The sequence below is a fragment of the Lygodium microphyllum genome, chromosome 20 (genome assembly GCF_053477565.2).
Source record: "Lygodium microphyllum isolate KBCC chromosome 20, Lygodium_microphyllum_v1.1.10, whole genome shotgun sequence".
Taxonomy (NCBI): Eukaryota; Viridiplantae; Streptophyta; class Polypodiopsida; order Schizaeales; family Lygodiaceae; genus Lygodium; species Lygodium microphyllum.
The window spans coordinates 6,134,905-6,206,993 of NC_141154.1; the positions used below are offsets into that span (position 1 = coordinate 6,134,905).

General features: G+C 39.9%; 2 pseudogenes; both read left to right on the plus strand.

Annotated features, from left to right (window-relative positions):
- The first annotated feature begins 13,758 nt into the window (after positions 1-13,758).
- LOC148018664 (uncharacterized) lies at positions 13,759-16,708 on the plus strand (annotated as a pseudogene).
- Positions 16,709-25,277: 8,569 nt separating this feature from the next.
- LOC148018665 (uncharacterized) lies at positions 25,278-27,799 on the plus strand (annotated as a pseudogene).
- The last annotated feature ends 44,290 nt before the right edge of the window (positions 27,800-72,089 follow it).

Here is a 72,089-nt window from a genome sequence, read left to right on the forward strand (position 1 = left end):
CATAGAATATTGTATAATGGCATACATGGCAATGTTTGGATTAAAAACCTTATAGGTCTTTATGCACGCCTTACATAAATTGTTCTACAAATCATGGTTATAAGAACAATAGTAAAATACTCATCCTTGCAAGCTTGGACATGTCAATGTAAACATAATATTGGTCTAGCACTCTGTGACCCTTGGATGAGAAACCATCAAGATTTTGAATGGTTATAGTGTTTGGACTAATGACCTAGATGGCTTAAATGGTCCAATTTTTTTGAGATATCCTATTACTCTTATTAGAAGAAAATGTTGATATTTGTATAACTTCTTTAAATGAGAAAAATGGTGCTTGCTTGGTGCATAGATCGGACACCGTATGCGCACGTAGTGAGCATTAGAAGGTCCCCAAGAACAAAAGAACTCTACTTTTTGCACAAAAAACAATGAAGAAAGCTTGCACGACATGAACAAGAGACCAATTGGGTGCAATCTCCCCCCATGTCTTGTGTGAGCATTCCACAAAGCATGTATTTTATATATTAATCATCTTCAAGCTCAAAAAATAGCCCAATTTACAATTAGCACGCTTTAGCTTTTGTGTTTGCTTTTGTGCCACTATAAAGAATTAAAGCTATTGGGTACTCAAGAAGTCAAATGGTACCCAAATACAATGTTCAACACAAATATTTAAATTGTGCGCCCATGCACATACAAAAATAATAAATAAATATCGAGCGCTTTAATAAATAAGTGTGTCAAAATATGAACGCCATGCCTAGGATACGGGCCCATCAAAAATTGATGATAATTTGAATACACGCTATCCTCTAATGCTTCCCACTGCCACTACTGCTTGCTCTATACATCAACTGAAGCATTCACAATTGTTACAAAAATAATACAATTAAACTGACAAAAGTGAATACCTAGCAGTCTTCAGCTACAAACATAACTTGGTTAGAAATCAATCCTAACCTTAATTTATTAGGAGTGCGCACTCTAAACTCATAAACATTTATTAATTTAAATATGTATTTTGTGGAATCACCTGCTATAGAATCACCCACTTACACATTAAATTAACAAAACGCTCGAATATGTATCCCATGTGTGTGGTTTTGAAATGGTGTAAGCACGCAGTACTGTTAGTAGCTTCTGTTTGACCATTTATTTCAGGAGGAAATGTAGATGAAAAATCAATCTTTGTTCCTAAGTTAGCAAACAAAGTAATCCAAAAATTATTGCAGAATCTAGAATCACGATCTAAAATAATGACTTTTAGTAAACCATGGTTACTGAAAATAGTTTTCAAAAACAATTGAGCAGCTTGAGATGCAGTTAAGGTTTTCTTGCATTGAATAAAATATGCTTGTTTGCTAAACCTGTCTACAACAGTCCAAATCAGTGATAAAATCCATTGAAATTTGTTCCCATGGTCGTGATAGAATGGATAATAGCATTAGTAAACCATATTGTTTACCATGGTGTCTTTTAACTCATTGACAAATTAGACATTCAGATACAAAGTTAGATACATCAATGTCCATGTATGGTCAATAAAAATCTTCAATTAATGTACGCAAAGTAGATATAATTCCTCTATGACCTTGATATGGGGGGCAATGAATTTCATGCAAAACAAATGATCGAAATGGAACAGTCACACATAATCTTTTTTCATAAAATATAAATCCATTAGTGTAAGACAATGAATCAATAGGAATCCAATTATTTGCAACTAATTTATTCCAATCAGCTTGAAAAGTAGAATCCTGATGATAAGTATCTTTCATAGGAATAAGGGAATCAAATGATATAACAGAAATATTGTGAATTGTCGGTCTTCTACTCAAAGCATCAGCAACAACATTTTCTTTTCCAAGTTGATATTGTATAATGGGATGAAAACTTTGAATAAAAGTGGCCCATTTAATGTGTCGGTCAGATATTTGTGGTTGACTAAGGAGATGTCTAATGCTTTGTTGGTTAGTTTTGATCATGAATTCAGATCCCATTAAATAATGTTTCCATTGACGTAAGGCTTGTACTACGGCTAGCAATTCCTTGTCAATATAGGTAGAATATATAAGTTCAGATGGTTTGAGTTTGGAGCTAGAGTAAGCTATGGGATGAGAATCTTACATAAGGACTGCTCCTATGCCAGATCCACTAGCATCAGTAACTACTAAAAAAAATGGTCTATTGAAGTCAGGTAATTGTAATACAGGAGCATGAGTTAAAGCATGTTTCAGCAAATCAAAGGACTTTTGTTGATTGTCAGACCAATTATACACGATACCCTTCTTTAAGAGTTTTGTCAAAGGTAATGCAAGTAATGAGAAATTCCTCACAAATTTTCTGTAAAAGATAGAAAGACCTAGAAAAGAACGTAATTCATGCACATTTTTGGGTATCAGCCAATTTAAAATTGCTTCTATCTATTTAGGGTCGACTTTAATACCTTCTGATGAAATAATATGTCCTAGATATTCAATTTCTATTTAGAAGAATTCACTCTTTTCGGGGTTAGCATATAATTGCTTGTCTTTTAATAACTTAAAAACTAAAGACAAATGTTCATAATGCTCATTCTCATTTTTACTGAAAACTAATATGTCATCAAAGAAAACAATGACACAATGCTGATGTTTCAAAAATATCCTATTCATCATACGACTAAATGTGGCTGGTACATTAGTTAAACTGAAAGGCATAACTAGAAATTCATAGTGTCCAAATTGTGTTCTAAATGCAGTTTTGAATATATCAGATTTGTCCAATCTTACTTGATGATATCCAAATTTAAGATCTATCTTACTGAATATGGCAGATCCTTGTAGCTTGTCCATAAGAACATCTATCCTAGGAATCGTGTATCTATTCTTAACAGTAATTTTATTTAGGGCACGATAATCAATGCACATGCGATAGGTATTATTTTTCTTTTTCACTAATAAAATATGTGCACCAAATGGAGAACTACTAGGTCTAATTAATCTTCTGTTAAGTAATTCTTCTATTTGGTTTTGAATTTCTTTCTGTTCAATTTGGTTATGTCTATATGGTGCTTTACATGGTGGTGGTGTTCCAATAATTAAATGTATCTTATGATCTTCAGGACGTGAAGGTGGTAATCCAGGTGGTAAATCAGCAGCAAAACAATCTTGGAATTGGGAAAGAAATTGTGTATGCCTAGGAAGCATCTGTTTTTCTTTAGCTTGAATTTCATTCACCCATATTAAATAGGATTTGCTACTTTTACGTAATGTATGTTTAGCTTGAGTATGAGTAAGCAATGGAAAATTATTGGAAGCGTGTATACCATGCAGTGTGATTTGTTTTCCTTGAAAATAAATTTTAATTGAATGCGTAGAATAATCTATATCAGGATTATATTGATGACGCCAGGGCATTCCTAAGATAATGTCACTAGACTACAAAGGTACAACTAAGAAATTTCTTTGTTCAGTATAATCACCAATTTTAATTTCTAAATTATGCACCTCTTATGTTTCATTATATCTCGTATCTAGGAATGCAGCCTTGATGCGATAATGTGTAGAAATAGTATGTAAATTCAATTCTTTAACTAATTTTGCAGAAATAAAGTCATGTGTGCTCCCATCATCATGTAAAATAGTCTTTTCTTTACCACGCATAAAACATTTCATTGTTAATAAGGAATGAGGAGTTGGCATACCTGGCAAAATATCAGAAGTAGTACCAATGTCATCATCGTCTTCCGTAAAGTCCAGCATCTCTTCACATTCTTCATCTTCTATTGCTCCCAGATAATTGATATGGACGGATGGCTTTTTGGATTGACAATTGGCTGCTAGATGTCTAAGTTGATGACATTTGTAACAAACTATGGGTTTTTTCTTTGGATACATTATTGGTAATGGCACAAAGTTTGGAAATGTTGGCATTTGGCTGTAGAGATGGCTTAGGGTTTTGGACTTGTGTTTGATGGTGGTAAGGCAGGTGGTCGTGTCCAAGATTTACGAAATGAAGATGGAAGAAAACAACTTTGATTAAATCTTCGAAAATTTGAATTGAATTGTTTGGAGCCAAAATTACCATTAGTTGGGAATTGTTGTGGTCGCTTGTCTCATCCACAAATTTGGTCTTTAGTGTCATGGGCCAAGGAAATTTCATCTTCAAGGGTTGTTGGCTTGAACATATTGACTTCTGCATAAAAATGTCCAAGTAGGCAAGACATAAACTTGCGTTTATGAGTTGCTTCAGGTACATCTTCGAGCATTCGTAGTTGCAATAGAGCATTCCAGAAACGTTCAGTATATTGGGAAATAGATTTGCGATCCCTTTGTTGTAGAAGATCCCATTACGGCTTGATTGCTTTTTCGTGGAATTGGGGAGGAAGAAAATTCTGTAAAAATTTCTTTTGGAAAGTCTCCCAAGTAGTGGGACAATCAACACTCTTGCAGACCACAGTCCACCATAAGGATGCTCGGTCAACTAAATGGTTAGTGACACATTTAATTTTGTCTTTCTCAGTATATGTTTCTTCATGGAAATAATCATCAAATTGATTGATAAAAGCAAGTATAGTCTTTCCATTGCGTGATCCATTGAAAGTACGAAATTTGAAGTTTCTTTTACTTATCTTTGTTTCTTTCTGAATGGATTGGGCTTCAAGTGTTGCATCGATGGTACTTCGTATAAGATCTTCAGGTTGCGATCCATCTTGGTTGGTGGTAGATCGTTGTAGATTGGCCAATTGAGCTTGCAAAGCTTGTTGTGCTCTTCGTTCTTCTTGAAGCTGCATCATAATCAAATCCAACTTTTGTTGCATTGTTGGTTCGGGTAGATCACCTTCAGCCATAAGATCATCCATGTTTTGATCAGTCATCCTACAAAATTCAAAAAGACCTCACACACTCGAAACCTTGTTAGCGAGATGAGCGTAGCTCAAAGGTGAGTTTACAAGGCTTGTATTTTTTTTTATAGTTTGGCTTTTGTAGTATTTCTCCTTTACGATTGCGAAATTCGATGTCACAACCGTCTTCCAAGAAAGTAATTTTTCGTATAGACTGCGTATAGTCTATGTGTTGATAATTGATTGCTGTAATCTGCTTCTGTCAGTTCACAGGTGTGAACAGGGGCTTCTAGAGGGTAGTAAACTAAGTCATGTATTGCTAAGTATGAATTGCCTTTATGATAGTTGTTGAAGATGTCTTGTAGGACCTTAGTAACTTGAGTAACTTAGAGAACTTGGACCTTTAAACTTTTATGACTTAGCTTGGATTTTGAGGACCTGAGTATGTCCTCATCCGGCGTCGACCAGTTCATGCTGCCGCCGTTGTTTGATGAATTTGAGTAATAAAGCTTCTTATTAAGCTTCTTTTGAAGCTTAAAAAGCTTATTATCAAAGCTTGAAAAGCTATGGCTGAAATTTTCTTATCTGTAATCAACAACTTGATGAAGGAGCTATCCGCGTGGTCCTCCGCCTGCAAAGGCCAGTCCCTCGCGATCTGAGTGTATAGCAGGGGGTTCTTGACTACTAGGAACACGCTGGTATCAACCGTTTTCCATGAGACTGACTGTAGAGCTCAGTCGTTCCAGGAGCTCCGCCTTCACGCTAGATGGTAAGCGATTGAAAGCTCTCGATCTCAGCTTTGCTCTGACACCACTGATGCACAGATCGAACGTTGTATGCGCGTGTAGTGAGCATCAGAAGGTCCCTAAGAACAAAACAACTCTACTTTTTGCACAAAAAAAAATGAAGAAAGCTTGCACGACATGAACAATAGATCAATTGGGTACAATCTCCCCCCATGCCTTGTGTGAGCATTCCACAAAGCATGTATTTTATATATTATTCATCTTCAAGCTCAAAAAATAGCCCAATTTACAATTAGCACGCTTTAGCTTTTGTGTTTGCTTTTGTGCCACTAAAGAATTAAAGCTATTGGGCATCCAAGAAGTTAGGTACGGTATCCAAATACAATGTCTAATACAAATATTTAAATCATGCGCCCATGCGCATACAAAAATAATAAATAAATATCGAGCACTTTAATAAATAAGTGCGTCAAAATATGGACACCATGTCTAAGATACGTGCCCATCAAAAATTGATGATAATTTGAATACACGTTATCCTCCAATGCTTCCCACTGCCACCACTGCTTGCTCTACACATCAACTGAAGCATTCACAATTGTTAGAAAAATAATAAAATTAAACCGACAAAAGTGAATACCTAGTAGTCGTTAGCTACAAACATAAATTGGTTAGAAATCAATCCTAACCTTAATTTATTACGAGTGCGTACTCTAAACTCATAAACGTTTATTAATTTAAATATGTATTTTGCTGAATCACTCGCTATGGAATCACCCACTTACACATTAAATTAACAAAATGCCCGAAAAGGATAGGCATCCCTATCGACTTTTCGTACAAAGAATCCACCTTGTCTATGAGCCCCAGTAATAAAATTTTACGATATCCACCGCAAAACCTCACGCAATTCACCGTGGAATATGCGTCGTGGCATCATTGCCTTTGACTGCCATAGTGAAAACAAGTGTCCAATGAGCCATAATCTTCCTTTAGTAGTGAAAACAAGTGTCCAATGAGCCATAATCTTCCTTTGACTGCCATAGTGAAAACAAGTGTCCAATGAGCCATAATCTTCTTAAAATAGCAAGACACATATGTTGTATACTCTAGATAACTCAAAAACCATGGGATCTCCTAGTAATGCCCCTTATGAACTAACTTGTAGAGGTCCCTAGAAAGGAGGAGTTACACTGTATGACTATTGCAACCATAAAAAAGAAAAATGCAAAATACAAAGCAACATAGTTCAACAATCCATTGTGATGGCTTGGTTTATAGTCATTGTGATAGAGCAATTCTCTAAATTAATGTAAGGATGGCACTATAAGCTTGGGTGGGGCTATAGCCATAAATAATAACTCCACATTTTCTTGTTTATCACAACTCATTCTAGAGTGACGATGCTAGCAAAAATCCATTTTTGAGCTATATCCATGTAATTCATAAGGAACCTAAGCATGTAAATTAGGACAAAAGTGTTTGCCATTTGGATCAATGCTCCAGAATGACTAAGGGCCATTTCCTATTCATTCGGGGATAAATGTGTGCAACAAAGCCATTAATTGAGGTTCCAATTATCCAATGGGGAATAGAACTATCTTAGTATTGCTAAATTTGACACGCAAGAGGTGAGTGGATAGTTTTCTATAGTACACAAAAAGAAGTGGCTAGCCATTGCCACCAATCAAATGCATGCAAGCATCCAAAAAATTTTGAAAGCTCACCCAAATCATGTTTGATCTACCTTTCATTTATTTTGATATATGCATTCTAATGTGTTTCTTCATTTGGATATCTATGAAACCTTCCTAAGCCATCAAAGTTTATCAAGGTGATCAAGTTCATGAGTCAACTTTGGCTCTTTACATGTGTATCCTAGTATGTCTAACCAACAAAGCACCATTCCAAGTCTATCTCATAATCTAGTACATCTAGCCAAGATTAGATAGAGCATGATTCCAAGTCTATTCATAAATCAAACTTGTTGGCTTGTGGGGGCTAAAATCTTGTCTAACTTACAATTATCAAAAGTACAATGTGATTTGGTGATGAGGATACATCTAACACAATATAGTTATCAAAGATACCATAGAGAAAATTGAATTACACGAATCAAAATACATCATGGAGAGAAAAAGTGGATGTGTGTGAAATAGAAACAAAGTTTGATTCTAGTTATGGCACATGAGCTTTTGGATTACTTGTGCCTATGTGGTTTCTGAAATGTGCCTCAATCGATTTAATATTATAGTGTTAGGAGCTGAAAATGAATTCCATTGGGTTTCATGTCCCAATGGAGCCCTAAAAGGCATTTGTCATTATTAAAGGTAGATTATGTGCTATCAGATCCACTTTAATTTGCTAGCAAAAAAGGACATGAGAAGTGGGCAATTTTATTGGTATAGTTGCTCTTGATCTGCATCTAATATATTCAACAATCAATTTTTTGCATGTCTTTATTGATATGTAGATAGTTGAGGTATATATTTTTTATTTGAACCTTCAACAAATTTTCAACCTCTTGCTAGTTGTACGCCAATTCCACTATGCATCATCAGGCTAGAGGCAATTGAAAAAGAAAAACAAGGGGGCCTATTCCTGGATAAGACAAGAAGGAATAGATTGTGGTGGGTCCATGAGAATCTTGATTAGGGGCTACTACTATCTTTCAAGGGAGGCAAATGATATTTTGAACTTCATTGAGAAGAAGACCATGGTGAAGAAGGTGACCAAACTATGAAAAGAGGTTGATACAAACAGAACCAGTAATTGCAACAAATCATTAGCAGAAGGATGGATAATGTCTTCTGAAAGCAAGATAAATAGAGTGTTGCAGTAGGTTGAACCTCATTGGGCTTCTCTTGCATTATACAACCTCACATGCAAATATTTATTTCTACCATAAGGGAATCTCTTTAAAAATACATACAAACCATCATCCACAAGTAGAGAGCAAACATAGTGTAAGGATAAAGATGATCTATTGTGCCTTACTACATGTCCTGTTTGGTGATAGCCACTTAAAATCTAACCCAATGGTATTCGTTCCATATTTCCCTTGCTAGCATGTGTAGTCCTTATATCTAATCCACAAAGCCATTTGTTAAAAAACTTGGTATTGAAGGCTAAGTTTTAAACCTAAAGTCTAAAGAAAGTTTGAAGTTTTTGTATGTGAAAGTTCCCATATAGGCTATACCTTGAGCCAAATGAATTAAAATAATCAACACTTTAGCTTATCACTTGTTTGCATATAAAGTAGAGCATATAGGCTCCACCTCTCAATAGATCATATACTTCATAAGTGAAGGGATAAGCCAAAAGTGGAAAATAAAAATTTCACTCTATTTCTACTAGGTATAGATTGGAATGAATGACAAGCATATTGGAGAAATGATTTATGGTCGACATATGGTTGACAGACATTGGTGCACCCGAATGTGCACAAAGAGAGAAATTTCTTCCCACGGATCCATATGATGAGTTCAAGCACAAATTTATTTATCTGTTGTTGCTGTAAACATCAATTGACCTTGGTATCACTATGCAACATATTGACATGGCTTGAGGATGCTAGAAGGTTTCTGCTACTACATTGCCTATTGCATTAACCAATGGCCATACATTTGGGGCTCACATATGGAGGAACACAATCTTAGATGTTTCTTTTGGATCAAATGATGTATGGTGCATCACCACCATCCTTGCTTCTTTCAAGTTGCAAATGACAGGTTCCATTGTAGTAAAAGGGGAAATTTTCTTATGTTTGGTAGGTAGGCAGGAGATTATTCTAATAGAAGGATAGAAGAGGACCAGAAGTCATCTTCAAGCAAAACAACTTGTGTTATCCATTTGTAGGCACCTTTGAGAGATTTCCAACATGTAAGTGGACTTAAGATCTTTTTTCTTTGAGCACGAATTTTTCAAATAATGATACATATTGTTGAATGCACTATTCAAGGTAGCAATTCAGAGTAAATTTTTAAACAATGATACACTTGGATATGGGACTTACGAAATAAGGCTGGTAATCAATATGTTCCAGACTTGGACATGGTCTTGGGGATATTCATGTGGTGAGCAACAGAACAGCAACCTGCAACTTGCAAGTCTGTAGATAGATATTAGCAGCAACTTATGAGTCTGTAGAAGAGTCAATAGAAAATTTTTAGCATTGCAGTGGGAGTTGTGCATGAGCACACTTCAACCACAAAATTCAGTCTATAGATAGACCGTACATATAGACCTTATAACATGGTAGTAGGTGGGAGCTATAAAATGAGGCATGAACATCCCCTTTCCCTGAGATTACAACCATGAACTCGGTTTACATGTTTCAAGATTTGTCAAGAGTGGTTGCCTTCCCTTGCACTAGTTTATCCATGACTATTAGACTTTGTAGGGTAGTTGCTAGTCTCATGCTTTAAACATGGTAGTGTTTGAAGGAGCCAGTAGGTTAACATGGTAGGGCCTTGTCAAGGAGGGTTCAACCTAAACAAACATGCATACATGGTTATGGAGTGAGCGTTACCAAAAAACAAGTCTATGTCGGGTCTAGTTTGGACTTGTTTGAAACGATGATCAAAGTGTAGCGCAACAAGTCATATGTAGAAGCTATGCTCTAAAGATAGATGTTTAGTTCAAAAATCATACTCCAAGTATGAAAAGAACATGAATCAAGAATTGAAGAGATACTACATAGGTATACTTCTTGATTGTCTTCTTTAAGGACTTGGTTGTAGTAGTCGATCATACTAGCCTGATACCATGTTGAGACGTAGAGAGAGAAGATATGTAGAGATGAGACAGAGAGAGAGAGAGAGAGGGAGGGAGAGAGAGAGAGAAGAGAAGAGACACACCATGTACACTCCCAAATACTATTTCATATTGATCACAATCTACATATATACATGTGAGACCTACTCTAGATAGGGTGAGCTATATATAGCTCCAACAGGCCTTAACCCATTAGCAACAATTAGATTAAAGTGAAGAGGTTTAGTCGGAGGGTTTCCTCTAGTCCCTAAGTACTTCTACTACAAGTAATGTGTGAGGCTCTACCCCTTCCTAAAAGATTTTAACCCCTAAGGCTCTAAGAGTAGGTACAACAACTTGGAAAATCGTGTTATGGATTGTAGTTCAATGGTACAAAGTTTGTACCATCCATCCAACTTTTGAATTCTTGCTATATGGAAAGAATCCCTTGCATCATAATTCCAAGTGTACTTAAAACATTGGTGGAAGTGAGGGTTGAGACTACATTGGGTTCTATCTCTTGGTAGGTGAAATCTACATTGTTTTACATATTTAGAAAGCTTGGCCTCTTGCTCATGCATTTGTTACCGAGTGGATCACTGGTGGAGTTATTAAGATTTGGGAGTTCAATAGGAAAAGACTTATGTGAAAAGTTAGAGAGACTAGAATGAATAATAGTTTCCAAAATGGCCTCGGATGGTAGTTCTTTCTACACTCCTTCCAAGTATTCCTTAACCACATCTATTGTGGCTAATTGTTGCTTAGGTTCACTATATTCTTCAACCTTTGTTATAGTATCCTAATCTATTAGAGGTGTTAGCATTGTGCTTTATACACTCAATATAGAAGCTATACCTTGTTGAGTGGTTAAGCATTTGCTCTTCAACTTGAGTTTTGTGTGGTTTCACTTTTTCTTAGAATTCTTATTGCCTATTATTGACACATTGTGATGCTTTCTTTGAAAAATGCTAAATACCCCTAGCATGCAATAGAATGTTTGTTTTTTGAAACTTGTATAAAGCTTTCGTCAATGCTTCTTGGTTTGGATAGCCAACAAAACTTGAATGTCTAAACACCCTATGAATCATCCTTTGTATATCCTAAATCCTATGAGCTTTCTTCTCAAGGTTCCGTTGCTTGTACACGTAAAGAAGGAGTTGGACGATGGAACCCAAGCATACTCAAGGAAGTATTGTGTTTTCTAAACCTTAAACTCTTTGCACCTCATTGGGAAAAGAGGGACACACGAACAATTTATTGAGCACATCACATGGGCCTCTTATACCCCTTCATCTCATTTACTTCCATACCATTGGGAAGATGCACTCAACTAGACCATCTTGATGTAGAGCATTGTATGAGAACCATTGGAGCTATATCTAGTAATCCTAGTAGCACATGCACTTTATATTGTACCTTCATTGTACACTCACCTTCTTGCACATCATTTTGGAACTTCCACCATAGTTAGAGACTATGGACTAAGAGGGAAAGATGGGAGTGTGAGCTAAGGGTCATGGTGGTCAATATTAGTTGGGAGAAGGATTATTCGATCAATATGGATAATGAGAGATGTGAGAAGGGTCTAGGGTAAGTGTAGGCTTTTTCCTTAACATGGAGAGGTGAGAAAGAAGAGGGTATATGTAAATATTTAAATGTGTATGTCTCCTTATTTCCCAAGGCCTCATGTGAATGTGAGCTATGGGGCGAGCGACTAATCTATCATTCTTACATGAGCGCCTCTTGCATTGAGTATTCTATTCTTTGGCACCAACAACTTAACCAATTCTTCATTAACATCGCTACCTCCCTCGGTGCTATTGTATAGTCCCTCCCATGTTGGATACATGTTGTGTGAGTTGTGGTATCTCGTGTAAATGACTCAGACTCTTAGCATGTTGACGACGATCCACAATGACCAATAAAGTGGGCCAAGTGTTTCTAACCCTACCTATTGCGTTTATTTATATATATATATATTGTCTTAAGTATGGGATGCGAGGGTGCATGTCATGGTTGCGTGCTAGGCCCATGTTGATTTTACAAACTCATTTGTTCACATTTTAAGTGTGGGGATGTGTCCTTGCGTATCTTGTCTATATATATTCATGGACACACTGCTATTTGACCCTTATATGACATCCTATTTTATTTATACCTTACTGAGGTCCCTTCTTTACCCACCCGTCTTATTCTACCCCACTCTTGGGATCTTTCCTTGCCCTTCACCTTTTTTTCTCATGTTGTTGATCTTCTATGTGAACATATCCTATGTTCATCGAAACTCGAATTTGATGCTACAAACTTGTTTGTCCCTTTGAACATGACACTTTGGTTTTTATTGCCTACTATTTTGAACAACGGTTCATCAATGATTAAATTTTCAAGAATTTTATGTAAATTGGATGTGTTTATATGTGAACATACATTTATCGCATCAAAACTATAGTTTGATATGATAGTCCTAATCTTTCCCTTCTCTCAGACACTTTTATTTTTTTAGTCTATCTGGCACAGATTGGACATTATTTATTTTTGTGTGTTTGCAGGTATTTTCTTACGCAGTTTAATTTGCTATTTTTCTATGTGAATATGCTCTTTTCTCATCGGAATGGCATCCTGCTTGGATAGCCTTGAGCTTTTGGTCCCACCATACATTTTTTCTTTTTTTCTCTCCCTCGTTTTAGCTCACAAAATTTTTGTTATTAATTTTTACTTGTATTTTCCTCCATAGTTTTGATTGTTTTCCATATGAATGGCCCCTTCTACATGGAATTGTGCTCTGATATGATAGACCTGTTAAATACCATTCCCTTGATATTTTTCCTTTTTGTTGTCCATGTTTTGACTGACGGCTTGTTTTGATTATTTTATTCGATTTTTATATGCCTATACACAATGCATGGGACGAAGAAAACCGACCATCCTTGTTTTTTTTAATTACTTAATTAAACAAAAAAATATTTTTTAAATTTATTTCAAAAAAACAACACAACCAACCCACTCTCCCCCAACCGCTCATTCCCTCCCCATCTCTCTCTCTCTCTCTTTATTGTTTTTCTTCTTCTCTCTCTATCTTCTCGCTCCCCTCTTTGCCTTCTTCCTTCCCCCGTTATCTCCTCCTATATCATCCCTCCTTCCGGCGTTCTTCCTTCCCCCGTTATCTCCTCCCGTATCTTCCCTCCTTCCGGCATCCCCCCCCTTCCCTTGCCTCCATTCTCTTCTCCTTCCTCCCCCGGTTTCATCTCTGTGGTGCCTCCCCCATCTCCCCTACTACTTGGATTGCCCCATGTCGCCTCCTCACTGTTGCGCGCTAGTCCCCTCCGGGCGGCCATGATCTCCTCCCCTCGCACCTTGGAGATGGGTGCTAGTGCAAAGGGCTGTATCCACGCATGGCTTCGCCTCTCCATTTCTCTGCTGGTTGCTGCCATGACGTCACCCCCTATCCCACCCCACCTTTACTCCACTGCCCGCATCTCCCTCGGTCTCAAGGCCACGTCGCCCCCCTACTCCACCCCACATTTCTCTATCGCTCGCCCTCGCCCCCCTACTCCAACCCACGTTTCTCCATCGCTCACCCTCGTCCACCACTGCATCGTTTGCCGGCCACCCTCATCAACGTACCCCTCCATGTGACGGCTTGCCACCCTTGCCCCACCTTGCCCATTTACTCCCGAGTCCCCCCCCCACCCCCTTCCTTTCTACCCTACCCAAGTGACCATTGCCCACCCATTCTCTCCCCCTTCATAAATCCCCCTTTTCCCCGCCTCATCCCCCTACCCCCTTTCTTCTGCCGCCGTTCCCACCGCACACAAAAACCCCACCATTTTCTTCGGTCCTTGTCCTACCATCAAACAATTTTTTTACCCCTTTTCCTTCCCTTTTCGTACCTGCAACACCCCACCCCTTGGTTCACACTAGTGGCCTTGGTCTGCATGTTTTTCTTGGCTATCATTTGCGAACGCAAAATTTATCATGGATATACGTGTCTTCTTTCAACTGTTGTCGTTCACATGTGAGCATGCACATAAGGTCTCAATCGTATACCGAGGTATTATTGCTATTCACACACATTGTCGCAGATCATGGTGTCGGAGGGGTTCTTGTCGAAAGGTGGAATCCACCAAGGATTAAAGGTAGAAGGAAGTAGAGATAGGAGATGGAAGTGAAAAAAGAGAATAGATAAGAGGTAAACATGACAAAGACAAAGCACAATGAACTGAATCAATATGTATTGAAAGAACCTGGAATCTTTGCACTACTCAGAAGCAATCTCCAGACATTAGATCTCCTGGAGCTTCTTTGTAGAACAATACGTGCATCCAAATTATATCTCCCTCTCTGCTGCTCAAAACCCAAATCTGATGGCTCCCTTGGCTCCGAAAGGGGGATAAAACTCTAGAACACCTGCTCACGGATCTCCTAGATCATTCCTTTAAGGGAAAAGTTATGCATTATTCCTCTATTCTCACTCCATTACCATTAGGCTTGAAAATATCATGCAATGAAAAATATTAAAGTGTACCTGTCTAGAAGAATCTCTTACTTCCTCGACATAGCAAGCCTCCAATACAATTGTCCCTAATATCAGCCTCAATACATGCTTTTAGACCTTGAATGCTTAAATACTACTAGCCCATACTAGAACCATTGATTTTTGAGTTCCTACACATCAATAGGATGTTTCTAACACTCATGTACTTCACATGAGCAGTACGAAATACTTAGATGGCAAATATAGCCTACCCTACAATTCAGCATCAATGTTGCACTAACTCTTCTCACCGTTGTCACTACAAGGATTTAATTCTATAGAGACGGTAGGTAGCGACGCAGGTAGCTGCGTCATCGTGTTGTTGCGCATCCGAGCCGTAAACACCTCCATTTTTGTTGTGCATCTGTGTTATCTTCTCACGTGGGTTTCATTGTGTTTGATTGCTATGTTATCTTTCTGTCCTTTTCTGTATCCACATCCAATGTACATACTCCACTTGTGTGTTTGTGTTTGCATGTGTTTTTGTTTGTGTGCGTGTTGTGTGTGTGTCAGAAAAATATGAAAAACTGATGCCAAAGAATATTATCATGTTGTCAGTTTCAATGATAAAGTTCAAGAAAAGTGCAGGAAACCGTGGAATCAAAGGAAGCTTTGTAGAAGCCGACATTTAAGCTATGAAGATAAAGGTTGCACCTGGACCAAGGCTTCTGATTCTAGACTATGTTAAAAGGCTTTGACAGGTTGGTCCTCTAGTTCAAGCTCGAAACTTTGCAGTAATGACAGGTGTAAATTCAGGAATATCATGTGTAATGAGAAGAGCTCGTGGTGGCGTGGAAGATGTTCAGACCAGCATGGTAGCTGCCTTTGGAACTGGGGCTATGTTCTCTATCGTCAGTGGTGTCTGTGGCCCAAATGTGGCATTCAATGCAGTTATGAAAGGAGTTTCTTTTTCTCTCATTCAAGGAGGCATGCATAAGCTTAACCTTGACGAGTTGATGCCTACTATTTGAAGGGGAAGAAGAGTTTATAGATGATGATGGTACTGTTTATAAATGGGATCATAAACTCAAAGCTTGGGTGCCTCAGGGTGATCCTGTTCTTGAGACTCCACTTTATGGAGCTGAAGAAATGACGTTTGTACATGAAGAGGAAGTGTTTCCAACCTTGAAGATTGCAGAAGAGGCAGAAGAAAATACTCCTCTAGTAGAGGATATTTAAGAAAAAAAACACTTACTAATAAGCGGAAAGCAAGTGATGAAATGGAAGCACAGGTTGTAGACGTGTTTTCAAAATATTGTATCATTAAGGAGGACCCAGATACCAAAAAGCTCAAAATCAAGCTGTATACTAACAAGGAATTAGGCAAGCTTAAAGGAGATGCACTTGTAACTTATTTGAAGGAGCCTTCTGTGGACCTGGCTATCAAGCTTTTGGATGGTGTCCCATTTCGTCCTGGTGATAAGCAACCTATGATAGTCTCCCATGCCAAATTTGAACAGAAGGGTGAGGTTTTTATAAAAAAAGGATCAGAACAAGCAGAAAAAGAAGAAACTGAAGCAAGCAGAAAAAAAAGGCCCTTGGGTGGGGTGGCTTTGATGATGCTAAGAAGCAGCAAGCAACGGGTGTGCTTCTGAAAACATGTTCACACAATAGGAGTTGGTGGAGGACCTGAATCTGCTCTCAGATTTGGAGGCAGACATAATTGAAGAGTGTAGCAAACTTGGTGCTATTGGGAAAATTCGTATCTAAAACTCACAAGGGCTAGTTCTAGTCAAATTTAAAGATAGACAAAGTGGCCTAAAGTGTATTCATATTATGAATGGTCACTGGTTTGGTGGCAGAAAAATTGAAGCACTTGCTGAAGGTCGAAAAAGGACGCGCTGATATTGGAGGGGAGGAGCTTTTCCTAAGGGGCGCTGATATTAGAGGGAAGGAGCTTTTCCTGAAGGCGGATTGTTTTGAGACCGAACAAGTAGCTGCTTATGGGGTGAAGGACGATTATGAGGGAAGAAACAAACTAAAGTGGGGAGAAAAGTGATTGCTTGAGGAGCTCGTGTGACTGAAATGCAACTGCTGGAGCAGGGTTTGGAAGAGAGCGCCTTGTTTGCTCTTCTTTGATGTTGTCTTTGACCAAGACACTCAGGGAACATATGTCGAAGGCATCAAGGAAGAAGTCATCTTGTGTCCTGCTTATGCATTATCATTAATTGCAGTGGGAGAAGGACATCAGCATGTGAGATCTAACAATTTCAATGTATTTATGGTGATAAAAAATCTCCAAGCATAATCTCGTTGGCAGTGAAGGATGTATTCAACACCATATAGCATACTCCAGGATTGATGGAGCTCGCCGATCATCGACCCTCTGGCCCATCTATCGCACGCCTGTTGATTCGGAACTTTCTGGTGTAGAAAAGCCCTTCGATGGTGCATGCTGTCGACATTCTGGCAAGGATTTGCTATTTGATTAAGAACTTCTAGGTTAAGGAAAAGTCCTTTGATGGTGTCAAAGTTCTGGTAGGGGCTTCTTGTTTTGTGTGACATCAGCATGTTGTAACCCGTGATCCTATGAAGACGTTAATGACTGCGCATGTGTAAGTGGAGTTTTGCTTCCCAAGTTCCGTCTTCTGCAAAGGCAAGTGGGCATGGCACTGAGTTGCATACAGCTGAGCCATTGCTAGATTCTTCCAAGCTAATTGATATGTATAACACGATCTTGGCGGAGCGAGCTTTCTCGCTTGTTCCAGCGGTTTCTTGATAAGTCGGCCCCGAATCCTCTGGCACGGTGGCATGGATTCTTCATGGCTACATCCATCTACTGCTTGTGTGTTTATTATTTGCAGGGCTTCTATGTGGTCACGTATGGACTTGGGATCTACATTCTTAATGTGCTGATTGGTTTCCTTTCTCCACAAGTTGATCTAGAAAGTGAAGGACTTACCCTCCCTTCCAAAGACAGTGATGAGTTCAAGCCTTTTATTCCCTAGCTTCCAGAGTTCAAATTGTGGTATGCATTGGCCAAAGCCTTCTGTGTGGCATTTGGCATGACATTTATATCTATATTCGACGTCCCTGTTTTCTGGACTATTTTGCTATTGTACTGGATAGTGTTGTTTGTTCTCACCATGAAGCGACAGATATGCCACATGAGCAAAATGACGAGGGAGCTGCTGTTTCTTTTATTCTTCAGATGACACGGCTGCGAGTAGTGATAGATCAACTCTTCTAATTCAAGCCAAGGTATTAGGATGTTGTATCATGGACAGCTTTGTTGACAGCATATATTGAATATGGGCTTGCACAGGAAGCTTTGACACTTTATGAACTGATGAAGCTGCAAGATCTTTGCCCCAATGCTTTTACCTTTGTTAGTGGCTTGAAAGCTTGAGCTTGCTTAGGAACCATGGAACAAGGCCAAAAGTTACATGCAGAGATTTAAAAAAAAGGACTTGAACAAAATTTGTTTGTTGGTAGTTTCTTTGTTGTAATTCACTTGACAAGCAATATAGTGATCTTTGGCATCAAAAATTGAGATTTTCTTGTTAGCCTCTTGCCTTGCAACATCTTGAACCCCGTGTTCAGCAGCTCTTGCATGAACTCCACGACATTTCTGGTGAACTTGACATGAAAACGCTGAGTTAATTGCCAGCAAGATGGGAGACTCGCAAGAAGAAATGATGAACGAGAATGTCATGAAGCATTTGTTTCAGTCGTTTACATCCTATATGCAGCAGCAAACACACGCGAAACGCGATAGTGATGCCATCGATGCTTTGAAGGCTGTCCAACAGGAGATGAAGTAGTTCAACGGCCAACAAGTTTCAACTTACTTGCATTTGTATGAAGAAAAGATGAAGTTTTTTGGGGTTTCTCAAGACGTTTGGAGCCGCTACTTCTTACGGATCGTGGTTCGCGTGCTTGAGGTCCGAATTTCAGAAATTCAAGGAACACATAATGGTTGGACAGAGTTTAAGAAGGCATTAAAAGATGAATATTTCCTGGAGGATACAGGTCTTATGAACCACAAGAATTTCTTAGCATGGGTTTCTATGCCTAATAAGGGACTTTCAATTACCGCCCTTCTGCGAGAGTTTGAGAGCCGCTATGATCAGTTGGACGGGACTGAGCAACAAGCTTTGGAGATGCAGAAGGTGGAATTATTTTTACAAGCTGTTGATGCTGATTTACAGGAAAAGTTGGATGATCTTCTGGAAGATCAAGCTACCGATTCAGGCTTAAAGGCCGAGTGGAGACATGTCATTGATGCTGTGAATGCGCTTGTTAAGAAGCAGCGCAGGAGGCTACGATTGCATCGTAATACATGATCTGCTTCTGAAAAATACTTGGAGACCTCTACTTCTACCCCTGCTACAAGTTCTATGCCTAAGCCTACTCCTCCTGTTGTAAATCCATCAGTTCCTGCTGCTCCAGTGCCCTTATCAGTAGATGATGTTATTAAAGGCTTGGCAGATTTGACGATAGAGGTAGTCAAAGCTGAAGTTGGGAAGTTAAAAGAGCAACTTATGTTAGTACCTACTGTAGCACCTGCTCCAGTGACTGCTTTCCCAGCTGGCCAAAGAAAAGAGAGGCGATGTATTTGGTGCGATAGTACAGAGCACCAGCATTGCAGAGATTATGATGCTTTTCAGGAAGTGCGTAAGAAGAACATAGTGTTTTGGGGACAAGATGGGAAGATATGGCTGATAGAGATTGGTGCTCCTCTTGACACGAACTTTGGTAAGGGAGGCATGAAGAAGCTCGTTGATGATATGGTTGTGCGATTAGCTTATGTGAGTGTTAGAGGAGATGCTTCAGCTTATGGAGTCCAGCTTGAGCAGAAATCAGATGGAGACTCTGCCTTATGGTCCTCTACCTTGGAGATAGCGAGAAGATGGAAAGTTCAGGCATCCATTATGACTTGTGTGGGCTCCAGCATCGGAGGAGAAACGGGATGGGATTCTCCTATTGACAGGTATTCTATTTTTGCTTATATGGTGAAAACACAGGGTTTAGATGCCATAGTTGAGGAAAAGAGAAGAAGAGATGAGGAGGGTCTCAAGACCTCCAAAAAGACTAGAGGGGGTGACTTTGTTTCACCACCTGTTACAGCTCCACCTATGACGAGTTCCCCAGCACAATCAGGTCCTGAACAACCTATGGCAGACAAACAGATGAAAGAAAAGAGACAACCAACAAAAGGAGCCAGGATTCAAGCTCTTGTCAGACCTTGACATGTAGACGGATATGAGTCAGATTTTTCATGAAGGAATTTTAAATAGTGAAGTTACTTTTACTGTTGGTGAAGCTCTTGGGATTGCGAGAAGAGAAATACAGGATTAAATGCAGGATCTTTTGTGGAGGAAACGACATGCAATGGAAGGACCTGCTTTATAGGGATTATGGGATGGAGGTCTTGGGGAAGAGAAGATGATGCAGTGATGGTTGAGAATGCTTCTGTCAACCCGCAGTTGGAGAAAATAGTTTAGCCTATGCAGTATGAGGATGACGATACCCCTATCCTCATTCCTCGCAGCCATTTTTCACATAGTCATTGGGCGAGAGAAACCATTGAGACGGTGGTAAGAATTGGAGAGAAACAAATTCCTTTAGTCGCTTTAGTCGATCATGGTTCCGAGATTAATCTTATTGCTCGAGGTGTTTATGAGAGTTGCAAGTGGCCTATGGTTGTAGAGCATGGCTGGCGCATGAGAGCAGCCAATAATACTTCTGGTGATATGTATGCTGCTTGTCCGAGCATCAGAATTTCTATTGGCAATGTTGAAGAAGATTATCATTGCTTCGTTTACGATTCTTGCTCTTATCTTATTATTCTTGGGCAGCCTTTCATTACAGAAGCAAGAATGGAGACGAAAGTGATGGATGATGGCTCAGCCTATGCACGGATACGCAGTAAGGATGGTATGCGAGCTGTTCAGTTTATGACTGTTGGAGTAAATCATCCGAGAAATAGGGACTCCTTATGTGAGGCCCCACTACCTGCGAAGGAGTTGGATTTTCATTAGGTACTGCTGTCTTGCGAGATGCCAGTGGTACGGAGCGGAGAAAAGAGGAGATCTCGCCTCCTGGCAACCAATCTTTCTCCACTAATTTTTTTGGTTTTTCTTCAGATAGTTCAGTGAGTTATCAGAAAATTTCAGATTTGTCTAGAGTTGCCAGACAGTACATTGGTCATAAGGAGAAAGAGTTGAAGACTGCAAGTATTTTGGAAGCAGAAGAGCATGTGGATGGGCTGTATGATGGAATGTCTTATGCAGATACTTTATCTGAGATGGAAAATATGTTGAAAGCTGATGTATGTAAGGGTTCAAGGATCATACATGTGCAAACCTTGGATATGTATCACGAAATTTCTGATTTTATGCTGAAAAAAGAGTTAGAGGCTGAGAAAACTCAGTAAATCAAATCTATGGCTGATCTTGATCAGCTTTCAGAGTTGCAGAGGGCTGAAACCTTTAAGCCAGTAGAGTTAAATGCTGGAATAGTTCAGCATATAGAGTATGAGGCTGCATCATGGCAATCCACAGAGCAAAGGGCTGAAACCTTTCAGCCACAACAGAGTTTAATGCTGAAGAGTTTCAGCATACAGAGTTTTAGGCTGCACCCATGTAGTCCATAGAGCAAAGGGCTAAAATCTTTCAGCCAACCAACAGAGTTGAGAGTTGCTGAAAATTTGCAGAAATTGCAACAAAGAAGAGAGCACTTGACTGATGCCAAGGTTGACACGAAGTATAAAACAGTTGATAAGAAGGTTAAGTCGATTGCAGGGTTGCTTCCTCCTGATAGTGATGAGCAGATGGAAAAAGCTATGAAGCAGCCTATGTTGAGAGATCCTGCAAATATTGGCCATGAATTTACAGCTGAAACTCTTGTAGAATTGAAGATTGGAAATGATGATTTCTTGCTTCCAGTGGAAAAAGAATGTTTTAGAGAGATGATTGGACAACATGGTAAGGCATTTGCTTTCTTTCCTCATGAAATTGGCTACATTAGTCCCGAATTGGTTGTGCCTATGGTCATCTTCACTGTTCCTCATGTGCCATGGAATATAAGTCCTATACCTGTGCCTAAAGCACACTTGCCAAAGATGATAGAGTTGTTGAATGAGAAAATTAAGATGGGGATTTTGGAACCCTCTTCTGCGCCCTATTCTAACAGGTGGTTTACTGTACCAAAGAAGAATGGAACCTTAAGATTTATTCAGGATATGCAGCCCGTGAATAGAGTGACAATCAAGAATGTGGGAATAGGACCAGTTGTGGATGAGTTTGCCAAGGCTTTTGCAGGATGATCCATCTATTCCCTAGGTGACTTATATTCTGGTTATGATCAGTTTCAGCTTGCCTTGGAAAGCAGGGATATTACCACTATGCGGACACCTATTGGTCTTGTGAGGATGTGTACCTTGCCTCAAGGTGCCACCAACTCAGTTGCTCATATGATGAATGCTATGCATAAAGTTCTGCGAGACTATATTCTGCAATATACCATGCCTTTCTTAGATGATGTGCCTATTAAGGGTTGTGCAGAAGAAGAAAAGAATGAGAGTCTTGATTTGCGAGGATGTAGATAGGTTGTGGCTGAACACTTGGTTGCTTGTGAGAAAATATTGACACGATTAGAGGAGGTGAATTTGACTCTTTCAGGGCTGAAATCTGTCTTTGGTGTTAATGAAGTCATCATAGTTGGGCATATGATCGGTTATTATGGCAGGAGGCCTTCACCTGCAAAGGTGGATGCCATAAGCAGGATTGCAGAGTATTGCTCGACTACTTCAGAGGTGCGCAGATTTGTGGGAGCTTGTGTATTTTACATGATTTGGATTCCTCATTTTGCTCACATAGCAGGTGTTCTCTATTAGCTGATCCGAAAGGGGTAGAAGTTTCATTGGGATGAGAAGCATTCTAAAGCCATGCGTAAACTCAAGAAGTTGTTGCAGTCAGCTCCTACTCTTCATAAGGCGGATTATCAGTGTGGACGGCCAATCATGTTGACAGTTGATACCAGCCCTATTAGCATAGGTTGGGCAGTGGGACAGGATGATGCTGATGGGAACAGATATGCAATCCGCTTTGGAGCTAAAGTTCTTAATGAGCGGCAGAGAATATATCCGCAGATTAAAAGAGAGTTGTGGGGAGTAGTCACTGCACTTAAGTGTGATAAAGAGTATTTTATTGGTGCTCCAGTTGTTGTGGAAATAGATTGCCTGCCTTTGCTTGGCATGATTACTAGCTGTTCGACTCCAGATATAGCGATGCTTCGGTGGATTGCCTACATCAAATCATTGAATCCAGAATTTCGACACATAGCAGGAAAAGATAATCCAGTTTTGCTGACATGCTGTCTAGAGCGAGATATGAGGATGAGGAGTCATTGCTTGTAGAAGATGATGAGACAGAGTTTGCAGCTTCTGTCCTTATTCATGATTGTCATGTATCTACTGTTGAAGCCTTTACTTAAGAACTCTATGTTGGCGAGTGGCTGCAAATTGGTCAGTATCTAAGTTCATTGACTCAAAGAGCTGATTGGACAGATGATGCATTCAAGAAAATTAGAAGAAAGGCTTATGTATATTTCTTGAAAGATGGTTTTCTTTGGAAGCACCCAAAGAAGAGAGGCGGCCTACCCTTGAGAGTAATTTGTGAGGCAGCGATGCAGATACAGATTATGCAAGAGTTTCATGAGAGTTCTTGGGTTGGACACAGAGGTGTGTGGGCTACCTATGAGAAAATCAAAGAAAGATACTGGTGAAAAGGGATGTATAAGTATGTTTCCCACTTTGTAGAGACTTGCAAGAACTGTTAGCTCTACTCTTTAGTGCGGCATCGAGATGAGTTGCATCCAACCTATCTGCTATGTATGCATTATAAGTGGGTGGCTGACTTGGTTACTTTGCCAGTGGGACTTTGCCAAATGAGATATCTTGTCTTGGCCAGGGAGGATCTTACAAACTATGTTGAAGGCAGATCTTTGCGGACGAAGACCACCACTACAGTATGTAAATTCTTGTTGGAAGAAATATTTTGCAAGTATGGATGTATAGGCAAGACTACTGCTGATCGTGGAGAGCTAGATGCAGATTAAGCTAGAGAATTTTTATCACGGCTTGGGATTAAGTTGGCTCTTACTACTACCTATAATCCAGAGGGGAATGGCAAGAGCGAAAGAGGGCATCCGACGATAGTTAAGGCATTGGCAAAAGCTTGTAGAAGTCGGATTGGAGATTGGCCGAGATTACTACCTTTTGCATTGTGGGCAGACCGCTCTACACATAGTGTGACTACTGGATATATGCCTGAAGAGTTGATGTATGGGCAAAAACCTGTCATGCCTATTGAAATTTGTGCTCTCACATGGAGTGCTCTTCCTTGGCATGAGAATTTATCAAGAGAGGAGTTTCTAGCTCTTCGGATTCGTCAACTAGAGAGAAGGGCAGAAGATGTGCAACTAGCAGTTGATTGTTTGAAGGTAGCTCGACTTAGAAACAAGGATAGGTTTGATTTGAGGCATCGCTTGCGGCCTAGAGACATAAAAGAGGGAGATTTGTTTCTAGTCTACGACAGTAGCGTAGAGAATCAGCATAGCAGCATGAGAAAAATGGTTCAAAGATGGTTTGGACCGTATGAAGTGAAACAGGTTTTTGACAATGCTACCTATGAGTTGACTGAATTGGATGGGACGGTATTGAGGGTGCCTATTGCTGGAAAACGAGTCAAGATTTTCGAGAGAAGAGAAGATGAAGAGTATGCACTTGAAGCATTTGGTAGAAGAAGAGCAGTCAGAAGAAATTTTAGCAGAAGAAGCAGAGAATATGGATGATGTAGCTGATGGAGAAACAGGTCTACCGGAAACTAATGAAGAACTGGACCTATTTGTGGACTTAGATGATCATGGATAGTTGCCTCATCCGGATGATGCGCAAGTTTAGAGGGGGTGGATGTCGTGCTGCTGCGCATCCGAGCCGTAAACACCTCCATTTTTGTTGTGCATCTGTGTTATCTTTTCACGTGTGTTTCATTGTGTTTGATTGTTGTGTTATCTTTCCGTCCTTTTCTGTACCTACATCCAATGTACATACTCCACTTGTGTGTTTGTGTTTGCATGTGTTTCCGTTTGTGTGCGTGTTGTGTGTGTGTCAATAATATGAAAAACTGATGCCAAAGAATATTATCATGCTGTCAGTTTCAATGATGAACTTCAAGAAAAGTGCAGGAAACCGTGGAATCAAAGGAAGCTTTGTAGAAGTCGACATTTAAGCTATGAAGACAAAGGTTGCACCTAGACCAAGGCTTCTAATTCTAGACTATGTTAAAAGGCTTTGACAGGTGGTCCTCTAGTTCAAGCTCGAAACTTTGCAGTAGTGACAGGTGTAAATTCAAGAATATCATGTGCAATGAGAAGAGCTCATGGTGGCGTGGAAGATGTTTAGACCAGCATGGTAGCTGCCTTTGGAACTGGGGCTATGTTCTCTATTGTCAGTGGCGTCGGTGGCCCAAATGTGGCATTCAGTGCAGTTATGACAAGAGTTTCTTTTGCTCTCACTCAAGGAGGCATGCATAAGCTTAACCTCCACCGGTTGATGCCTACTATTTGAAGGGGAAGAAGAGTTTACAGATGATGATGGTACTGTTTATAAATGGGATCATAAACTCAAAGCTTGGGTGCCTTAGGGTGATCCTGTTCTTGAGACTTCACTTTATGGAGCTGAAGAAATGACGTCCGTACATGAAGAGGAAGTGTTTCCAACCTTGAAGATTGCAGAAGAGGCAGAAGAAAATACTCTAGTAGAGGATATTCAAGAAAAAAAACACTTGCTAATAAGAGGAAAGCAAGTGATGAAATGGAAGCACAAGTTGCAAACGTGTTTTCAAAATATGGTATCATTAAGGAGGACCCAGATACCAAAAAGCTCAAAATCAAGCTGTATACTGACAAGGAATCAGGCAGGCTTAAAGGAGATGCACTTGTAACTTATTTGAAGGAGCCTTCTATGGACCTGGCTATCAAGCTTTTGGATGGTGTCCCATTTTGTCCTGGTGATAAGCAACCTATGACAGTCTCCCATGCCAAATTCGAACAGAAGGGTGAGGTTTTTATAAAAAAAGGATCAGAACAAGCAGAAAAAGAAGAAACTGAAGCAAGCACAAAAAGAAAGGCGGTTGGGTGGCGTGGCTTCGATGATGCTAAGAAGCAGCAAGCAATGGGTGTGCTTCGGAAAAACATGTTCACACAGCACGAGTTGGTGGAGGACCCAAATCTGCTCTCAGATTTGGAGGCAGACATAACTGAAGAGTGTAGCAAACTTGGTGCTATTGGGAAAATTCGTATCTAAAACTCAGAAGGGCTAGTTCTAGTCAAATTTAAAGATAGACAAAGTGGCCTAAAGTGTATTCAGATTATGAATGGTCACTGGTTTGGTGGCAGAAAAATTGAAGCACTTGTTGAAGGTCAAAAAAGGACGCGCTGATATTGGAGGGGAGGATCTTTTCCTGAGGGGCGCTGATATTAGAGGGAAGGAGCCTTTCCTGAAGGCGGATTGTTTTGAGACCGAACAGGCAGCTGCTTATGGGGTGAAGGACGATTATGAGGGAAGAAACAAACTAAAGTTGGGAGAAAAGTGATTGCTTGAGGAGCTCGTGACTGAAATGCAACTGCTGGAGGAGAGTGCCTTGTTTGCTCTTCTTTGATGTTGTCTTTGACCAAGACACTTAGGGAACATATGTCGAAGGCATCAAGGAAGAAGTCATCTTGTCTCCTGCTTATGCATTATCATTAATTGCAGTGGGAGAAGGACATCGGCATGTGAGATCTAACAATTTCAATGTATTTATGGTGATAAAAAATCTCCAGGCATAATCTCTTTGGCAGTGAAGGATGTATTCAACACCATAAAGAATACTCCAGGATTGATGGAGCTCGCCGATCATCGGCCCTCTGGCCCATCTATCACACGCCTGTTGATTCAGAACTTTCTCGTGTAGAAAAGCCCTTCGACGATGAATGCTGTCGACGTTCTGGCAAGGATTTGTTGTTTGATTGAGAACTTCTAGGTTAAGGAAAAGTCATTTGATGGTGTCGAAGTTCTGGCAGGGGCTTCTTGTTTTGTGTGACATCAGCATGTTGTAACCCGTGATCCTATGATGATGTTAATGACTGCGCATGTGTAAGCAGAGTTTTGCTTCCCAAGTTCCGTCTTCTGCAAAGGCAAGTGGGCATGGCACTGAGTTGCATATAGCTGAGCCATAGCTAGATTCTGCCAAGCTGATTGATATGTATAACACGATCTTGGCGGAGAGAGCTTTCTCGCTTCTTCTAGTGGTTTCTTGATAAGTCGGCCCCGAATCCTCTGGAACGGTGGCTTGGATCCTTCGTGGCTGCATCCATCTACTGCTTGCGTGTTTATTATTTGCAGGGCTTCTATGACGTCACATATGGACTGGGGATCTACATTCTTAATGTGCTGATTGGTTTCCTATCTCCACAAGTTGATCTGGAAAGTGAAGGACTTACCCTCCCTTCCAAAGACAATGATGAGTTCAAGCCTTTTATTCCCCAGCTTCCAGAGTTCAAATTCTGGTATGCATTGACCAAAGCCTTCTGTGTGGCATTTGGCATGACATTTATATCTATATTCGACGTTCCTCTTTTCTGAACTATTTTTCTATTGTACTGGATAGTGTTATTTGTCCTCACCATGAAGCGGCAGATATGCCACATGAGCAAAACGAGGAGGGAGCTGTTGTTCCTTTTATTCTTCAGACAACACGGCTACGAGTAGTGATCGATCAACTCTTCTAATTCAAGCCAAGGTATTAGGATGTTGTATCATGGACATCTTTGTTGACAGCATATATTGAATATGGGCTTGCACAGGAAGCTCTGACACTTTATGAACTGATGAAGCTGCAAGATCTTTGCCCCAATGCTTTTACCTTTGTTAGTGGCTTGAAAGCTTGAGCTTGCTTAGAAACCATGGAGCAAGGCCAAAAGTTACATGCAGAGATTTTAAAAAAAGGACTTGAACAAAATTTGTTTGTTGGCAATTTCTTTGTTGTAATTCACTTGACAAGAAATATAGTGATCTTTGGCATCAAAAATTGAGATTTTCTTGTTAGCCTCTTGCCTTGCAACATCTTGAACCCCGTGTTCAGCAGCTCTTGCATGAACTCCACAACAGCATCACTATTTGCGTCGCTCGCAAATAGCGATGCCCCACAGAGAAAAGAAACAGGCTGAAACCAAGCGCGGGTTTATTTCACATTTTTTCGTCTACTGTTTTTAGAGCGAGAGCGAGAGAGAGAGAACGACCATCGTGAGAGAAGGAGAGGAAGAAGGCTTGCCACCACCGCTGCTGCCGCCGTTGCCGTTCGCGAAGGAGAGGAGGAGCCTTCATCCCAAAGAGGAGCCGCCAAACCCTTGCCATATCTCATCGGTGAGTCTATTCTCTCCTTCTTTTGCTTGTTTAAGGTTTAATTATCTTTCTCTTTTGCTTGTTTAGGATAGGAAATGAGAGAGAAAGAGAGGGAGAGGGAGAGAGAGGGAGAGAAAGAGAAAGAGAGAGGGAGAGAAAGAGAAATAGAAAGAGAAAGAGAAAGAGAGGGAGAGGGAGAGGGAGGGGGAGGAAATGAGAGAGGGAGAGAAAGAGAAAGAGAGGGAGAGGGAGGGAGAGTGCATTATCTCTCTCCTTCTCCCTTTTGCTTTTATAATTTGTGTATATATATTGAGAGAGGGAGAGGAAATGAGAGAGAAAGAGAGGGAGAGGGAGGGGGAGGGGGAGGGGGAGGGAGGGAGAGGGAGAGGGAGGGAGAGGGAGGAAATGGAAGAGGTTCTGGGCAAAACTCTCTATTCACTTTTTTGAAATGTTCAAATTAACATAGGATGCATGCATACATCATTCTTGTGTGTGCGAAATTGAGAGCTCTCTTCTCTCTCCTTGTATCCTATCTTCTTATGCTTCACATTGAGGGCGAGGGTGAGGGTGAGTGAGAGAGGATTTAAGTGAGGAACTAGAAGAGTGAAGCTTCTCTCATATCTTGCATTCTTCTCTTCTTCCCCTTCTTCTTCTACAATTTGGAGGGTGAGAGGTGGACTTGAGATGAGGTTGGGATATCCCTCTTTCTTTTCTATGTTTTCTCTCTTTGTTGGAGTACTTGAGGAATGGATGGATTGCAAAATGGAGTGGCATAACCAATTGAGGGAGCCATGCTTGGATTGTGAGGCTAAATTGATTTGAGATGATGATTTGATTGGTTGAGTATATTAGAGTAGATAAAAATCAACAACTCAATTTTTTATAAAAAAACTCTCTAATCATTTGTAGTAGAGATTTGAATTTCATTGATTGATGATTGCTATGGAGGATTAGTTATGTCCAACATTTATCAATTGCATTAGGAAAGAAATTAGTTATGTCTATTGTTATGTCTAATGATTGCTATGGAGGATTAGTTATGTCTAATGTTTATCAATTGTATTAGGAAAGAAATTAGTGAATTTTTTTTGCTTATGATATGAAATTAGTTCTCTAGATAAAACACCCTATGGGTTGCATTCAAATTGAACTCACAATGTAACTCATCTAAATGCAACTCATTGGAGAGTGTTAGGAGCATTGAAATAGAAGGACCTCTTGAGTGAAAGCTAGCAGGAAGAGAGGGGGATATTTTCCAAATAAAACATTTAAGGATGAAAATGAAATGAGAGAGGGAGAGGAAGAGAGAAAACAAAATGAGAGAGGGAGAGGAGAGAGAAAAAATGAGAGAGAGAGGAGAGAGAAAAGGAAATGAGAGAGGGCACTAAGGCTCGATACATAACCTAGAAGCATATAAATACCACTGACAACACTATGATAGATATAAGTACTAGATCCAAGACAAAACATCAAACCATCCTAAGATAGGGGTACTGCATCCAATGAGTATCAAGAGAGCATGTACATGTCACAATTAGTCCTATTGTCTCACTATAATATATCTAACAAATGGCTCATGTATCATCCAATGATAAGAGGCACGAAGTGTCTTAAATTAATGCTTGATGTGAGAAGTGACAGTCAAACTCAATGAGACTAAGCTTCAATCTCAATCCAAGTGCATTCTAGAAGCATGGCCAAGTATATGGCATCAACCAGAGACATTAGTGTGGCATGTAAAGTAATCAATAAGCATCAACAAGCAATAAGCATAAAGTTTCTTTGACAAAATAGCATTCAACCCTACTTATTACAGAAGTGAAAACCTCTAAAAAATTGAGTAAATGAGTGCCCAAATTAGTCCAATAGCATGCCAAGACATTGACATAGCATCCCAAGTGATCTCATATCAAATAGACATCTCGAGAAGCATAAGTGACCTCCAATAAACAATGAGTGAAGGGTTTTCCCAAATTGTATTACAAGTCATTAAATTGTTTGTTGTAATGTAGACAAGATGGAAAATGAAGAAGGTCCTATTGTTCAAGATTGCGAGGCGTATCTTAATCAGCGTGTCCCATGCCCTTGCTCTCAATGCAAGTTGGCAATTAGACAAAAACGTCGATTGTCTAAAGAACACATACGACGATTTGGCGAGTTTCAATCTAAGATCATTGATCAAGCGATTGCTGATTTTCAGCAAATGGTAATTTGAAATTAATATCAATCATGCATTGTACTCGCAAGCTAATTGAATACCATATACAATAAGATTGGGTCTTGCTAGCAAATTTTCTATCTAGGGAGGTGATGTCTCGTCCCAAGGGGGAGTGCACCCTTTGCGGCCAATTAGAAGACGTGGGCATACGATGGATGGAGTGCACGAGCCAATTCACCACTTGCAAGGCCAATCTATACCATCAATGCTAGAGGAGACAGGCAACCTTCCAGACCTACCTACAATCTTGGAGCCTGAGATGGAGGCAATGATCGATGCATTGATTCCCATGGATGTCGAGACTTCTGATCCGCTTAGAGAGGAAGCATCCATACCATTATATGATGGGTGCCGAGTATCTCGGCTGAAGACACTACTTGCACTCTTAAGTGTGCAAGCAAAATACAGGTGGAGTGATACGAGTGTGATCGAGTTGTTCAAGTACCTTGTACATATGCTTTATTGATTTTTTTTCGGCACTATTATTATGAGTTGCCATATTGGACCCACTTACAGCTCAACCACTTGTTGGATCCCATGCATATTTTCAAGAATGTGGGCAGCTTATTATGGGAGTACATCACAGGAAAGACAGACACTATAGGGGCACGAATGGATTTGAAGGAGGTAGGTAAGATGGAGATGCTTTGGCCGCAGTCGAGTACTGATAGTCATGTGGAGCTTCCTCGCGCTCCTTGGGTTTTGTCCACTAAAGAAGAGTGCATTGTGAAGCAAGTAATCAAGTCTATCCGCACTCTGGCAGGTGTGATGCGTTCTCTCAGGTCCGCATTTTCTAAAGACGACCAATTATCAGGGCTAAAATCCCATGACTAGCATAAGATATCTCAGGTTTTTACTACGAATGGATTGTAATTAGTGTGGGCATTTTGCTATTTGGAATGTAGCCATTATTCATAATGCTTTCTCATTTGTGGCAGTTTGTACTACCGATCGCGATCACAGGATGTCTTACTCCAAAAATACACGGGGCCATTTATAAGTTGTTGACTTTGATGCAATGGATCTCACAGAAGGAGATTAAGACATCCTCTATTGAATCCGCAAGGCGGGGAGCAGTGGAGATGGTCTGTCTCTTTCAGAAATACCTGCCCACCAACATGCTCACGATACAAATCAACCTTCTTATGCATCTTGTGGATGAAGTGGAGATTGCTAGACCTGTCCATACGCAATGGATGTTCTTCTTGGAGCACTTCATGAAAAACCTGAAAGGCTTTGTGCGACAATGAGCTCAGCCAGAAGGTAGCATGGCCGAAGGTTGGTTGTGTCTGAGGCGCGAGTGCATATTTCACAATGGCTACCAATGGTGGAACCAAACAATGAAATGCTATGGTCGCTGCAGGATGATGATAGACTAGCTGGAGATGTGGTGGTTGGAAATGGGGTAGAAAAAAGAATGGATGTCTCAATGGAAGAGAAGGTGAATCACTTTTGTATGTTGCACCATGCCTATGGAGACATAGCTCACCAAGTACCAAATCGCTAGGCAAGATCGAGAGGAAGCGCAAGCTGAATTCCGATGTAGTACGCGTCATTGACCGATTCGATATCCCGAAGGCATAGAGGAGATGCCACGGTTTATGTCAATGCGATGGTTGCATGGAGCTTTGACCGCAACGTCTCCAAAGGGACAATGGTCTCAATGGAGGAGTGGGAATTCTCGAGGGGATGTAGTCCAAAGGTGATGAGGGGTTTAGAATCCGTTGTATCTAAATTTTATATGTGACATCTAATTTGAGTGTTTCAATGTACTGTACAAAATATATAGTGCAGCGTGGTTGTGCGGACGACATTTTCGCATGGAGCGTATTGACAAAATGCGCTCCACAATGGACTGTGGTATCATGGCAAGGTTCGAGCAAGAGTGCCATTGACGAGAAACGGATCCAAACACAGTTGTGGATAAGATGGAGTACTTTGGGAACTTGCAAAGTATTGTTACAGTGGATTATCATAGCTTCTCCATGATACTATTCAATGTGCAGCAGTTCAAAGTGGTACTTGGAGGAGCTGGAGCAACAGTTCGACGAGGTCCATCTGGATTTCTCAAAATAGATTCTGAAAAAAAATGGACGGATTTGCGTGACACCTTTGGGTTGCCGGCCCATTGTGAACAGGTGCATGGACTCATTTGCTTGAGAATTGTATTACGACATGGTTTATGTCACAATGGTTTGAACTCTGTTATACGTGTTTATGAATAGGTAATCTTCTATCCAAACCCCTGAAAACCTCGATGGTGGTATGTTATACCTTCGACTCCCTGAAGTGCGAGAGTATATGATCATAGCGATGTTCCAAGCATAGATGAAGTTAATATGCAAATAGAGGGATCGATATTGCAAGGGGTGGAGGCCGTCCAAAGCTTGGAGCCAACATCGGCTAACAATGATGGAAATACAGGAGTCCAAGAATTCTTTGAGAACGAGGGGACTCATTCTTTTGTGATAACATGTCTATCGACCTTCCAGTGTATGCGGAGTTGTGTCAGGAGATTAACATGGGACCATAGGATACTTCATACTTGGAGCATCCACTTACTCAATTCGTTGACCAATCGCTTATAAGGGTACATAAGATATGTATTTTAAGTGAGATTTTTTTTAAATGATTTATATTACTGTGCTTTGTATGATTTAAATTGATTATTCTAACGTCATTTTTTGTCTGTGCAGGTGACATTTTCAGGATGAGTCGAGGGATGAGCGATGAGGAGTTACATGATATCTTCGCACGCATGTCTCTAGACCAGATCGCCAGATTCAGAGAGATGGCAGACCAATAGCTATCTTGGTCTTGGTTAGGGCGCTCGGCTAGATCTGCTTCAGCGCGATCGGATGCTTCGACTTCGAGCAGACGATCTCGACGCTCACGACTTGGGCCAGAGGGAGGAAGTGCATTGGGATCAGGGGGATGCTGCAGAGATATAGAGGCAATGAGCCCGCTCTTGATATGGGATACAGGTGCGGCTCCTTGCTCTCGTGGCTTAGGTGGATACTGTGGAGACATGGACACTGTGTCTCCATCTCATCGTTCAGCTAGAGTTGCGTCACTTTTAGGATTTGTCACACCTGTGGGGACATCTACTCCAGTTACTCCAGCTTTTGCGCAGCCGTCAGCAGGTGGCACCCCTGCGGGTGCCACTCTAAGAGTTATTACCCCCGTCAGTACACCGGATACACAGGGGTCTCCTGGATATGCCCAGGAGCGTGGATGTAGATGGGAGAGGACCCATCTTAGGCAGACTCCTAAGAGTTATGGATATCTAGTCGATAGTAGGTCAAGAGCCATCATCATGAATGATGAGGGGAAGAGGGTGATGGCTCACATGAGAGAGTTGTGCAGAAAAGTTTTTTGGCACAACGTCTTGGATCATTGGAAGAACATATCGGAGGGGAGAAAAGACTATATAGTAGCATTCTTGCACGAGGAGTTTCTGGTGCCAACCATAGTAGATAGATTCTGCAGTAGATAGATTCTCTACGAGATGGATGATGGATTGCATGTGTGCATACATGTCACATAGATGATCCGACGCATGCAAGGCAGCACACGCAAGGCAATCAAGAGTGGGGCTGCAAAGCCTGAGTGGTTAGATATAGACGACTAGCACCAACTAAGGGAGGAGGCTACAGATTCTCCAGGACGTTGGAATCAGCAGCGCGAGGCGAAGAGGGCACGACTCGAGGCCAGAGTGGTCCATCATCTTGGGAGTAGTGGCCACATGACATATTTGGAAGACTTTGTAAGTTTTTCTTTTGTTTTGCTTGTTTATTTTTTTGAAATATTCTTTGTACTGACAATTATGTTTCTAACAGTTAGCATTTTGTTTTCTTTGCAGCACTCCGTTATAAATCGCGATCTGACTGGCCTTGAGACTCGATATGCAGAGAGGCACGATCTCAGGGCATTGATCGACCGATTGTATAAACATGGCGGCCTTGTAAGTCACTCATCTTTCTTGTCCTTAGTTACCATGAGACGTGGCGGCCTTGTAACTCATCTTTCTTGTCCGTGGCGGCCTTGTAAGTCACTCATCTTTCTTGTCCGTAGATACACACTTGTAGATGGATATAACGAAAATGGAAAAATTTGTGAATTTATACCAAGATTTGGGATGTATGCCCATATGTCTTCAAGATGCAACCAAAAGTGACAGAGTCAACATAAAACACTTTTAGTTTCATCTATTCAAAAAGTTTCAATGCTTACTCACCATACCCATTGTGTACATATTCTATAATTGGTACATTCCATGAGACTAGACTCAAAACTATGCTTCTCAAACACCTCTTACACTTTTGTAAGCAGCCTACTTTTTGCATACATGTCTAACAATGCATTGCTAGCTAGAATACCTTATTTTAGAAACCATTGTTTAGCAATCTCAAAATGTATTTCTTGTTCCTGAACTACAGCTTTGATACAACCAACGACTATTAGTATTTGGAAAGATGCCCTTGTATCATGTTCTTTCATAATAGTTTAGTGCTTTCTTATCATGCCCATGTGGTGCATATCGTGCTATTAGGCAGCTCCATAAAACCACCTCTTAGACTAGAAATTGGTCAAAAACTTATTGTGCTACTACAAGTAAAGCACATTTTGCATACCCATAAACCAATGCAATGCCATCAATAATATCCTTTTCCTAGCAACACAAGCTATCAAGGCACAAGCAAAGGTGAAGAAACCCTCAAGTTGCATATATTCATAATATGTCAAGGCCTCCTGTCCACACCCATATTGTATATATCATGCAATTCAAGAATTTCATGACGCCATACTCCAAATCTCTTTTCTATTTGCAAGTGAAACATATTTAGCACACATATTCTTAAGTTGTTTCCTATGTAAATGTTTCTTTGCTAGCAAAACCAATATATATGAGAATGTCAACAAGAAATTTGCTACCCCTGTGAAGTTTTATTTTCTTAGCATAAGACTTTAGTATGGACATGTACTTATATGCCCTTCGCAATTGCTCATATGCTATCACAAGCTCCGAGATAGTGGGGAAAGGCCCTACCAACATGTAGCCAACAAACCATACTCTATATAACATAAAAGCTTTCTCAAACCACTTCATGAACTATATGAAGTTTACCACCTAGTATTGAGAGATGAAAGATATGCTCTAAATTTTCAAATACAATTCAATGCATGATTGGAGCAAACATATTGAGTAAAAAAATTTAGTAGACTAACCCCTAAGCAGGAAAGTACCCGGCAATCCCAACCTCGTTACAAGTTGTCTTCATTTGCAAAAAACTGCAAGGTCCTTGGTCTTCTCTCTTCCTTCAAGTAGTTGTTGCGGTTTGCCTTCATAAATGGAGCCAATGATCTCTTTCTTTACCTCTTTCAAGTAGACTAGGAAAACCACCACTTTTGATGCCTGTAGACATTTGACTACAAAACTTGTCCTTGTAAGAATCAACTCAATTTTGCATCTTTTCAAATTTGATCCACTACTAAAAGAAACATGTTGAAGAAAAGGACAAGAACGATTCTTAAAACTCTCACCAGAGCATTTGTGGTTACTTCCTTTGTGTCATGATCCTTTGGCATTTCATATTTGATCATCTTAAGGCAGCATTCTACAAACATCTTACAAGTTGGAAACCAAAAAAGACTAGTAATTAGTACATGTGCTTAAACATTGCTAATGGCGCCTTTGATGAAAGCCATGCCATGGTTCTTGATGTTGCTTGATGTAGCCCTTCATGTTACTAGCCACTTTCCAATTGTCTTAACTTCTCAGCATTAACTTCTTTCCGTTCCCTCTGTTCTTAGTTTTCTACTCAATGTGAGTGCTGGGCACCACTTGTTTGGGCTCCTCCTTGATATATAGGTTTTTTCATACCTGTATTTGCTATGCTACTCCTCACAGCTTTCACATCTTCTGCATTTCCCGCCTTCACAACTTCCGCAAGGAAAGTCTTGTAGTCTTCTTCCTCATCTAAAAGATCGTTGTAGGAAAGCTCACCCAATAGTTAAGAAACTAGTTGATATTGTAGGAGCTTTGGCCATATCAGGCTGCATAGTGGAGGGCAGTCTTCTTGTACTTGTCAATGACCGAAATCCGTGTATTCTTCTAACTCTCATGCTCGTGTGTGCTTACACACATGCATGTATACTAATTTCACTTTTAGGGTTTTCTTTGTACAAATTCTCATTAAAAATCCTGAGAGGATCCCTTTGAAAGAAGAGCCAATAAAGTTATGTTGTATATAAGTAATTAGAACAGCTTTGACAAATTAATAAGACCCAAACAAAAAAGAGAGAGAATATATGCCACCTCATCTAGAGGACAATGCTTCTGCCTTGGTAAACTATACACAATCTCTCTTTTTTCAGGTTCCTCATTGGAACCTGTACTCTTCTTTGAAACATCCTTTGATGATGATGCTTTGCTAATTGAAACACAAACTTGCATATGTAGAAAATATCAGTATACATAGTGAATGTTAGATAAGAAAACCTCACACCATCCTAGTCCTTGAAATATTAGTACACATTTTGAACATTGGGAGTGAGAAAACCTGAACACCAACGTACTCCCAACTAGTGTTGTCCCTTTTCAGATATTGAGTAATTCATACTGTGACTAACTAAGTGGTGTGCTCCTATTTCAGGGGCACTTGAAAGTGTGATCAAATTATGCTTAGCCATACTGTCAAAAGCCTACGTAGATACATTTAATGCATGTGCTGAAAAAAGATGGATGTCTATAGAGCTTGAGTCTAAATCATTAGCAGCAGGTCCATAAACGTTACAGCAGTATGAAAATGAACAAGTCAAATTATGAAGTAAGTAAAGCATTGTACAATTTGCTGTTGTATATGGGATTCGTCCCTACTGGAATTGATGTTATCCCATTGGCAATGTTAGTGATTGTATTTATCTTCCTTTCACAAAACTGCTAAAAGCTGTCTAGCTGTCATCATAGAAATTCAGTAAAATGCAAGTTTTTAATCATACCTCACTTATGCCAGATGAAGCCCCGGTTATGATGACAATCTTCCCATGCACATTCTCCTCGAGGGCCACATGGAAGAAGCATAGTAGCACACTGCGAAAGATAAGCCGGAGCCACATGACTTCTCTCTCGTCTTGTGTTTGACTTTAAAGAGATTGGTTTCAAGGTATAGATCCAATGGATCTATCTATACATCTCCATTTAAATTCATTTTATATTATTTTTCACTATCTTTATATAATAAATTTCTTTAATTATTTATTAATCAATAAACATTCAAAACAATCAATTAACATTCTACACATCCATAAATTGTAATTTCCTTTTAAAAACATTTCCCTTGTCACATATGGTATAACTTGATACTTTGTCAACACTCTTAATTTGCATAAAGTCAAAAACACAAAATGTTATATTAATAGTGTTTCAAGATAATAGCATCAAATTAATTTTCTTTTTCTTTAACCCCAAGAAAAATCCATAAAATATCCAAAACCATATTCTCAAATTTTCTATAAAAGATCCTAATTTTTGTTGAGTTAAAAATATTATTTTTATCAATAAATATTGTATTTTCATCCAAAATAACTATTTTTCATTTTTAAAACATGTTAAACATCTTTCAAACATTTTGAAAAAAATTAAAATACTTTCAACATTGTATACTTCATGAGAAAAATATTATATCTTATAATTGTTCAACCAAATATTTTATAAAAATTTATCTATGCCATTTGAAAGCCATTTTAAAGCATTTTTAGTTTTTTTTAAAATATAAAATTAGATATACATAAATATTAATAACTAATCAAAGTTCAAAAATAGGTTTAAAGTCATTCTATAAAAATTATAAACCAAATAAATATCTATGTTGAATTTTTTATTTTTGTTAATCGAGGTAAGACACTTACGTAAAGTACGAGAGTCACTATTACACTTTTGAAGGATGTGTCCTTTGCAGTTCATCCAAGAAGAAGTCTACCCAATCATTGTGAATTGCAAGCTCATCATTTCTTGCCTCCTGAGAGATGCATTATCCAATTGCATGGTTGCCTTAGGAATGGCCCTTTAGAACCCTCTTAAGATTAATCTTGGATTAATCTTAAACTTAACATTATGGCTCCTATAAAATTGGAAATGATGACTTGTGAAGGGGAAAAGAGTAATTGAATATTTCCATCATGCTTTCACAGAATCAAGAGCGAAGTGAACCGATTCAAAGAGGAGAAATTCTTCTCCAAACCTACCACTTCAGCTTAGGTGAGTACATTGAAGCTCAAGTTTGGTGTTTAGGGGAAAGGCATGGTGATGATCTTCCAAGAAAAGACATTGACATCAATTCTCTCCTCTCTCTCTCTCTAATTATATTTTTTTGTCAATCTCCTCATTTTGATTGGGATCAAGAAGCCTCCTATCTCTCTCTCTCTCTAATGCGCCCAACAAGATGGTGCCTCTTCATAATGTTCTTTCTCTCTCTCTAATTGCTTTTAACGGAAATACTAAAGACATGATGATAATAGGTTACTTGACACTCCTAGACATTGAGAAACACCAAGGTTTGAGCCATTAAATCTCTTTACTCTCATATCTTTGATGAGTTGTGGAGTTGCTATTGACGTCCACTTGCTAGCAAGGGTGAGCACCAATAGTTGTAGCAAATGGTAACACTTGGAGTGCATGCACACAGTAGTAGGTCAAAGGTGTCCTTGGTGATGGACTTCTCTCTCTCTCTCTCTCTCTCTCTCTCTCTCTCTCTCTCTCTCTCTCTCTCTCTCTCTCTCTCTCTCTCTCTCTCTCTCTCTCTCTCTCTCTCTCTCTCTCTATGCTTTTGAGAGCTGTCCTCTTACATTACTTGAATCGCTACATTGAATAGTGCAAGGACCTTGCTTTTCGATTAAGACAAACAAGAGTTTATGACATCTTTGATGGTCCCTTAGAACCGCCCTCAAACCAGATCAAGTTTAGAAAATTCATCACTTGACCTACAACAGAGAAGAACATAATCTCTCTCTCTTTCTCTATGTGCTTCTTGATAGCACCCCCTTCTTGCTTCACAACCCCCCCTTTCCCACGATGTCTTGCAATGGTCTCTCCTTTTTCTAATTTTCCAATTTTCCTTCAATTCATTTCCTTCCCTCCCCCCCCCCCCCCCCCGCTCTAAACCTTAGATTGGATGTCTTGAAGGACTTTGACATCTAATGGTACAATCCTAGCTAGAGCTCTAATGCACCTTTTGCATTTTAATTTGCAATAAACTGTGTCTTTGACTTATTTGGAAATGTAGTATTCTTGTGAGCTTTTTATGAATACTTAGCTTTGAAGATGTTGCTACCATTAGATTTTTCCAAAGAGCCTTTAGAGCTTTGGAATTGACGATCTTAAATTTGGCTCAGATTATTGACCACCAAATCACATAAAGTCGTTAGATTTGTATATAGTTGTGGGTAGACTAGGTGCCAGATATTCATAGAGAGTTCATGCATCAAACCCTTAAAAGAATAAGGGTGTATCCAATGATCCTCACATTGAGCTCATAGAGTATAACACTTTGGTTTGGTGGCCAAGACAATGATATTTTGGTTATGGAGACATCATGTGCTCTGCATTATGGTTACGAGGGGCATGCAAGTGTTACTTAGGTGATGTGTTGAACCACCACAAAGCTCCTAGACCTACCTCTTTTCACTAAAGCAAAATCAAATTTTGTGTTGGAAAGAGGGGAGTCATGGGAGAGAAGGAAGACCCTCCCCTTCCCCCCTCTAGATTAATATTAACATATCCTAGCTTCAAACCTCAAAATTGCACTTCTAACATCCTCATCTCAACCTACCAAGATCTTACCAAATCTTAAAATCCCTATGAGAAAATTTAAAACGGTCATGCTAAGATTCACTAAGAAAGTTTATCAAATTTTGTAGATAACACCACCTTTCTTTCGTACAAAAACTTCCTTATATCGACATCTCCTAGCCAGTAGGTTGCAAAGACACGTCCTCCAAAAACAACAATAATGAATACCACATCTACATTAATTAATATAAAAATTTGGTAACAATGTGCAAATTGTGTACAATTTTGCTAAGTTTTTTTGCAATATTAGGCATTGTTTCTAGGTGTTGTCAAATCTTGATTCTGAGGCTGTTTGTACCCTCAATGAAGGCAGAACCACTTGCCATGGGCATTGTGAATATGAAAAGTGTGAATTAATTATTTTTATAAGGTGTAAAAACTTAACAATTGGAAAAAATATGATGATTTGGAGTAGGGGGCGTAATTTGTTTTGGGCCTTATTGATTTGATAATTCAAGTCATTTCAAAGTAGAAAGAATCAACAAGACTAGTGAGAGGCATGAGATCCATGAATTTTTCACTTCAAATCACTCATCTCCATGTGGCATATGATGCACTAAATGAAATTCTCAATTTCTAGTCTTTCTCTCTCATCTTGATTTGTGTTCTTATCAATAATTTATGAGAGAAGGGATGGGATATTTAGAGATATTCGGATCGTTAAATGATTTTGGAGCATGAAGGAGCATAGATCAAGCTTGGAAGGAGCATCACTTGGTTGTTGGAAAGTGTCAACATGCCTCCAATCACGCAATGTGTATGATATAAGGTGCAGTTCTATAAGTAAGTAGTAATTTAATCGTTTTATGATAAATTCCCTTTGTAAATGACTGAAAGTGGTTGTATTTGGTTGTCAATGCTATGATCTATCAAAAATGTTAAGGAAATCACGAAAAATCAATCATCTAATAAATTCTTTATAAATACACAAAACCCATAATACTGTGGTTTTAAGAAAAATCAACCAATTGCATTGCATGAAACACATGGTATCATCTTGTTGGATGCACATCAATTGTGTTCATGAGCAATGGCCCACATTGAGGAGGTGAGATACCTTAATCTATAGGGTTAGTGGTTCATTTCCTTTCGAGATTATTCAATGAGGATTATCTTTTATCTCTTGGAAAGATTGATTAAAAGAGTAGAGTACATATCGAATGTGTGTTATGTATGTGCCACTCATCTTGTAGCCAATCCCCGAGACGTAGGATAGCCAAAGTAGGGACTCGATAATCAGCCCAGGGGAACTCGCTTTGCCCTATGCTTACGTGGTATATTACACTGATATGTGTAGGGACTCCCTCTGAGGAGTGTGGGAAGGGTTATCCATTGGATTACAATCCATACGAATGCAAAGTTCTACATTAGAGGTTAGGGTAGTATACAAATGTGAAGGGTTATCCATTGGATTACAACCCATACAAATGTGAAGTTCTATATTAGAGGTTAGGGTAGTATACCCCTTAGACGCTCCTGATTCTGAGGTCGAGGGATGGTTTGGGTGCATAGTAGAGGCATGACTAGTGCCATGGAGCTAGTGTTGGGCCCATTTTAGGTCTTAATAGAGAGAGAGAGAACAGATACACCATGTACACTCCCAAAGACTATTTCATATCAATCACAATCTACATATATATAGGTGAGACCTAGTCTAGATAGGATGAGCTATATAGAACATGTAAGATACCACACGAGTTCAAGAGAAATGATATTATATTTAGTAAAATTTACAAGATTGTATTTATAAAAAGAGTTTTTTAATTACAATTTGAAAAAAATGTGTATGTTTAGTAAAGTAAAAGGGGTCATTTTAAGGCTTTATAACATATTACGAAATGGTATTTCGGCCAAGAGCATCTAAGACTCACACTACACTAAACTCTAATATCGATTTTGCATTTGTAATAGGACACATCCCAACGTTTTCCTTTCCCTACTCCTCAGAGGGAGATCCCGTGACATATAGGTATAATACCTCGTATCACATATATCCCCACTCAAACAAAGGTCTCTAGCTACGAATGAAAAAAATCTTGGGGAGCACAAGGGAAAAACTCGAGCTCCTACATACAAATGTACAAACATGATTAAGAAGGATTATTGTGTGCATGTAAAGTGAATCTATGCATGTGAAGTGAAATTGAATATATATGTACAAAGATGACCAAGAGGTTTGACGTGTATGTGTATGTGTGAAGTGTATGGTGCCTACCAGGGATATCTGCAATGGCATTACAATGTCTTAGTAGATTAAATTCCAAATATTGAAGTTGAGACAACTCCAAATTCGGAGTGCAACAAAGCAAAGCATGCTTTATTGAGTCCTTTGGTGAATATATTTGTAGTCATATGATCACTTGGACAATGTTCAATCACGATCATGCCTTTCTCTACTTCATATATTATCAAACATAATGATAATGCATTGTGCCAATATGTTTAAACTTGTTATGTTGAACACAGTCTTTAGCAAGACTAATAGCACTTTGGTTATCACATAGAAGTGGTGTGCTAGAGAGAAAAGGATAGGTAGTATCTAATAGAACTTGTCAAAGCCATACTAACTCTCAAGCTGATAAAGATGTAGCTACATATTTAGCCTATGTAGTGGAAACAACAACACAACATTGTTTCTTGCTAGTCCAAGAAACAAATCAACCATTAATAAATAAATAAATTTCACTTGTAGAATGCATTGATAAGTGAGACCTTGCCCAATGTGCATCTGTATAACCCCAAAATTGAAATGAATGTAGAGAAATAGAGTTTTTTTTGCATCGATAAACCAATCCAAAATCTTTAGTGCCTTTCAATTACTTCAAAACTTGTTTAGTTGTGTAACGTGTCCAACTATTCACTTGCAGGACACGTCTTAGCAACCCATCGGGAAGAGAGTCTAGAAAGCTCCGCCCGGGTTACGAGGTTTGCGATCTAGGTCTTCCCGAGTCTGCCACGTAGCGAAAGTATTCCGACCGTTCCCACTTAGGACCGACCTGAATCACGGTTTTCCTAGTGGCCAAACTCCTAGAACAGCGGCTAGCGTCGAACCCCAGGCGAACTACTTTACGCAAAAATGTCAGGGTCGAAGCGGATTCATGCTGCACTTGATTCAAGGAGAATGGGAAACGAGAGGGATGCAAAGCTCGACCTCTTTGCCCATAAGGCATAGTCCCATTCTGTTCCCCTAAAACAACATAAATCGGGATTCTAGTAACCTAGATTCTAGGTCATCGCTCCTTGCTCCTCGTCCTAGATTCTAGGACGAGACATTGTCTCAAGGTTTTGGCCAACTGCTAAGAAGTGAATCCTTCTCTCCGAATGCATCCATCATTTGATCCGGGATCAATTGCGACTTGGCAAGATCCCCAAGGGTTTGTCTGTTCACCCTTTTGTCCTTGGGTTAGGGTCATACCCTGTTAACCCAAATTAACCAACACCTTAGTGTTTCTTAAATTAAGACACTAAATCCTAGCGACCATGTCACTCTAACTTGATTGATGCTTTGCTTACCAAGCAATGCATAACTTCCCTTATCTTGGCAAATTACCCCAAGAAAGGTGATGTAACAGGATGATTACTCATCCTCTTGCAAGTTAGACTTGCGCTAGAACCTGCCAACGTCGTTCCAAGGAGTGGCAAATCTCTCTTGTAATTAAACCATAAAGCCATGCGATGTTGCAACTTGTTGCACAAGTGTTGCATCTATCTCATGGGATCATTTCATCCATTGAACGACGTTTCCTGGTGAAGGAATTTTGTTTAGACAAGATGCACTAGGGTTTAGGGTGACTTCTTACCCAACCCAACCCTAATTGTACTAGGTCGTCCTAGGGTTTCCAAACTCAATCCGAGTTTAACATTAGGTCAGTCGATCCTTAGGGTAGAAAACCTAGATCGTTGTTTGCATGAGCGTCCAATTGACCCAAACATTTCATGAATGTGGGTAGGACCTTTGGGTTTGAGGGTTTCTACTTGGCGTCCAAGTATAATACTAGGCTGCATTTCTGATGTACCAAGCCCTTGCTAGTACTTGAGGTGTTTATCATATCGACTAGTTATGCCTATACGAATCCCTTGCGGGTTAGGTGATTTATCCAAATTGATCTACTTGTCTTGCGACAAGGACGATCCCTTCCTAGAGATGGTAAACTTGTTTTAAAGGTGTAAATAGTTGCAACATGCGATTCATTACTTTTAGGCAGCTAAAAGGTTTTGCAATAACTACTTCTTTCCTTGCTTAAGTCATGATGAATGTCAATTTGGAGATTATCTTGCATAGAACCTACAAGATTCACATCAAGGAACTATGCCAACAACCTCTCGTTTAATGTAATGGGTTTTTATGCTTTAATAAGCCATACAATCTTTTCTAAATGCAACTCAATGAAATGAAATTTATGAATGACGAATATGTAACATGCGACCCTTAGATACAACATCGTAAATGAAGCTCATGCAAGACTAAGGCTATTGTTGACTTAATCCATTTCCAAGCATCTTTTTCATGCAACTTACAAGTCCATGGTTCCATTCCCATACTATGCAATTATCCAGGGTTTCATTTTTCATGCCATGCAACGGACATTAACAACTCTTTCCATGCGAGACATAACAAGGAAGTTATTAACTAAATGCAAGATACGCTTGTTTCTTCACCGCCAGTCAAGGATGCACTTAACAATTACAACCTTTTAATGCTAGGAAATATATGTTTTAGGCTTGTCACTTTGAAATGCACGACAAGGCAACATGCTACTAAACTCGTAAAATGGATAGGTAATTTACATTCATAACATTGGAAATGCAAATAACCCAATTTTGTCATGCATTAATTTCTAATAAATTGTTAGAGTAGGCAATTTTCCCCAAATGCATTTTAACTATGCTAGGTGAATTAGAAACATGCATAAGTACTTCCCTTCCATGAAAGTTGTCGTGCTTAACGTATTTCTTTCATGTGGAATTAAAATTGTGGAACTTGGGCTTGTGGGCTCGTGGGGATGTCCTCGTGTATGTTTGGGGAAGAACCTCCCACGGGTGTGCCTTGCGTCTTCTTGAGAGCTATCGTTGAAGAATTGAACTTCGTGAATTTCTCTCACTTCTATGCATTCTCTGAAGAGCCTCGAGATTTTCCTTCTCCCTCGTACGCAGGAAATTCCTTCACCGAAACGCGGTTTATCAAAGCAACCCGGGAAGGCTTGTGGGAATGGGGCTTATGGAAGCCACCCTTAGAAGAAGCTTCTAAGAGCTTCTGTTTCCAGAATGTGACGGAAAGGAAATGATTGGGAAGGAGGGTGACGGCGTTGAATTGAAGGAGGTGAGGATGAAGATGATGACGACGTTGTTGAGGGCGGCACCTGGCACAACGCGGAGATGGCGGATGGGGGTCGGCATTGATTTGGAGCAGCCGCCGTTAATCTCCCTCTCTTTGATCGTCTGATCCTCCCTTCCCTTTGTCCACAAGGGAGTGTTTATATGGTGCTTTGGGGGGGGGCGGGGGGGGGGATGGTAGCCACCACGTGGCTTATGCATGCCATTCCCTCCTCATGCATTCTCTACACCACTCTACCTTAGGCCATTCCTCCCCGCACTCCCTCTCCTCCATCCATGCATTGGCTAGGGGAAGGGATAATTAGAAAAAAATTTGCCTAAAATTTATCAAAATTTCCCTTCAAAAAGGATGTTCTCCCGCGGGTTTTGCGGTCTTAAACCCCGGCCTTGGTTGCACCTCGCGGATGGGGATTTTTATCGCATGCAAGGTACGAATTAAACTGCCAAAAATTGAGGTGTGTGGTGACCCAAGCTCTTTAATATTCTGAGTGAAAATATTACATTCTCTCCTGCTTAGAGGAATCGAGATGTCCTCATCTCGAGAAGAACTGGGGGTATTGTTGGTTGAGAGTACTTTCATCTATCCAAGTGGCATCCTCCTTGGGATAATCTTTCCGCTGGACAAGACATTCTCTCAAGGTTTTGGATCTCAATTGTCTCTCCCTAACATCTAAGATCCCATCAAGCCGTAGCTTAAGGACTCCTTAGCTAGGCATTACAACTTGTTGGTCATCAAGTACATGGCTAGGATTAGGTACATACTTCTTCAGTAGGCTGATATGAAATACATTATGAACCTTTAGGTTCTCAGGGAGTTGCAGTCTATAAGCATTGGATCCTAGGCACTTGAGAATCTTGTAGGGTTCACAGTACCTTCACTACAAGGATTTAAGCTTATAGCGATGGCGGGTAGCGGCGTCGCTATTTGAGCGACGCAAATAGCGACGCTCAACAGGGAAAAAAAACAGGCCAAAATCGAGCGTGGATTTATTTCGCGTTTTGGCGTTTTGTGTTTTGAGAGCAAGAGCAAGAGAGAGCGGGACCGTTGTGAGAGAAGGAGAGGAAGAAGACTTGCCACCGCCGCCACCGTTGTTCTTGAAGGAGAGGAGGAGCCTTCATCACGAAGAGGAGTCGCCCCACAGTCACCATATCTCATCGGTGAGTCTCCCTCTCTCCTTCTTTTGCTTGTTTAAGGTTTAAATCACTTTCTCTTTTTCTTGTTTAGGAGAGAAAATGAGAGAGAAAGAGAGGGAGAGGGAGAGGGAGGGAGAGAAAGAGAGAGAGAGAGGGAGAGAGAGAAAGAGAAAGAGAAAGAGAAAGAGGGGGAGAGGGAGGGGGAGGAAATGAGAGAGGGAGAGAAAGAGAAAGAGAGGGAGAGGGAGGGAGAGTGCATTCTCTCTCTCCTTCTCCCTTTTGCTTTTGGAGAGTGTTAGGATATATTGTGAGAGGGAGAGGAAATGAGAGAGAAAGAGAGGGAGAGGGAGAGAGAGGGGTAGGAAATGAGAGAGGAAGAGAAAGAGAAAGAGATGTATATTCAAATGGATAGCTTTATGGAGATGTATGTCTACTCAAATGGATAGCTTGTGTCTACTCAAGATGTAGTCCACCTGTCTGTGTATATATTGGAATGATAACATATCCATGATTGTGGTAATGGTATGCACTTTGTTTTTTTTATGGGTACCATTACATCAACTCCTTAAGAGGGCTAAAAATTGGTCATACACTTTAGAAAGTCTAATTAGGAGATTTAAGATGCACGATAATAGACTTATCCATAATGGTATGCAATGTGCTTTACCATGGGCCACATACATTGGTGACTCTTTAAGATGGCTTAAAATTGGTCGTATCCTTCATAATGTCCAAGTAGGGGATCTAATTGTGATATGCATAATTCCATGTTTTTGTATTAACTTTATAGGCATAACAAATCAGTAATCATGCCAACTAGTCAACGGAAGGACTAAAAGAAAATGATCCCCTAGCTAATGCTCATTATGGTACTTCATCAAAATGAACCCAAAAGTATTGTCATAGAAGAAGAATCCCTTAAATTGAGCATAGGATATTTTCTTCAAAGGTTATAACTATGAGTATAATTGATTGGAACAAATTTTATACCTATGGTACACACACACACACCCCCACACAGGCACAAACATTTTTACTATTTGATATTTTCTTTGACATGGTAACCTTGTATTATATTGTTGCATTTGATGTCTTCCAATCATTACAATAAAAGTTGATAAATTTCATAGATGGCATTAATTTTTATACATGGACCTAGGACAAAAAAACCATATTACTAAGATGCTTTTTGTTGAGATTGATTTATTATTAGACTAAGAGATCCTCAATGATACTCATAAATTTTGTTGACTAGGATTACTTATACTCAAAGCCCTCTAGTGCAGTTGTATAAGTAATCCTAATAGAGCCCCTCTAAGATACTCAAAGTACATAACCTAGAGACCGTAGCTAGGTATATAAGGTATAATGGCCATACAAGAAGACACCTCAATAATTGACTGATCACTACTAAATCCCAAAGAAGAATTTTGTTCCATCCCCTTCAACTCTATATTCACCTCGTGAAGAACTTCATTAATCATAGCATCCTTGTCACCAATCTTTTTGTTGCAATGATGAAGTAACATATTCATCACTTTTCCTTTTATCATCTAAGGCATTATCCAATCTTTTAGTCAAGTCCAAAAATTTAGTCTTCAACTCATGAACCTTATGAACCAATGCTTTTTTTTCTACAATAATGAACAATTATCTACTGGGACAAACAAATCCTTGAGCATGGTATATGGCCGAGTTATAACATCAATAAATCTCTCAACTAAATTGTTTGTTGTAACGTAGATAAGATGGAAAACTAAGAAGGTCTTGTTGTTCAAGATTGCGAGGCATATCTTAATCAGTGTGTCCCATGTCCTTGCTCTCAATGCAAGTTGGCAATTAGACGAAAACTTTGATTGTCTATAGAACACGTACAAGGATTTGGCGAGTTTCAATCTAAGATCATTGATCAGGCGATTGCAGATTTTCAACAAACGGTAATTTGAAGTTAATATCAATCATGCATTGTACTCGCAAGCTAATTGAACACCATATACAATAAGATTGGGTCTTGCTGGTAAATTTTCTATCCAGGGAGGTGATGTCTCATTCCAAGGGGGAGTGCATCCTTTGCGGCCAATGAGAAGAGTTCGTGGGAGTGCGATGGATGGAGTGCAGGAGCCAATCCACCACTCGCAAGGCCAATCTATATTGTCAATGCCAGAGGAGACATGCAACCTTCCAGACCTACCTACAATCTTGGAGCCTGAGATGGAGGCAATGATCGATGCATTGATTCCCATGGATGTCGAGACTTCTGATCTACTTAGAGAAGCATCTATACCATTATATAATGGGTGACGAGTATCTCGGTTGAAGACACTGCTTGCACTCTTAAGTGTGCAAGCAAAATACGGGTGGAGTGATATGAGTGTGACCGAGTTGTTCAGGTACCTTGTACATAGGCTTCATTGATTTTTTTTTGACACTATTATTATAAACATTTGTGCTTTTTCAAGGTATTTTGTGATTTTTTTCAGGTTATTGAAATATCATATATTACCACCTGCAAATACCATGCTTGAGTCTCGTGATGATGCACGACATGTTTTACGGAAGCTTGGCATAGACTACATGCATGTATCAACGATTACTGTCTATTTCGAGGAGAAAACGAGACTATGGAGACATGTCCAAAGTGTGGTGCTCACAAGTATCAACAGGACTTGCAAGGGCAAACCATCCCTCAAAACATTCTCAGACACTTTCCACTCATCCCCCGCATAAACCACATGTTTCGTACGTCTGGCATGGCGAGCTTGACAACGTGGCATGCGCAGAATAGGTCCACGGATGGAGTTCAACGAATATCAATGGATTCGCGTGCATGGAGCCACATTGACTCTACCTTCCCAGGCTTTGCGTGAGAGCCAAGTAATCTTCAGCTCGGTCTCGCAATGGATGGCGTGAACCCATTCGGTCTGCGCTCAACTTCTTACAGTGTGTGGCCTATAGTCCTTGTCAACTACAACATCCCTCCATGGCTTTCTACGAAGAAAGGACATCTCATCCTTAGCTTGCTCGTCCTAGGCCGCTACAAAGTAAAAAATATGGACGTGTATCTTCATCCATTAGTCGAGGAGATTAAGATGTTGTGGAAGGAGGGGGTCACTATGCAAGATATGAGCAAGTGCGATGGTCGGCGGTCAACCAATATTCGAGTCATTCTCATGTGGATGATGCATGACTTTTCGGGATTGGGAGAGTGCTCAGGTGAGCAGGCCTCCATTCTCGTTGGTAATATCTATATTTTATCTCATTCAATTAAGTATTCACTAGGTCATGGTGTTGGAACAGGTTTGGTTACCTCAAGTTATCATGCATGTCCATTGTGTGGGCCACAGTTAGACTCCCGAAGGTCACGAACCATGAAGAAGATGGTATATCAAGGACACGCTGCTTTCTTGCCAGAGGATCATGAACTCAGGGAAGGTTTCCTTGGACGACCTTCAACACGTATGAACCCCGAAAGCTGGTACGAGCTGAAAATGGTCCACGTGGAATCACATCCAAATGGAATGTGGCGGTTCTCAGTTTTCTAGGAGTTGCCATATTGGACCCACTTACAGGACAACCACTTGTTGGATCCCATGTATATTTTCAAGAATGTGGGCAGCTTGCTATGGACCATATCACAGGAAAAGAGAGACACTATAGGGGCACGAATGGATTTGAAGGAGGTAGGTAAGATGGAGGCGCTTTGGCCACAGTCGAGTGCTGATGGTCGCGTGCAGCTTCCTCGCACTCCTTGGGTTTTGTCCACTAAAGAAGAGCGCATTGTGAAGCAAGTAATCAAGTCTATCTGCACTCCGACAGGTATGATGCATTCTCTCGGGTCCGCATTTTCTAAAGATGACCAATTATCGGGGCTAAAATCCCATGATTGGCATAAGATATGTCAGGTTTGTACTATGAATGGATTGTAATTAGCGTGGGTATTTTGCTATTTGGAATGTGGCCATTATTCATAATGCTTTCTCATTTGTGGCAGTTTGTACTACCAATCGCAATCGCATGATGCCTTACTCTAGAAATTCGCGAGGCCATTTACAAGTTGTCGACTTTGGTACAATGGATCTCACAGAAAGAGATTAAGACATCCTCAACTGAATCCGCGAGGCGGGGAGTAGTGGAGACAGTCTATCTCTTTGAGAAATACCTGCCCACCAGCATGCTCATGATACAAATCCACTTTCTTGTGTATCTTGTGGATGAAGTGGAGATTGCTGGACCTGTCCATACACGATGGATATTCTTCCTAGAGTGCTTCATGAAAACCCTGAAAGGCTTTGTGGGACAACGAGCTCGGCCAGAAGGTAGCATGGCCGAAGGTTGGTTGGTGTCTGAGACGCTAGTGTATATTTCACAATGGCTTCCAACAGTGGAACTAGACAATGAAATGCTATGGTCACTAAAGGATGATGATAGACTGACTGGAGATATGGTGGTTGGAAATGGGGTAGAAAAAATAATGGATGCCTCAATGGAAGAGAAGGTGAATCGCTTTTGTATGTTGCACCATGCCTCCATGGAGACGTGGCTCGCTAAGTACCAGATTGCAAGGCAAGATCGAGAGGAAGCGCGAGTTGAATTCTGACGTAGTACATGTCATCGAACGATTCGATATCCCGAAGGCATGGAGGAGATGCCACGATTTATGTCAACGCGATGGTTGTATAGAGCCTTGACTGCAGCATTTCGAGAAGGGACAGAGGTCTCAATGGAGGAGTGGGAATTCTCAAGGGGATGTAGTTCAAAGGTGATGAGGGGTTAAGAATCTGTCGTATCTAAATTTTATATGCAACATCTAATTTGAGTGTTTCAATGTACAGTACAAAATATATAGTGTAGCGTGGTCACGCGGACGACATTTTTCCATGGAGCGTATTGACAAAATGCGCTCCACAATGGACTGTGGTGTCATGGCAAGGTTCGAGCAAGAGAGTCGGCGACAAGCAACGGATCCAAACATAGTTATGGATGAGATGGAGTATTTTGGGAACTTGCAAAGTATTATTACGGTGGATTACCTTAGCTTCTCCATGATACTATTCGATGTGCAGTGGTTCAAAGTGGTACTTGGAGGAGCTGGAGCAACAGTTCGACGAGGTCCATCTAGATTTCTCAAATAGATTTCGAAAAAAATGGATAGATTTGTGTGACACCTTTGTGTTGCCGGCCCATTGTGAACAGGTGCATGGAGTCATTTTCTTGCTAATTGTATTACGACATGGTTTATGTCACAATGGTTTGAACTCTCTTGTACGTGTTTGTGAACAGGTAATCTTCTATCCAAACCCCCGACAACCTCGATGGTGGTATGTTATACCTTCAACTCCCCAAAGTGCGAGAGTATATGATCAAAGCGATATTCCGAGCATAGATGAAAATAATATGCAAATAGAGGGGTCGATATTGCAAGGGGTGGAGACCGTCGAAAGCTTGGAGCCAACATCAGCTAACAATGATGGAAATACAAGAGTCCAAGAATTCTTTGAGAACGAGGTGGACTCATTCTTTTGTGGTGACATGTTTATTGACCTTCCAGTGTATGCGGAGTTGTGTCAAGAGATTAATATGGGGCCATAGGATACTTCATACTTGGAGCATCCACTTACTCAATTCCTTGACCAAGCTCTTATAAAGGTACATAAGATATGCATTTTAAGTGAGATTTTTTAAAAATGATTTATATTACTGTGCTTTGTATGATTTAAATTGATTATTTAAATATCATTTTTTATCTGTACAGGTGACATTTTTAGGATGAGTGGAGGGATGAGCGATGAGGAGTTACAGGACATCTTCGCACGCATGTCTCCAGACGAACTCGCCAGATTCAGAGAGTTGGCAGACCAATAGCTGTCTCGTTCTTCATCAAGTCGCTCTGCTAGATCTACTTCAGCGCAATTGGATGCTTCGGCTTCAAGCAGATGATCTCGACGCTCATGACTTGGGCCATAAGGAGGGAGTGCATCGGGATTATGGGGATGCTGCTGTGGAGACACAGATGTGGTGTCTCCGTCTCGTCGTTCAGCTCGAGCTACGTCACCTTTAGGATTTGTCACACCTGTGGGGACATCTAGTCCCAATACTCTAGCTTTTGTGCAATCGTCAGCAGGTGGCACCCCTTTAGATGCCACTCCGAGAGAGATTACCCCCGTCGGTACAGCGGATGCATAGGGGTCTCCTAGATATGCCCAAGAGAGTGGACGCATATGGGAGAGGACCCATCTTAGGCAAACTCCTAGGGGTTATGGATATCTGGTCGATAGTAGGTCAAGAGCCATCATCATGAATGATGAGGGGAGGAGGGTGATGGCTCGCATGAGAGAGTTGTGCCAACAAGTTTTCGGCACAATGTCTTGGATCATTGGAAGAACATACCGGAGGGGAGCAAGGACTATATAGTAGCATCCTTGCACGAGGAGTTTCCGGTGCCAATCATAGTAGATAGATTCTCTACAGGCTGGATGATGGATTGCATGCGTGCATACATGTCACATAGACGATCCGACGCACGCAAGGCAATCAAGAGTGGAGCTACAAAGCGCGAGTGGTTAGATACAGACAATTGGCACAGATTGAGGGAGGAGGCTATAGATTCTCCAGGATGTTGGAGTCAGTAGCGCGAGGCGGCGAGGGCACGACTCGAGGTCGGAGTGGTCCATCATCTTGGGAGTGGTGGCCACAATACATATTTGGAGGACTTTGTAAGTTTTTCTTTTGTTTTGCTTGTTTGTTTTTTTGAAATATTCTTTGTACTGACAATCATGTTTCTAACAGTTAGCATTTTGTTTTCTTTGCAGCACTCCATTACTAATCGCGATCCGTCTGGCCTTGAGACTCGATATGCAGAGAGGCACGGTCTCACTGCATTGATCGACCGATTGTATAGACATGGCGGCCCTGTAAGTCACTTATCTTTCTTGTCCGTAGTTACCATGAGATATTTGAATGTATTATTTTATAGTGGACTGATGTGTTGTTTCTTTTTCTGGAGAGTCCGTTCGATGCTCCCTTGTGGCGGGACGAGCTTTCGGGAGACGAGGATTTGTAGCTCGCCCTTGGATCCCTGGAGCTCACACACCTTTATTTTTGAGTCGCCTGATCTATGTAGACATGTTCTATGTATTAGTGATATCCTGTCATGACTGTACCAATTGCTTTTTATGCGATCATGTATTTATTTCATGTATCAGTTTTATGATTTCAATATACATTCTTTTTGTTTGCAAGTGCTTTGTACATAGTAGTACAGAAACTATTGCTGCCCTGCCATTAAAAAAAAATTATCCCTGTTACCGTCGCTATTAGTGTCGCAAATTTTACTGCTCGCGTCGCTATTGGCGTCGCTATGCGCATCTCAAACCGTCGCTATTAGTGTCATTATTGGTGGCTTTTTGCGACAATGGGGCAAATTTTGTTGTTTGTATTTTCATCGCTTTAAACGTCGGTATAAGGCCTATATCTTGTAGTGCTTGGACTTAGCTTCTTGCATTCACCTAAGGATAGGGAACTCTTCTTTGGGCGTATGCGACTGAAGACCATATCTCCTTCAGCGAAGGTTCTATCTTGACATTTCAAATCTGTGTATGCCTTCTGTCTATCCTTGGCGGCTTGGATGTCCTGTCTTATTGACTTCATTTGGTCGTCCATATCTTCTAGCATTTGCCTTGAAGCTTCAACCCTTAAGGTTGGATCCGAGAAGTTTAAAGGACTTTGACAATCGTGCCCATACAATGCTTGAAAAGGGGTCATGTGAATGCTTTGTTGGTAAGAAGCATTGTAGGAAAACTCAACCAGTGGCAAGTATTGAATCCACCTTTTTGGTTCACGACAGTAGTGTGCCCTTAGCATATCCTCTATGACTTGGTTGACTTGCTCCGTTTGACCATCGGTTTGAGGATGGTAGGCTGTACTAAAACAGAGTTGAGTCCCAATGGCTTCAAAGATAGCTCTCCAAAAGTGTGATGTGAAGAGAGAATCACGATCACTAATGATTCTTCTGGGCAACACATGTAGCTTGAATATCTCCTTGATGAACAACCTTGCAATGTCTAAGGCTTTATAGTTTGTCTTAATGGAAATAAGATGCGCAACCTTGGTGAGCATATCCACCACAACCATAATGGAGTTGTATCCTCCCTGAACTTGGAGTAGACCAACAACAAAGTCTATATTGATAAATTCCCATTTCATTTGGGAAATGTCAAGTGCTTGCAACTTTCCTGGCATTTTGACATGTTTGGCCTTAATACGTTGACAAGACAAACACTCAGTGATATATTTGAGAACGTCACCTTTAAGCTTCCCCCAATAGTAGCTCTTTCTAACTGCATTGAGGGTCTTGGCATAGCCAGGATGTCTTGAGAAAGGGGAATCATGAGCTTCCCAAAGTATCTTTTACTTGAGTGACTGGCTTGCTGGTATACATAACCTCATTCTACAGTAGACGAGTCCACTAATGATAGAGAATTCTTGATACTTAGCCTGTAGCTTTGGGGCTTGATCCTTGATAGGGATCTCCCTTAGCAACTTCTAATAGGTTGGATCATGGCATGCTTCTTCTCTAGCTAGCTCAAGTATTGGGTTATTTGGCATGGATACCTTTGTGGCTAGAGATCTAGTTGTTGATGGATCCTGCAAGATTAGAGAATGCCTTGCAACTGAGTGCATCAGCAACTACATTCTCCTTTCCAGGCCGGTATTTGATTTCAAAATCATACTCCTCTAGTACCTCAATCCACTAACGTTGCCTCATGTTGAGCTCATTCTGGGTAAAGATCCACTTGAGGCTTTTATGATCTGTCACTGGGGTAAACTTGCTACCCAAAAGGTAGTGTCTCCAAAGCTTTAGAGCATGGATGACAGCTAACAACTCCAGATCGTGGGTAGCATAATTCCTCTCATAGCTCTTCAGTTTCCTTGAAGAGTATGCTACAGGATGTCCTTCTTGCATAAGCACACATCCTAAGGTAAGCGTGCTAGCATCAATTACTACTTTGAACTCCTTACCAAGGTCCGGAAGTTTCAGGATAGGTGCTGATTCCAAACTTTTCTTTAATCTATCAAAGCTAGATTGTTCAGTAGTTGACCATACAATCAATGTTTGCTTCTTCAGTAGATCCATCAGAGGTGCTGCAATCAAAGCATAGTTTTTGATAAATACTCTGTACCATCCTATCAATCCAAGAAAATTGCATATTTCTTTGATAGTTATTGGTATTGGCCATTCCAGAACATCTCTGACTTTGGCCGGATCCACTGAGATTCCTTCCGCTGACACGGTGAATCCCAGATATTCAATCAAACGTTTGAAGAATGCACACTTCTTCATCTTGGCATAAAGCTTGTGTGTCCTCATTATCTTGAGGACAATGCATAGCTGGGGTTCATGATCTTCTTCCTGTTTGGAGTAGATTAAAGTATCGTCGAAGAAGACGAGTACAAAGTCATCAAGATATGGCCTAAAGATATATTGCATTAACCTATTGAAGGTGCAAAGTGCATTCGTCAGCCCAAATGTCATGACCCTGAATCTGACCGAAGTCAAATTCCACATTACTTTACATGTCCACTTTAGCTTTTAGCCAAGTGCCCAAATCACTTAACTTCTTTATCAATACTCATAGTTAAGACAATCGTTGATTAAAAAAAGTCTTATTCCATTCATATGGGCATAGCCCTTTCGAGTACAGTCATTCTTGGGGAGCACATTAATTCGAGGAGAATAAGATGTTGTTGCATTCAGCTATGGGAACTGTGTAATAGTATGGATTGGGATCATGGATTTTGAGGAATCGATAAGTCATTGGAAGATTATGGTATCTTTTCCTTTGATAACCATTCTTCTCATGATGTCCCAACACCTTAATTCTGTTGACAGGGATTACTCGAGTCACTTCCCTATACACATACGCGTTCTTCTTGACCCTTCGACCTCTGACATGTAGGGTTGCATTTGCATGAGCCTCAACAAAGACGAACAGATTCACGATCTTTAAGTCCTCCATCCACTTGATTCTCTTCAAGTTGGTTTGAAGGTACGCAAGTCAATGAACAGCTATGTAATAGATCCCTGAACACCCATCCATCTCCGTCCATGTACAACGGTGATGGATTGGATATGCGGTCTAGGATATTCATCATATCGAGCCTTCGTCGATAATCTGAAGCCTGCATCGTGGTCATAAACATGACCTGGAACACCAAGAATCTGTTCCATGCTTCATAACTCTGCAAAACACCATAGATAAGTAAAGAAATGTCCTTAACAATAACATTTGCTTTATTTCTTCTTATTAAGTTTTCTTATAAAGACAGATCCTTCGTTGGTTCGCTCTAATACCAACTATAACGTGTCCACCTGTTCACTTGCAGGACACATCTTAGCAGCCCATCGGGAAGAGAGTCTAGAAAGCTCTGTCAAGCACTCCCATGAAATGTTACGGGGTTTGCGATCTAGGTCTTCCCGAGTGTGCCATGTAGCGGAAGTATTCTGGCCATTCCCACTTAGGACTGACCTGAATGAGGGTTTTCCTAGTGGTCAAACTCCTAGAACGGCGGCTAGCATCGAACCCAGGCAAACTACTTTACGTAGAAATGTCAATGTCAAAGCAGATTAATGCTGCACTTGGTTCAAGGAGAACGGGAACTGAGAGGGATACAAAGCTTGACCTCTTTGCCCATAAGGCATAGTCCCATTCCATTCCCCTAAAACAACATAAATCAGGACTCTAGTAACCTAGATTCTAGGTCATCGCTCCTTGCTGTCCATTTCCTTTGAGCAAAGTTCCCTACTTTCCATTTCATTTGAGAAAAGTTCCCAGCCAACTAGGACCATCCATCCATAGGACGGACCCATGGTCACATCCACCGCACTTTTCTCAGGGTTGCTTTATTGTCTAATTGCCTACCACATTTAGTTGGACACGCATAAAATAGCTTTCTTAATTAGCCAGTTAGACACCGATTCCTTCACGTAATCTTAGCACTTGACATAGAAAAACAGTGTCAAACAAGTTTCTTTTCAACAATTCATCTTATTTATCTTTGGAAAGCATCCATATAATCCAGCCCTTAGGATAATCCATAATCCGCCCAAAGGCTATCCATAATCCGCCCGAAGGCAATCCAACAATCCATAGGGATTACTAATCGAAGATTCCACCCGTAGACTAGTATGCGGGCCTCGAGATCCAATCTCGAGTCGCGTTGGCCTCTTGTGCAAGGCCCGCAAGGCAAGGGATTTACGGCTAGAGCCCCTCCTGGCACCCAAGCATCCTCCTGCTCCAAGTAGTGGCCAACGGAGAGACCTCTTGTGGCAGGTTAGGTCCACATTCCCGGTGCGGCTAATAACCCCCTTGGTTAGGGTCAGGCAGATAGTCGAGGGTAACTAATACTGCCTCTCCCTTCAGGCCTTCAACCTGAAGCATTAATTATCTTTCCATCTTTAGTTCCTTAAGCAAACAATGCAAACAATGCTCCTAAACTATTACAAGCACAATCAACCCAATGGCGGTTTATTTGGCCAACTGCTAAGAAGTGAATCCTTCTCTCCAAATGCATCTAGCATTCGACCCGGGATCAATTGCGACTTGGCAAGATCCCCAAGGGTTTGTTTGTTCACCCTTTTGCCCTTGGGTTAGGGTCATACCCTATTAACCCAAATTAACCAACACTTTAGTGTTTCTTAAATTAAGACAGTAAATCCTGGTGACCATGTCGCTCTAACTTGATTGATCCTTTGCTTACCAAGCAATACATAACTTTCCTTATCTTGGCAAATTACCCCAAGAAAGGTGATGTAACAGGATGACTACTCATCCTCTTGCAAGTTAGACTTGCGCTAGAACCTGCCAACCTCATTTCAAGGAGTGGCAAATCTCTCTTGTGATTAAACCATAAAGCCATGCGACATTGCAACTTGTTGCACAAGTGTCCAATCTATCTGATGGGATCATTTCACCCATTGAATGACATTTGCTGGCCAAGGAATTTTGTTTAGACAAGATGCAGGGTTAAGGGTGACTTCTTACCCAACCCAACCCTAATTGTACAAGGCTGACAACGCTCAATCCTAGGGTTTCCAAACTCAATCTGAGTTTAACATTAGGTCGGTCAATCCGTAGGGTAGAAACCCTAGATCGTTGTTTGCATGAGCATCCAATTGACCCAAACATTCCGTGAATGTGGGTAGGACCTTTGGGTTTGAGGGTTTCGACTTGGCGTCCAAGTACGATACTAGGCTGCATTTCTGACGTACCAAGCCCTAGCTAGTACTTGAGGTGTTTATCATATCAACTAGTTATGCCTATACGAATCCCTTGCGGGTTAGGTGATTTAGCTAGATTGATCTACTTGTCTTGTGACAAGGACAATCCCTTCCTAGAGATGGTAAACTTGTTCTAAAGGTATAAATAGTTGCAACATGCGATTCATTACTTTTAGGTAGCTAAAAGGTTTTGCAATAACTACTTCTTTCCTTGCTAAAGCCATGACGAATGTCAATTTGGAGATTATCTTGCATAGAACCTACAAGATTCACATCAAGGAACTATGCCAAGAACCTCTCATTTAATGCAATGGGATTTCATGCTTTGATAAGCCATACAATCTTTTCTAAATGCAACTCAATGAAATGAAATTTACGCACGACGAATATGTAACATGTGACCCTTAGATACAACATTGTAAATGAAGTTCATGCAAGACTAAGGCTAGTGTTGACTTAATCCATTTCCAAGCATCTTTTTCATGCAACTTACAAGTCCATGGTTCCATTCCCATAGTATGCAATTTTTCAGGGTTTCATTTTTCATGCCATGCAACGGACATTAACAACTCTTTCCATGCGAGACATAATAAGGACGTTATTCACTAAATGCAAGATACGCTTGTTCCTTCATGGCCAATCAAGGATACACTTAACAATTACAACCTTTTAATGCTAGGCAATATGCGTTTTAGGCTTGTCACTTTGAAATGCACGAGAAGGCAACATGCTACTAAACTCGTAAAATGGATAGGTAATTTACATTTATAATATTGGAAATACAAATAACCCAAATTCTTCATGCATTAATTCTAATAAATTATTCGAGTAGGCAATTTTCCCCAAATGCATTTTAACTATGCTAGGTGAATTAGAAACATGCATAAGTGCTTCCCTTCCATGAAAGTGGTACGCAGATCAGATGCTATACGCTCGTATAGTGAATGCCGGAAGGTCCCCAAGAACAATAGAACTCTACTTTTTGCACAAATTACAAGGTAAAAACTCGAACGACAAGAGCAAGAGACCAATTGGGTGCAATCTCCCCCCATGCCTTGTGTGAGCGCTCCACAAAGCATGTATTTTATGTATTATTCATCTTCAAGCTCAAATAATAGCCCAAATTACAAAATAGCAAGCTTTTAGCTTTTGAGTTTGCTTTAACACAAAATAGGAATAAAGCTAATGGATGGTGCCCAAAGAGTCTGGCACGCCCAATACAATGTCCAAATAGAAATAACATAATCGTGCGCCCATGTGCATACAAAATAATAGTAAATATCCAACGCCTCAATAAATAGGCATGACAAAATATAGGCTCCATGCCTAAGGTATGCGCCCATCAAAATATAATCCATAAATCGAATACTCGCTACCCTCCAATGCTTTACTCCGCCACTGCTGCTATCTCTACACATCAACTGAAGCATTCACAATCGTTAGTAAAATAATACAATTAAACCGACAAAAGTGAATACCTAGCAGTCTTCAGCTACATAAATAAATCAACTGGTTAGAAATAAATCCTAACCTTAATTTATTACGAGTGCGCACTCTAAAATCATAAACGTTTATTAATTTAATATGCATTTTGCGGAAACACCCGCTATGGAATCACCCATGTACACACTAAATTAATGAAATGCCCGAAAAGGATAGGCGTCCCCATCAACTTCTCGCACAAGGAATTCACTTTGTGTATGAGCCCCAGTCATCAAAGTTTACGGAATCCACCGTAAAACCTCACGGAATCCACCGTGAAATATGCCTCGTGGCATCATACCCCCGGGGTGGGATAGCAATTGACCTCAATTGCTATTAGCTCAATGTGGAGCTAACAGAGTGGGGAAAGCATTTAAGTCTCTAGTGTGCATCCATTGTGCTTCCTCTACAGGATGGTTCTTAAATTTAACTAGATATCTAGAATATCTTCGGCCAGTTCTAGTGGTCATAAAGTCAGTGTCTATGATAGCTTCAGGTTCAAGTATTTCAGTCTCTTCCTCTAACAAAGGTGGGTTTTCATAAACAGGGTGTACAGGTAGTTGGCCTCTAAATGGTCTTAATAAACTAATGTGAAATGCGTTGTGAATTTTCCAACAAGGTGGTAATTCTAACTTGAATGCATTATCATTAATTTTATGAATGATCCTAAATGGTCCATAGAATCTAGGGGCTAATTTGACAACTGGGTGTCTATCTACACTTTGTAGTCTACGTTTTTCTATTCTCAACCAAACATAGTCATCAACTTTGAAATTCATTGCTTGTCTTTTCTTATTGGCTTGTTTGGTATATGATTGCTGGGCTTTAGCAATCATGTCTTTAACCTCATAAAAAATAGTGTTATGCATACTAGCAATATCATCAGCACTCTGAATTCTATTTGACAAAGATGCAACAGGTGTAGATAATCTATAACCATAAATCACTTCAAACGGTGCTTTCTTTGTAGATGTGTGTGGTGTGTTATTATATGAAAATTATAATAAATACAAATGTGTGTCCCATGTCTGAGGTTTAGAGATAGTGTAAGCACGTAAAAGATCTAGAATAGTGCTATTAGTGGCTTCTGTTTGTCCATTAGTTTCTGGATGAAATGCAGATGAGAAATCAAACTTGGTGCCTAGGTTAGCAAACAGAGTAATCCAAAAGTTGTTACAAAATCTAGAATCACGGTCTGAAATAATAACTTTTGGTAATCCATGGTTAGTGAAAACAGTTTTCAAAAACAATTGTGCTACTTATGATGCTGTTAAAGTTTTCTTACATGGAATGAAATATGCTTGTTTACTAAACCTATCTACTACTGTCCAAATCATATCATGGTTAGATTTAGTATTAGGTAAGCCAGTAATAAAATCCATAGAAATTTGTTCCCAAGGTTTAGATGGAATAGACAAAGGCATAAGTAATCCATACTGTTTACCATGATGTCTCTTAACTCTTTGACAAATCAAACATTCAGAAACAAAGTTAGATACATCAGTGTCCATATGCGGCCAAAAAAAATCTTCAGTTAATGTACGTAAAGTAGATATGATACCTCTATGACCTTGATATGGGGGACAATGAATCTCATTCAAAACAAAAGATCGGAATGGAATTGTAACACACAATCTCTTTTCATAAAACATAAATCCATCATTATATGACAATGAATCAATAGGAATCAAGTTATTTTGAACTAATTTATTCCAATCAGCATGAAAAGTAATATCCTAATGATAAGTATCTTTCATAGCAATCAAAGAATCAAAAGATATAACAGAAATATTATGAATGGCAGGTCTTCTACTTAATGCATCAGCCACAACATTTTCTTTATCGGTTGATATTGAATGATAGGATGAAAACTTTGAATAAAGGATGCCCATTTGATATGTCGGTCAAAGATTTGGGGTTGACTAAGTAAATGTCTAATACTTTGCTGATCAGTCTTAATCTTAAATTCTGAACCCATTAAGTAGTGTTTCCACTGTCTTAATGCTTGTACAACATCTAATAGTTCTTTGTCATATGTGGAATATTTCAGTTCAAAGGGTTTCAGTTTACAACTAGAATAGGCTATAGGATGATTATCCTACATAAGTACAACTCCTATTCCTGATCCACTAGCATCAGTCACTACTAGATAGAATGGTCTATTAAAATCAGGCAACTGTAGGACAGGGGTGTTTCAATAAGTCAAAGGATTTCTGTTGATTTTCGGACCAATGATAGACAATTTCTTTCTTCAGAAGTTTGGTTAATGGTAAAGCAAGTAATGAAAAATTACGTACAAACTTCCTATAGAAACTAGCAAGACCAAGGAATGAGCGTAATTCATGCACGTTTTTAGGTACAAGCCAATTCAATATTGCATCTATTTTCTTAGGATCAACTTTAATTCCATTAGATGATACAATATGACCTAAATACTCAATTTCTGTTTTAAAGAATTCACTCTTTTCAGGGTTTGCATATAGTTGATTATCTTTTAGTAACTGGAAAACCAATGACAAATGCTCATAATGTTCTTTCTCATTTTGACTAAACACCAAAATATCATCAAAGAAGACAATTACACAATAATGATATTTCAGAAATATATGGTTCATCATTCTACTAAACGTAGCAGGTGCATTAGTCAATCCAAATGGCATCACTAAAAATTCGTAATGATCAAACTGTATTCTAAATGCAGTCTTGAATATGTCTGACTTATCTAGTCTCACCTGATGATAACTAGACTTAAGGTCTATTTTACTAAATATAGCAGATCCTTGCAGTTTGTCCATAAGGTCATCAACTCTAGGAATGGGATACCTATTCTTTACAGTGATCTTATTTAAAGCTCGATAGTCAATGCACATACGATAAGTATTATTCTTTTTCTTGACTAACAGAACAGGTGCACCAAATGGAGAACTACTAGGTCTAATCAATCCTCTATTTAGTAATTCCTCAATTTGACTCTGAATTTCTTTTTGCTCTATCTGGTTATGCCTATATAGTGCTTTGCAAGGTGGTTGTGTGCCAGGAATCAAATCTATTTTATGGTCTTATGGACGTGAAAGAGGTAAACCAGGTGGTAGGTCTTCGGCAAAACGGTCTTTAAAATGTGCAAGAAATTCTTTATGCCTAGGGTGCATATGATTTTCTTTTACTTGCAATTCATTCACCCAAATGAGATAAGATTTACTACTCTTGCGTAATGCACGTTTAGCTTGAGTATGCGAAACCAGTGGAAAAACATTAGATGCATGCATACCATACAATGTAATAGATTTTCCTTGAAAATTAAAATTCATTGAATGTGTGGAATAGTCTATATCTGGGTTATACTGATGACGCCAAGGCATACCTAAAATAATATCACTCGACTGTAATGGAACAACTAGAAAATTTCTTCTTTCTGTGTATTGACCAATTTGAATCTCTAAGTTATGCACTTCCTGTGTACCATTATACCTAGTACCTAAGAATGCTGCTTTAATATGATAATGCGTAGGTACAATCTGTAACTTCAATTCTTTTACTAGCTTTGTTGAAATAAAATCATGAGTGCTACCGTCATCATGCAAAATAATATTTTCCTTTCCATGCACCAAACATTTCATTGTCAATAAAGAATGTGGAGTTGGCATACCTGGTAAAGTATCTGAAGGAGTAGTAGTGTCATCCTCATCTTCTGTAAAATCAGGCATATCTTCATGTTCTTCATCGTCCATTGCTCCAAGGTAGTTAATATGGATAGGTGGCTTCTTTGAATGGCAATTTGCTGCTATATGTCTAGGCTGGTGGCATTTATAGCATACTATTGGCTTGGCTTTGGTTACATTGTTGGCAATGGCAGGAAGTCTAGGTACATTAGGATTTGGCTGTGGAATAGGCTTAGGGTTTTGATTGACATTGGATGGTAAAGGAGGTGGTTTTGCCCAATTTTTACGGAAAGATGATGAAGAGAAACGACCTGGATTAAATCTTCTAAAATTGGAATTGAATTGCTTAGATCCATAGTTACCATTGGCTTGGAATTACTGAGGACGTCTGTCTCTACCTCGCAGCTTGTCTTCAGTGTCGTGAGCTAGTGAAATTGCGTCTTCAAGAGTAGCAGGCTTGAACATGTTAACTTCGGCGTAGTAATGCCCAGGGAGTCCAGACATATACTTGCACTTGTGTGTCGCTTCACGTATGTCTTCAAGCATGCATAGCTGGAGTAGTGCATTCCAAAAATGCTCTGTGTACTGAGGAATAGGCTCACGATCCCGTTGCTGAAGAAGATCCCATTGCTTAATGGCTTTCTCATGAAATTGTGGAGGAAGGAAATTCTGCATGAACTTTTTCTTGAAATTCTCCCAGGTAGCGGGACAATCTATACTCTTGCATACAACAGTCCACCAAAGAGATGCTCTGTCCACTAAATGATTAGTGACGCACTTGATTTTATCTTTTTCTGCATAGGTTTCCTCATGGAAATAGTCGTCAAACTGACTAATGAATGCAAAAACAGTTTTTCCTTCTCGTATACCATTGAAAGTATGGAATTTAAAACTTCTTTTACTTATCTTTGATTCTTTGCGGATGGTTTGAGCTTCGAGAGTTGCGTCGATGGTACGTCAGATAAGATCTTCAGATTGAGGTTCTTCTTTGTTGGTAGATGATCTTTGTAAATTTGCCAGTTGAACTTGCAATGCTTGCGTAGCCCTTCGTTCTTCATCCAATTGCATCATAATTAAATCCATCTTTTGCTACATCGTAGGCTCAGATAGGTCGCCTTCAGCCACATAAGATCATCCATATGTGGTTCCGTCATCCTGCAAAACTCAAAAGACATTTCTCACTCAAAATCAAGTTAGCGGGATGAGCGTAGCTCAAGTTCGGGAATACAAGGCTTATGTATTTTTGGGTGTAGCTTTCATAATCTTCAAAAAATCTGTGTTTTATCCTTCTTCGTATGTTGAAAATGCTTCAGCAAACCTGTGTGTGGGTAGAGTACCTTCCAATGAGAAACTTTGTAGTACGGAGTTTCTGCGCAGGAACAACCCTTCTATGTGTTTTGGACAGAAGTCAGGTTTGACTCTAGTTGACTTGTCTGACTTGCAGAGTACCAGACTAATGTGACTTGCAATGTTTGTTGACTTGCAGAACTTACTTGCTTTGTCGGACTTGCAAAACTTTGACTTGTTAGAACTTGCTGAACTTGACTGGTTGTGTGTGACCTGAAGTTTGTGATGACTTGATGGATTAGAGCTTAAGTGATTAAGCTTGATAGCTTAATGAACAGCCAACGGCGAAATTCGTGGGGGGGGGCCGTTTTCTGACGCCACAATTTTTGGGATGATGCCGTCGTTGTTTGACGATTTGAATTGCTTGAATCTAACTAAGCTTTCAATTAAGCTTTTGACTTAAGCTTTTATGCTTATGAAGATATGGAGCTTACTCTAACTCAAAAAAGAAAACGACTTGATGTAGGAGAATTGGAAGTGGTCCTCCGCCTCTGCAGACCAATCCTTTGCGATCCGATAATGGAAACAGGGGTTCTTGATCGCCAGAAATCTGCCTGTATCGACGGTTTGCGACGAGATTGACCGTAGAGCCCGATCGTTCTAAGAGCTCCGCCTTCGCACAAGATGGGTAGCGATTGGAAGCTCTTGATCTCAGCTTCGCTCTGATACCATTGGTGTGTAGATCGGATGTTGTACGCTCGCATAGTGAATGCCAGAAGGTCCCCAAGAACAATAGAACTCTACTTTTTGCACAAATTACAAGGTTAAAAAACATGAACGACAAGAGCAAGAGACCAATTGGGTGCAATCTCCCCCCATGCCTTGTGTGAGCGCTCCACAAAGCATGTATCTTATGTATTATTCATCTTCAAGCTCAAATAATAGCCCAAATTATAAAATAGCAAGCTTTTAGCTTTTGAGTTTTCTTTAACACAAAATAGGAATAAAGCTAATGGACGGTGCCCAAAGAGTCTGGCACACCCAATATAATGTCCAAATAGAAATAACATAATCGTGCACCCATGCGCATGCAAAATAATAATAAATATCCAACGCCTCAATAAATAGGCGTGACAAAATATAGGCTCCATGCCTAAGGTATGCGCCCATCAAAATATAATCCATAAATCGAATACTCGCTATCCTCGAATGCTTTCCTCCGCCACTGCTGCTATCTCTACACATCAACTGAAGCATTCACAATCGTTAGTAAAATAATACAATTAAACCGAAAAAAGTGAATACCTAGCAATCTTCAACTACATAAATAAATCAACTGGTTAGAAATAAATCCTAACCTTAATTTATTACCAGTGCGCACTCTAAACTCATAAACATTTATTAATTTAATATGCATTTTGTGAAATCACCTGCTATGGAATCACCCATGTACACACTAAATTAATGAAACACCTGAAAAGGACAGGCATCCCCATCAACTTCTCGCACAAGGAATCCACTTTGTGTATGAGCCCCGGTCATCAAAGTTTACGGAATCCATCGTAAAACCTCACGGAATCCACTGTGGCACGGAATCCACCGTGAAATATGCCTCATGGCATCATAAAGTTATCGTGCTTAACGTATTTCTTTCACGTGGAATTAAAATCGTGGAACCTGGGCTTGTGGGATCGTGGGGATGTCTACGTGTATGTTTGGGAAATAACCTCCTGTGGGTGCGCCTTGCATCTTCTTGGGAGCCATCGTTGATGAATTGAACTCTGTGAATTGCTCTCGCTTCTACGCATTCTCCGAACAGCCTCAAGATTTGCCTTCTCCCTCGTACGCAGGAAATTCCTTCACCGAAACGCGGTCTATCAAAGCAACCCGGGAAGGCTTGTGGGAATGGGGCTTATGGAAGCCACACTTAGAAGCTTCTAAGAGATTCTATTGCCAGAACGTGACAAAAAGGAAATGATTGGGGAGGAGGGTGACGGCATCGAATTAAAGGAGGTGAGGATGAAGATGATGACGACGGTGTTCAGGGCGGTGCCTCGCACAAGGCGGCGATGGCGGATGGGGGTTGGCATTGATTTGGAGCAGCCATTATTCTCCCTCTCTCTGGTCATTGGATCCTCCCTTCCCTTTGTCCACTGGGGAGTGTTTATATAGTGCTTGGGGGGGGGGGGGGGGATGGTAGCCACCACATGGCTTATGCATGCCATTCCCTCCTCATGTATTCCCTACACCACTCTACCTTAGGCCATTCCTCCCCACATTCCCTCTCCTCCAGCCATGCATCGTCTGGGGGAAGGGATAATTAGAAAAAAAATTGCCTAAACTTTATCCAATTGCCCCTTCAAAAAGGGTGTTCTCCCGCGGGTTTTGCGGTCTTAAACCCTGACCTTGGTTGCACCTCGCGGATGGGGATTTTTATCACGTGCAGGGTACAGATTAAGCTGCCAATAATTGCAATGTGGGAGATGACTTTTCATGGCCTTTTGCACGGGTGTGCGGTGACCCAAGCTCTTTAATATTCCAAGAGAAAATATTACAAGTTGCAATTCAATGTTTAAGGCATGGAGAACTAAGATGTTGTCCAAGAAAATTTGCAGAAAAAAGAATGTCAGGGCAAGAATTTAAGCCAACAAATTGAAGACATCCAACAAGATTAGCATAAGGTTGATATAATGCTAATTGTCTATCATTCTCGAGAGTGAGAGCTTTTGGTAGAGCTCACAAGACAAGGAGCACTAGCTGGATGTGCAAAACCCAAACCAAACTTTTGAATAATATCTTCAAATAACTTTGTTTGATGCAGTAATAAAACACCCTTTTCTTCATAGCATTGAATTTGAATACCAAGACATGAGTGTATGTCTCCAAGATGCACTATGTCAAATGCAGAAGATAAAACCTTCTTTACTTGTTGAAGAAATTTGACATTGTTAGAAACAAGTATGGTATCATCCACATATAGAGCAATGCTTGACATATAAGTTGGGATTTGAAGAACCAGAGATAAAACCTTGTTTTATAAGAAAGAGATCAATCTTTTGATACTAGGCTCATGCAGATTGTTTGAGACCATAGAGTGCTCGATGAAGTCTACAAACAAGATTTTCCTTATGTTTGACTAAAAATCCTCCGGTTTCTCAATATATATCTCTTCCTTTAAATTTCCATTAAGAAAAGAAGTTCTCGCATCCATTTTGTGAACCTCCAAATCAAAATCAATAGCAAAAACTAACCAAGACCCGAATATTGGTAATATAAACAACAAGTGAGAAAGTTTCTTGATAACCCACTCCTGAAATTTGTGAGAAACCTTTGGCAGCTATCCTTGCTTTGAAAGTTTGAAATGTTTCATCTATTTTTGTTTTAGTATTATAAACTCACTTGTATTTAATAACAGTACGTCCAAGTGGTAACTCAATTAGAACCCATGTACCTTTAGAGAGAAGAGATTCATACTCAACTTCCATGGCATCTTGCCATTGTTCCTTTTGTGAGGATGACATGGCATCACTATAAGAGATAGGGTATTTACAAATAGAGCATTCTCAAGAATATCAGCATCATAAACATGATAGGTACCATGCTTATTATCAATTAGAAGATCAACATAAAGATCAATGCCAAGGTTATCATCAGTAATAATAGGTGCAGGTCGTAAATCTTGATTTGAAGAGTCAATATTATCATGTTAAGGAGGTTTATCATCATATAAAAAAGGAAAATAAGTGAGTAATGATTTTGTATCATCAATGTCCTCTATAGTGACCACATCCTCCTAGCATCCTCTTGAGACCATGCATTGCCCATACATTGCTCATTGAAAATAGCATCACAACTTATGATTAACTTCTTAGAGAATAGATCATAAAAGTTGTATCCCTTAGAAAAATTTGAATATCCAATGAAAATAACTTTCAAACTAGGAGGCTCAAGTTTTCTATAAGAGTCTCTTTGGGTATAGGAATATAAGCAATACATCCAAAGGTTTGAAAATATAAAACAGAAGGAGTTTCACTTGTCTAAGTAGTAATTGGTATTTTACCAGAAGAAGGACCAGTTGTAGAAAGATGATTTTGCACAAATATTGCTATTAAGATTGTTTCAGAGCCCAAAAACATCGATATAAGCTAGAATGAATGAGCATAGATTGTATAACATTGAGAATAGTCTTGTTTCTATGTTCAACAATACCATTCCGTTGAGGAGAGTAGAGAGTTGAATATTCATAATGAATACCCTTATTATTACCATAATCATCGAAATCATTTAAAAAATGTATTCTCCATCACTATCACAGTGAAGTTTCTTCACGCGATGACTAGTATGAGTTTTGTAGGTTTTTTATATTGATTAAAAGATAATAAAGCTTTTGATTTGAGTCACGAGAGAAAAACAATGGTGTATCTTGAGAAGTCATAAATAAAAGTCATGAGATACTGAAATTGAGATTTTGATGGAGAAAAAGGTCCACAAATATCAGTGTGAATAAGATCAAACAAATCTCTAGAATGAGTTGTGGTGGGAATGGAAAAGGATTTACCAAAATGCTTTCCAAGTGCACAATATTTACAAATACCCATATGAGGATGAGCTTTGAATTCCATACCTTGAACAAGGTCATGCTCATAAATATCAACAAGCTTAGAAAAATCAGAGTGAACAAAGTGATGATTCCATATTTTATTGTTAAGATCGCGAGGAGCTATAACAACATTTGCAACATCTTCTTTTAAAGATAACTAAAAAAGATTACCATTTCGAGTAGTGATAGCTATGGTTTTTGGTTGTCTTTCTCAATGCGACACTTGGTATGGTCAAAATTGACAAAGAAACCAAGATCCACAAGTCTTGCAACTAAAAGAAGATTCCTTTGTAGATCTAGCACATTTAAAATTGCATGTAGAATTCTTGTTGAAAAAGGAGTATTAAGATATAAATCACCTAAACCTTTGACTTGATAGGTTGTGTCATTAGAAAAATAAACCAATTTCTTGACATGAATAGAATGATAATTATGTAACCATTGGGACTTATATGTCATGTTTCTTGTAGCACCAGAATCAATAATTAAAAGAGATCCATCATGAATATAAAGCATCCTTTCCAGAGATATAGAATAACTCACACAATTTCCTTCTTTAGTAGTGTTGTCATGTGTAGCATCATATATTGTATTATGATCTGAGTCAAAATGCCTCTTGAAATAGATGGGTTGGATTATCACTCTTTTTGCAATAGTCACAAGGAGAATAATTTTTGGATAAATGTGATTGTTTATTTGTAATACAATGTTCTTCACCATATTATTTTGCAAAGCAATCATATTTAGTATGACCATTTCTATTGCAACTAAGCACAATATTTATTAGGAAACTTAAGATAAGAGAAATTACCATCATGATGATTCCTATTGGGATAATGGGCAGTGCCCGTATCCACCCGTAAGGGCCAGGTTGTACATAGTACATATACCTATCTAAAATCATTATTGAGGTACACTCGTCAATACAAAAAATTGTGTGTCTCTATCTCTTCTCTCTCTCTCAACTTGCATCTCAACAGAGAAGCTCCATTGCAGCTAACTCAACCAACTAGTATCAAAGCTTAGTTCATGCAATCAAGAGCTTGGCATTTCTTTAGGTGCAGGAGCTTGAGGTTCGAGAAGAGTTCAATGTGAAGAGTTTGTAGGCATGGTAGCTAACTCAACAAACTAGTATCAGAGCTTGGTTCAAGCAATCAGGAGCTTGGCATTTCTTTAGGTGTAGGAGCTTGAAGTTCAAGAAGAGTTCAGTGTGAAGAGTCTGTTATCAAGGCGACAAGGTTTAAAGCTTCTTCTTGAAGCTTGAAGCTTCCCTCTTCATTTGAGCTTGTTGGTAGCCATCGTTGGCCACTTGGGGATGTTGAGATATCGAGCTCCACTCGTGATATGCCAGGGTGACCGTTGTGTATTTATGTCACTGACTTGTCAGTTGCAGATGCGGTTGGTACACCACCCATGAATAATAGCTAGATGACACCTATCCTTATCTACTCTAGTTTGTGGCTCAGTTAGTATGCCACCTTAGTTAGTTGAGTTTGGTTTAAGGCCCATATATAGGGTTCTTCTATTTCTCTGTACTTGAGTTCTTTTGGCTTACACAACTAAGAAGAGGAAAATTGTTTTCAGCCTCCACCGTTGTGTGTATTCCCCCATTGTGCAAGCAAGAAAGCTACAAGTGAGACTCCTTCCTTCTCTCCCACAATCTTGACATGGTATCAGAGCCTTGTTCGTGGTAAGGAGCTCAAGAAAGCAAACCAAGTTCGTGGTGTTCTGGTAAGAGGACCAGTGTTGCTTTCATTTTTCTATTTTGGGAGCAAGTCTCTGCAGGTAGCACAGCTGGAAAGTGCAAGAGTGCATTGTCTCAGATTGAGACGCCCTTCGCGGTGTAGCAAGAGGGAAGTATATGTTGCGGGATCAGGCTTTAGCCCTCGGTTGCTCTGTTTTTTTTATTTGAGGCCATTTCGGGGCCTGTTTTGGAGGCCGAAGTTTTGTGCATGCACTTAGAAAAAGGCCCTATTTTATGCTGTGCGACTACTG